General features: G+C 41.7%; 2 pseudogenes; one reads left to right on the plus strand and one right to left on the minus strand.

Moving 5' to 3' along the window:
• Positions 1 to 29,691: 29,691 nt before the first annotated feature.
• LOC142443197 (protein C1orf43 homolog) lies at positions 29,692 to 40,403 on the plus strand (annotated as a pseudogene).
• A 13,190-nt stretch (positions 40,404 to 53,593) lies between these two features.
• LOC142443323 (DET1- and DDB1-associated protein 1-like) lies at positions 53,594 to 53,995 on the minus strand (annotated as a pseudogene).
• Between the last annotated feature and the right edge of the window lie 18,094 nt (positions 53,996 to 72,089).

The following is a 72,089-nucleotide window of genomic DNA, read 5'->3' on the forward strand; positions in this document are numbered from 1 at the left end:
GATGTCAGCGTGGCCTATCTAAATTAGTCCGTGAAGAAGCCCTACTGCTCCAGTAGTTAAAGGACTGGCAGCTCCATGAAATGAAAGCAGTTGTGTTCTATGAGGTGGCCATCTGGTAACACACTATTAAAGCCCAGAAACCCCAAGGAGGAGTTTAAGGTGCTGCGGCATCACTCACAGAATCCACCGTAGTGCAGTGGACAAAACAAGCCTCTTATCAAGAACACGTGGATAAAAGGCTAGAACATTCAAACGTTACCATGCACTGGGGCACAGAGAAAATGGTATCTTATTTCAAATAAGATCCTATCTTATTACATATGAGAGTTATATATCTGGATGTTGCGTTGTATTAGAAATAATATGACACAATTTTTAAAATGAGGAGCTATTAGTAGGACACATTTCTTGTACAGCAAATGCAAACAAATTGCAGAGACAGCTAACTTATGAAAAAATAAATCAAAAGGATAAAAATAATTTACATACTTAGAATTTGGTTACAAGAAGCTGTTATATCCAGGTCTGAAGACTAATCAGGGCCACACCGAAAAGGACCAAATGAAAAGCTTTACTGGAGCTGGCCGCCAGGAAACAGCTAGAGTTCCATACATCCGGGCCCCAAGCGCACTACTCGAACTCTGGTTTATAAAGCAACAAACCCTGGGCAGGTGGGAACACTTTCCGCCTCCAATCACAACTACATCTGCTGACGCGGGGGGATGGAGCAGCTAGTAAACTTCCTGCTGGTATCCAATATGGGCATGGGCAGCAGCCCACTAACATTTTGAATCTGGTGGGTCTGGGGACCAATGCAGAAATAGCAAGCTTAAGCAATGGAAAGTAGAGAGGCGAGTGTCAGCAGGTTAGCAAATGAGACTCAAGGTCCTTCAGTCAAAGTGTGCAGCCCTTAGGATGTGGATGTATGTCCACCATTAATGATTTTAAAATCAGTCAGGTGGGGAGAGGGGTGGGGTGTGGGATGGAGACCAAGTCAATTAAACATAAGCAACAAAATACAGAAGCTACATTCAGCTGGTTAATTAATAAATATCAGGATATTTCAAAACATTTTCTATATCCACTAGGATAAATTATAAATGACATTTAAATTCTCTGTCACTGTGAAAATAACTCATATTTGAAAAAGAGTGCTGACCTTGATGGCATGTGCCACTAAAATATACCAATTCTGACTCATAGTGACCCTACAGGATAGTGTAGAACTGCCCTGTGGATTTTCAACACTGAAACACTACAGGTGAAGAAAATCTATTCTTTCTCCAGATTAATACATAGAAGGACCTGAAAATAAATAAAATAATTGCTGGATTCTGTAAATCAAAAGGATGACAAAGGAAACCAAAATTCCCTATTAAAAATTAGTGGAGGCAGGCGGTGGGCGGGGCGAGAAAAAAAATTAGTGGACATTAAATCTGGGCCAGAAATACTCTAAGAGCCAAGAGGGATGATAAGGGGGTGGTGTCAGGGGTGGAAGAGCACAGTGTTAGAGAGATGACCCATTAACACAACCAATCTCTGAGGTGAGGCTTATTAGGGGAAACATCCCCACGTGGGATTCTTCACACTCCAAGTGGAAAGGGAGAGCAGCAGCAGACAAATCTCAGGTGCTCTATTAGAGATTAAAGTCTTAGCACCCTGAGAGGTGAAAACTGAGACACAGAACAGAGATAGAATTCAGCCAGGAATGTGAAGTTAAGAAAGGCTTTTAGGCGGAGAAAGAAATTGCAGGAAGGTTCCACAACCCAAGGAGCTAGGTCAAGGAAGTCGCGCCTGGCAGTGGGGCAGTGGGACTTGAACAGGGTCCCAGACAAGGAGACATAAGGGGGAGGAGGCTTTTAGTGCTGCAGCTGCAAGGCCTTGAGTCAGGATGTGTCTGTGAATAAATTATGTTGGTTTTTTGCAGACCTGCTTCCCAGAATGCTGAGGGAAGAGGCTGTGTGGACCCTGCCAGGAGAGGGAAGCTCCTCGGAATGCTGGAGGCAGGGACTTCAATGTCCAGCAGATCAACCTTCTGAAAAGCTGGGGCAAGGGGACTGCAAAGTCCAGCAGATCATCCTCTTTCTGGGAGGCTGAGGAGGGGGCTGCATGGTCAGGACCCGTCCCAAATACTAACTTGGGTCAGTAAAGGGCTATGGATGGCAGTGTAGACTAAGCCCCCATTGAATTCTTTCTGATCAGTAAGCAAAGAGGTGGATTAAATTTGCCCGGGGGCAGAGGAACTTGGAAAGTGGACACCATCCACATTTCTCCAGCCAATGGGGGTTCTATAGTCTTGAGCCATGCCTTAGCAGTTGAGCCCTGACTGCCTGGCTCAGATGACCCTGGAACAATCTTGTAAAATGCTCTATCTGGCAATGAAGGTGGCTCAGTTGCGGTCCTGTCCCTGCTTCTGTAGTCCCATGGATAACAATGCTGTACTGATGCCCCACCAATCAGAAATGTGTGACCGTTTCCTCTGTTGCAATCTTATTTCATTAGATTCCCGACTTGACTGTTTCCCTGAACTGCACTATGATCTCCTGCGTCTGTGTATTCTCTTCGTCTCTTTTAAGACTTAATAAATGTTCTCCGTAAATTATATTTGAGATTGGAATTCCATTTTACAGTCTAAATCAGAGCACAAGCTAGTCTCCGATGGGCAGAAATGGTTGAGGGACATGCAGTCAAGATCGGGGTAAAAAGGAGATCCTCTCTAAATAGAGCTTAAAGAGAACAAATCTATGAGACAAAGACAACGCAAAGACACAGACACATCATCTGGATGAGGGAAGCCACCACCAACAGGAGGTAGAAATGGCTTCCTTGGTTCCCAATTGAGATGTGAGAGGAAGGTGTCGGGGAGGGGCAGGGCAAAGGAAACTGTCACAAACTGTCACAAAAGCACCATCACACTGACAGACATTCCATCCTTAGATAGAGGGCTTACAAGATGGGTCCAGGGCCTTCTGACTAATGCGGTCAGGGAAAGGCTGATAGCATGTGGCTCCTGTCTAGGATTCCCCTGGACTGTCTCCAGTTTGGTGACCTCTATCAAGGACACACAGACACAGGTAAACCTCCAAGAGAGACTGCCCCTCCCTGGGCTGCCTGGGGAGGTGTAGGTCAGCCACACCCCAAAGCCCTCTGCCTGAGGGCCAGACTACCTACTACCTTGGTAGGCTTACTCTATGTGGGGCTCTGCAATCTACAAGAGGACTTAATCTATGCAGGGATTTGGAGCAGTCAATTCTCTGGTACCCTTTTGCAAAGCAAGGTGCTCAGAAGTTACGCTCTAATGCAGACCTCGGTCATCAGTGGGGTGGCCTGATGACTGCAAGGCTGGCCTCTCCTTTTTTTTTTTTTCTTTAGGTCTTTGTACTTTTAGATATATTTGGTGATTTTTGTTTGATTCACTTTTTTTTAATTAATAAATATTTTTATTGGGGCTCTTACAACTCTTATCACAATCTATACATACATCAATTGAGCAAAGCAACCTTATACATTTGTTGCCCTCGTCATTCTTTTTTTTCTTTTTTTACATTTTATTAGGGACTCAAACAACTCTTATCACAATCCATACATATACATACATCAATTGTATAAAGCACATCCATACATTCCCCGCCCCAATCATTCTCAAAGCATTCGCTCTCCACTTAAGCCCTTTGCATCAGGTCCTTTTTTTTTTTCCCCCTTCCTCCCCGCTCCCCCCTCCCAATGTGCCCTTGGTAATTTATACATCGTTATTTTGTCATATCTTGCCCTATCCGGAGTCTCCCTTCCCCCCCCCTTCTCTGCCGTCCCTCTCCCAGGGAGGAGGTCACACGTGGACCCCTGTAATCAGTTCCCCCTTTCCAACCCACTCGCCCTCCAATCTCCCAGCATAGCCCCTCACACCCCTGGTCCTGAAGGTATCATCCACCCTGGATTCCCTGTGCCTCCAGCCCCCATATGCACCACTGTACAACCTCTGCCCTATCCAGTCCTGCAAGGTAGAATTCGGATCATGGTAGTTGGGGGGAGGAAGCATCCAGGACCCGGGGGAAAGCTGTGTTCTTCATCGGTACTACCTCGCACCCTCATTGACCCATCTCCTCTCCGGAACCCCTCTGTGAGGGGATCTCCATTGGCCGACACTTGGGCCTTGGGTCTCCACTCTGCACTTCCCCCTTCATTCAATATGATATATATAGAGAGAGACACACATATATATACATATACACACATATATCTTTTTTTTTTTTGGCATGATGCCTTTATACCTGGTCCCTTTGTCACCTCATGATAGCACTGGCCAGTGTGCTTCTTCCATGTGGGCTTTTTTGCTTCTGAGCTAGATTACCGCTTGGCTGGCCTCTCCTTTCAGTAAAAGCCTCTCTGGGATTCCCATGCTCTCATGCCCGCAACCTGACGTGGAATGGAGCGGTCCCCAGGCAAGAACCCACCCCCAATCACGTCTTTCTGGGGTAGAGCTGAGGGTGCAGGAAGAGATCTGAGCAAAAAAAGACGCCCGAGTATTCCCAGCCCCAAAGGCTGAGGCCTGTAGCCAGCTCAGAAAGGATTTAACAGGAATTGTCCCAGGGGTCGCAGTGACCTGGAACACTGGCGGACAGGGTTCGGGGAACTGTAATTTCCCCAGGAACCCAGACACAGTTGGGGACGCCAGGCCTGCGGGGGATTCCGTGCCTGGGATCAGCCCAGAAACACAGAAACTCACTTACCCTTAGAAACTCATGGATGCTCACTCAGATCCTTCTCACTCAGAGGAAGTGGAGTCAGCAGGAAATTGTTATCACCTGTGGAGGGGGTGGGACGGTGTCTGTGCGAAGGGGCGGGGCCTGGAGATAATGAGGGCCACCTGGTGGGAGGGGCCTGAAGGTAAGGCTCAGGACTAAAGATCCATTCATAGTAGTTTCTTCTTAGTCTGGAAACCCTGCAGAAACCTGTGCCCTTTGGGTGTCCCTGCTTGCATTTGAAACGCGTTTGCATTTGAATCCCAGCAACACACAAGCCCAGTCAGAAAGACAAACTGTAAAAAAAGTGGTGGGTGGAAGGCATGTTTCCCATGTGGGAATTTCCCCTGAGAGACACTCCAGCGGCTAGGGTCACAGAGACACACACATGACAGAATCTGATGCCATCTGCTCCACTTGACCACCTCTCTCCTGGCTTCCACCTGAACGCCTCTCAACAACCCAACTCAAAGAACAGGCCTAAGCCCTGTAGTATCAAGAGCCACAACGGGGAGACCCTGCACAACCTGCTTCATCCTCAGACAAGGATGTCAGGATCTGCTCCCTGTGCTACAGCACCCAGACCCGTGACTCCTGTCCCTTGATGCATGCCCAGTGAGCATCAAGATGGGAATTCCTGAAAATGCCACAGTTGTCCAGTTGTCATCTCCTCCTCCTCTCCTCCTCCCCTGCTCTCTCTCTCCCCTCACTGGTAAAGATCTATTTCCCCATAATCTGTGGGTTCTGTATGACTCTTTAGATGAAACTTTCCGTGTGAATTAGTGTCTTATTTTCAGCAAGTTCCAGTCAACTAATTGTCCTTCACGGACTGTGTTTCCTTTAATACATTTCATGTGTTGAGGTCTCTCCTAGCTACTTCTGTGTCATTGAGTGTTTTTATCAGGAACGGGTGTTAGATATTGTCAAATGCCTTTTCTGCACCTATTAATATGATCATATGGTTCTTATCCTTAGTCTGTTTATGTAGTTGGTTACATAATAGTTTTTCTAATACTGAATCATATTTGCGTCCCTGGTAATAATCCCACTGAGTCAAGGTGAAATATGAATTCAAAGTCAAGGATAGGCGCTCTCAAACTCAATCCATCCCAAACTACTCTGATGGATGATCTAATCACTTTTCTAATCCAATAAAATTATGTAATCATCAAATATGCTACTTTATTGTTAAAACACCAGTATAATATATCCTGTTGTATTATATTTTATAAATAATTTTAACCCATATACTCTGTATTCTTAAAATTTTCTTTTAAAGTTTCTCAGGCATTAAAGTAATAAATAAATAAATAAAGTTCCTCATTCCAATCTACTACCCTTGTTCAATTTGTCATTGATTATTGCTTCATCTTGCAGGTATATATATTAAAACCATGATTTTATATTTTCAATAATTATTCTGGAATGATTATTACTTTACTGCTTATTTAAAGAAGAAGCACTCTAACATTTCAGTTCTTATACAAGGGAGGTGGTCGTTAGGGGTCACTCAGTGAGTTCCAAATCCTAGTGACCCCGTGTGCCACAGGGAGAAACACTGTCCTGTCCTGGATCAGCCTCAGATTGTTCTTATATTTGAGCCCGTTGTTTTAGCCTTTGTCAATCTAAAAAGCTTTCCTCTTGTTCGCTTCCCCTCTACCAAGCACCACGGTTGCAGTGATTTATCTCTTGTATTTGCCTCTGGTTTGCAAATACACAAACACTCTAAGGTTTTATTTATATAGCATAAGGGAATGCATTTAAAAGAACAATAAAGTCAGAGCTGTCATGTGAATTCTGACTCATAGAACCATAGGGAGCAGAGTAAAAGTTCTGTAGGCTTTTGCTTTTGTATTTTATAAACCATAATGTTTCATCTTTACCACAGCAGGTAGTGTCCTTATAAAAATAGTCCAAAACTAGACAGGCGCTGTAATGGTTAATTTTTGTGGTCTCACACATGGATAAGCTCCACATGGAAGTTAAAATGTACTTGAGTATCCAAGAGATGAAGAAAATATTCCGTTGGTTTTGTACAAGATTAAAATTGTGTTGTATGGTATGAGTTGGGGGTGCCAGCCCCCCACAGTAATCACGGGTTCAGTAAGCACAATTGTAAGTTTGAGATATAATACTTATATATCTCTTATATTAAAGTCATCAAGAACCAGAGAGATAAAAGAGTCAAATAATGGAGTCAGACGCATTTCATGGTAGCATTGCTCACCTCAGCCCTCCTTGGTGGTCCACGTGGAGAGGGGGAAGGGAAGGAGGGCTAGGGTAAGGGAAATGGGAGGAGAGGGACTGGAGTAGAGAGGCAGTGGGAGACCAGCAAGAGAGACCCATTGCTAACCCAGGCTTATATACCTCCGGCGGGTGTGCAAGCTCACTCATTAGAGGTAAAGGCCTGCGTCACTGGGAGGGGCTGCACTATGTTATACAGCAATGAGAGGAGGTGGTCTAGGGACATACATGCAATAGGAAGAGGAGGGATTGGGGGGAAACATGTGCCAAGATGGGCGGATCCTACATTTAGGATGGTAGCTTAAGTTTGACCTGTTCTCTGGATCTCCATAGGAACCATTATCAGTAGGGTGTGAACTCCACCTACAGGAACCAAATAGATGACTGCAGGGGTCCATTGCCCTTAACAGCAGGGAGTGGGGCCTCTGCAGTCTGGCAACTGATCACTCTCAGGGAGGATGCCTGTGAGCATCTGACTTCCCCCCACATAAACCCCCTCCATTATTTCCTCCCTAAAACTCTCGCTTCAGCTCAAAGGTGAGCCCCAGGGTCTGTTGCTTCTCTAGCCAGGAAGAAGTGAATGTTATTCAGGAAGCAAGTGGCTGCAGCTAGCACACAAAACATTAGGGCTTCCTCCTGGGTTTGCCCAGTCTTGTCACCTGTGCTTAAGGTGACCAGAAGCTCTGCTTTTGGCGGGCAGTCCCAATTTTTAACATTTTTTCCGTGGCACTTTAAAAAAGTCCTGATTTTTGGAAAAAATGCACAACAAACTAGGGAAGGTGCGGGGGAGAACGGGAAGGGAATATACATAATACATAACGCCATTCAAACAGCTGCTGATTTGTTGCCCGTAGATGTGGAAAATATTATTATTAAAATATATTCTTATTGCTATATATACACTGTGCACGTTGAAATGCTTAAAGAATTTTGTGAAACTGCGGAAATCGAATATCAGAAAATACTTGGATACAGTAGAACGTGTTGTTTAGCTCTTTTGCCAGCTGTCAAAAGAATTTTGAAAATATACGATCCATCCTTTGAAATCCTACTTTCTATCACAGGATTAATATCCTAGAATTTTAGAAGAGTTTTTTAAAAAAGAATCTTCAAAATTTTGGCTGGAGTTTGCACACAATCAAGCAGCTCTTTTTCAAAATGCTATAAAATTTATTGAAGGTGACCAAATTTTGGTAATTGAAGTAGCAAATGGAGTTAATAATTTAAAATTTCAGTGTCAAGAGCAGTTAGAAAATAAATTTCTTCTGTTAACTATCCATAATAGTATAAGCCATCTAGAAGAACAAGGTGCAATAAATCGTGCAGATATCATGAATCACGTTAAAAAGTTCTATAGTTACTGCATAGATTATTTAGAAGAGTGGACGGTACATTACAATGACATTTAACATTTTCATTGGGTTTCATTAAAACAATAATTGGAATGTGAAAAAGTCATTCGAACATATTACTCAAAATTTCCCATATAGTAATATTTCTGAAAACGATCTTTTTAATGAGGTATTATTAAAAATATATTGATAAGGAAAAGGTTAAATATTGGGCATCAGCAAAAATCACAATAGAGAACAAATGGTTAGAAATATTTCCTCATTTTGAAACAAAACATGTTCCATACAATAATGCACTAAAAATTGTGGAATACGTGCTGTCCTTACCAGGAACTAATGCTGTGACTGAATGCATTTTTTCCATGTTAAATAAAGTGTGGACATCAGAAAAATCATAATTAAGTGTTGAGACTTTGAAAGCAATTTCATGTGTGAAATATAATTTTACAAAATCTTTTGAAAAATTTAATGACATTTCAAACAAAAACAGCAATTATGGGGTCCTGGTTTACAACTGCCAGTACCAGTACCATGACAGGCTGTATAAAACCAAAGTCTGGGGCAGGCTTAAGCTCTAATTTCAGATTCCTGGACACTGAGGTAATTCAGTCAGAGAAGGCATCATCTGTCCCATACTGACCAGTAGGGTGCAGCGACCACCACCCCAATTGACAAGTCAAGAAAATACAAGCAAAACTGCTTGCAAACCACCACTGGACAACGCTGATGCCAGTTTTCTCCAATAAGTTTAAAGAACAGCAACAGTGGACTGCTACCCATCCTGGCCCCATAAAAGCCCAGGGAACAAAATAACGAGGTATAAATTACCAAGGGCACACGAGGGAGGGGGGAAAGGGGAGGGAGGGGAAAAAAAAAAGAGGACCTGATGCAAGGGGCTTAAGTGGAGAGCAAATGCTTTGAGAATGATTGGGGCAGGGAATGTATGGATGTGCTTTATACAATTGATGTATGTATATGTATGGATGGTGATAAGAGTTGTATGGGTCCCTAATAAAATGTAAAAAAAGAAAAGAGGAGAAAAAAATGATTAGGGCAGGGACTGTACAGATGTGCTTTATATAATTGATGTATGTATATGTATGAACTGTGATAAGAATTGTATGAGCCCCTAATAAATTGTTAAAATTAAAAAAAAATTTTTTTTAAGATAAAAAAAAAAGAAAATGATTAGGGCAAAGAATGTACAGATGTGTTTTATACAATTGATGTATGTATATGTATGGATTGTGATAAGAGTTGTATGAGCCCCTAATAAAATAAAATAAAATACAAAAAAAAAAAAAAAGCCCAGGGAACAAAGAACTCAGGGCTAATTCCCTTTTGGACGCTGGGTCCCCACTGCGCTGGGCAGTGGAGGGAGGGAAGCCCTAGTTTGAGCTAGCAAATAAACTCCTTTTTCCGCTTTTGCATCTCAACCTGTCTTAATTCTTCCGTGGGCCCAAGGTGAGCTTGCATTCCCTTCCCCAATCCAACACAATCTACTAAAAAAAATTCACTCAAATGAGAAATATGCCAAAGAACAAAATAATACTATACATAATTTTAATGTATTATATATTTGTAAATTGTACTTATGTTGAAATTCAAAAAAATATATTACAATAATATTTTTGCATTCTATGAAAATTTTTGTTGCTCCATATAGACCAAATTTTTAATCAAGAGCCCAAGAATACCTCCCCCCATTGGTCACCTTATCCATTATTCTGCAAACTTAAAGCAGCATAGCAAAATGCTTAGATAAATAGACCTAAGTTAAGAAGCAGACTAAGACTTGGGACAACGGAGAAGAGGGAAGAAACTGTTGTTGCTGGTTTTTAAATTGAAATATGCTTTCTTCCAGAGTTGACAATGAACACATTGCCATGGCAGAGAAATTCATTCTATTTCAGTGTCCAATAGAAATTCTCCTCTGTCAAAAGTCTTTTAAGTCCAATTTTTCCATGGTTGCCTGATGATCCCTGACCATTTTTCATTGTGAGCACAACTTCTGCTTTTTCTTTTTTTTTTAACATTTTATTAGGGGCTCATACAACTCTTATCTCAATCCATGCATATACATACATCAAATGTATAAAGCACATCTGTACATTCTTTTCCCTAATCACTCTCAAAGCATTTGCTCTCCACTTAAGCCCTCTGCATCAGGTCCTCCTTTTTTTTCCCCACCCTCCCCTCTTGCCCCTCCCTCATGAGCCCTTGATAATCCACAGATTGTTATTTTGTTATATCTTGCCCTATCCGGAGTCTCCCTTCCCCACCTTCTCTGCCGTCCATCTCCCAGGGATGAGGTCACATGTGGATCCTTTTAATCAGTTCTCCCTTTCCAACCCACTCACTCTCCACTCTCCCAGCCTCACTCCTCACACCACTGGTCCTGAAGGTATCGTCCACCCTGGATTCCCTGTGCCTCCAGCTCCCATATGCACCAGTGTACAACCTCTGCCCTATCCAGTCCTGCAAGGTAAAATTCGGATCATGGTAGTTGGAGGAGGAAGCATCCAGAATCTGGGGGAAAGCTGTGTTCTTCATCGTTACTACATCGCACCCTGACTGACCTGTCTCCTCTCCTAAACCCCTCTGTGAGGGGATCTCCAGTGGTCAACACTTGGGCCTCAGGTCTCCACTCTGTACTTCCCCCTTCATTCACTATGGTGTATATATACATATATATATATATACATATATATATATATATATATATACCCACACACACATATATATACACATACATATACACATACACACACACATATATATATATTCTATTTTTTTTTGGCATGATGCCTTATACCTGGTCCCTTTGGCATCTCGTGATCGCAAAATTCTGCTTTTTCACTGACTGTTTCAATAGCAATGATAAACAATCCTGGCCACAGTAGAGTTTGGGGAGGTAAAAATCTTGTGGGTCATTGACTATCAAGGACAAACCAATGTACATAAGGTATTGAATGGGACATTAGATGAATTCAGATGAAGAAAAAAAAGACTGCACATGTGATTATAGTCTAAACAATGAAATAGATCAGAAACCTCCTCAGCTAATTTAATAAGGTGTTCTTTTTCTCTGAATTGCTAATTTTTAACCACTCAATGATGTGTTCAATTGTCACTAAGACAAGGCCCATTTTTATCAGGTTTGTGCCCATTTTTACCTCTGTCTACTTACAACTGTTCTTAAAGGAAAGACAGCCCATTCAATTTTTGTTTGTTTTTAATATGATGTACTTTCTTCCTGAACTGCTAATTAACAAAAGTCTAAGAAGTTGGGAAGTATACCCTCCACTCACAACTTTTCTGTCAGTTTTTCTTTCTCTCCAGGCTTGTGTGTTGTTGTGATTCAAATGCAAAGGTGTTTCAAATGCAAGCAGGGTCACCCAGAGTGAAGAACTTTTAGCAGAACTTCCAGACTAAGAAGAAACTACTAAGAATGGATCCCTTGCCACTCCAGGCCCTGAGCTTCACTTCCTGGCCCCTCCCTACAGGAGTCTTTCATTACCTCCAGACCCCGCCCTTTGGGAAAGACTCCACCCCTACCCAGGTGAGGCAATTTCCTGCCGAACTCACTTCCTCTGACTGAGGAGTTGCAGCCTGAGCGTCTCACGAGGGTGAGTCCCTATGTTTCTATGCTGAACTTAGGCTCGGTGTCCCCTACAGGCCTGGCATCGCCGGCTGTGCCCCAATCCCCACGGATATTACAGTTCCTGCATCCTGTCTGCCCGCTTTCCAGGTCGCCGCGACCCGCTGGGATATTTCCAGTTAAATCCTTTCTGAGCTAGTTACAAGCCTTTCTTCCTTCAGTCTTGGGCATATGCAGGTCCCCTTTTCCTGCCCAGAGCCCTTCATTCACCCTCACCCCTCACGCAAGAAAGGGGCGATTGAGGGTGGGTTCTTGCCTGGGGGCCGTTCCCTCCTAGTCAATTATCGGGCATGAGAGCAGGGGACCCCAGAGTGGCCTTTACTGAAAGGAGAGGCCAGCCTTGCAGTCATCAGGCCACTCCCCTATGACCGAGGTCTGTAGTAGAGCTTAACTTCTCAGCACCTTGCTTTGCAAAAGGGCACAGTAGCAGTGACAGCCCCAGATCCCCGCATAGATTTAGTCCTCACATAGATTGCAGAGCCCCACAGAGTAAGCTTCCATTGAGTGCTTTCTGTCTAGGAAGCAAGGTTGTAGGTAACATGGCCCTCAGGCAGAGGGCTTTGGACTCCAGGCTGCCAGGTAGGGGTGGTGTTTCTTGTAAGCTTACAGGCCTCTGTGTCCTGGATGGAGGTCATCAAACTGGAGACAGTACAGGGGGTCTCCTAGATAGGAGCCACTTCCTATCAGTCTTGCCCTGACTGCAGGGTCAGAAGGCCCTGGACCAATATGAAAGAAGTCTCTGTCATTGTGATGTATTGATTGGCCACCAATCATGCTTTTGTGTCAGTTTCCTTTGCCCTGCCGCCCCCTCCACACCCCCTTTAGCTCACATCTCAATTGTGAACCTGGAAAGCCATTTCCACCTCCTGTTGGTGACTTCCCTCATCCAGATGACATGTTTGTGTCTTTGTGCTGTCTGTATTTCTTAAGATTTAACAAATGTTCCCTTTAAACTATATTTAAAATGGGGTCTCCTTTTTACTCTCAAACATCTGTGTGTGCCTCCTCACTAATATCTACCCATCAGAAACTAGCTTGTGCTCTGTTTTAAACTGCAAAAGGGACTCCAATCTCAAATTTAATTTAAGGAGAACATTTATTAAGTCATAATAGAGACAAAGAGAATACAAAGGAGATCATTAGTGTAGGTCAAGGAAATATTCAAGTCGAGAATCTAATTGGATAATATTGGAACAAAGGAAACTCACAAGTTCATGATTGGTGGACCATCAATACATCATTGTTATAAGTGGGACTGTAAGGTCTCTCTCTGGGACTAGATTTCGGCCTTGGTCCTTGGCTCCGCGCGAGAAAGATTGCATGCCGAAGCCGGGCTGGTGATCCAAGTGAATTTAATGAAAGGTCAAAGAAGCATCAGGTTTTACGCGGCACCCATAGGATTCCTTTGATCATGCAGCCTGGCAGAGACTGCTCTGGGACACGCAAGGATCTCTCCCCTCCCACGAAGACGACCAGACCACCCAAGCCAGACCCTCTCCCTCTGGGTTCCTGCCTTCCTGCCTCCTTAAGGGTTCCTGGGGGAGGCGTGGTGAACGACCCCAGGTGGATTCCATTGGCTGAATTGCAGTCACCTGGCCCATGTTGGCTGCTCCAGGTGTAACGCCCATCTCCACCCACTGGCGGGAAAATCCAGCTTTGTCCTTTGCTGGCTCTCCTGGGCATGCATAAATGGACTTCCCAATTCCCTAGGCTAAGCTACCTACAGAAGCAGGGACAGGACCATAATTGGGGCATATACACTGTCAGATAAACCTTTTTAAAAGACTGGTCCAGGGCCATCAGATGTAGAGAGTTAGGGGTAAATTTAAGGAATATAGGACACCTTGGATTGGCTGGAGAATGGTGGAAAAGTTGTCCACTTTCCAAGTTCCTCTGCCTCTGGGCAAATTCAAACTACATCCTTACTTAATGATCAGAAAGAATTCAATGGAGGCTTAATCTACAGGGAGACCCTTCAATTAGACTTTATGCAGTCACTCCCATCCACAGATATTTACTAACTGGGGTGCTAAGACTTTCATCTCTAAGACAGCCCCTGAGACTTGTTTCCTAATCTCTGGTGATGCTGCAACTTTCCACTTAGTGTGTGAAGGGTCCCACTTGGGGATCTCTCCCCAAATAAGCTCTACCCAGTGATTGATCCTATTATTGGCTCAATTCTCTTTAACACTGCACTCTTCAATCCTACTGTTGTTCTCATGAGTAACTCTTTGAGGACTTACTTCTTCATGAGCAGAGAACCCCAGTGTGCTCTGACAGGGAGTTCCTGGCACTGGACACACAGGGTGTCCATAGGATTGACATGTTTCCAGTTTGGTGTAAAGATACAGCTCCACTTAAAGTGTGTATTCTGAGGTTAATTTGTTGGCTCACACCAAAATATTTTTTTTCTAATTTTTTTATAAATCATTTTATTGGGGCTCATACAACTCTTACTACAATCCATGCATATATCAATTGAGTAAAGCACCCTTATACATTTGTTGCCCTCATCATTCTCAAAATTTGCCTTCCACTTGGATTCCTGGAATCAACTCATTTTCCCTTTTTCGCCCTCACCTCCCTCCCCGCTCACCCTCTCCCTACTGAACCCTTAATAACTTATAAATTAATATTCTATACTATATTATACTGTCCGGCATCTCCCCTCACCCACTTTACTGTTGCTCATTCCCCAGAGAGGAGGTTACATGTAGATCCCCGAGATCAGTTCCCCCTTTCTCTACCCCCTTCCCTCCCCATGTCGCCACTACCACCGCTGGTCCTGAGGGGTTCATCTGTCCTAGATTTCCTGTGTTTCCAGATCCCTACTGCACAGCTGTGCATCCTCTGGTCTAACTGGATTTGCAAGGTAGAATTGGGATCATGGTAATTGGAGGGGAGGAAGCGTTCAAGAACTAGAGGAAGGTTTTGAGTTTCATTGTTTCTACACTTGACCCTGAGTGAGTCATCTCCTCCCCACTACCCCTCTGCAAGGGATGGATGTCTAGTTATCTACAGATGGACATTGAGTCCCCATCACACACTCCCCTCATTCACGATGATATGATATCCCCCCGCCTTTTTTGTTTGAAACCTAGTCCCCCTGGCCCTTCATAATCACATATGTTGGTGTGCTGCTTCCATGTGGGCTTTGTTGTTTCTGGGCTAGATGGCTGCTTTTTTAATTTTAATTTTTATTTTTTAACATTTTTTTAGGGGCTCATACAACTCTTATCACAATCCATATATATACATACATCAATTGTATAAAGCACATCCATACATTCTTTGTCCTAATCCCTCTCAAAGCACTTGCTTTCCACTTAAGCCCTCTGCATCAGGTCCTCGATGGCTGCTTTTTTACTTTCAAGCCTTTAAGTCCCCAGTCGCTATATCTCTCAATAGCCATGCACCATCAGCCTTCTTCACCACACTTTCTTATGCACACATTCGTCTTCAACGTTTATGTGGGGAAGGTGTTCACACAATGATGGTTTTTGTTCTTTGGTGTCTGCTACCTGGTCCCTTCAACAACTCGTATTCACTTAGGCTTGTGTGCTTCTTCTCTGTGGGCTTTGTTGCTTTCGAGCTAGATAGCCACTTGTTTGCCTTCAAGCCTTTAAGACTCCAGACGCTATATCTTTTTGATAGCTGGGCACATCAGCTTTCTTTACATTTGCTTATGCACACTTCTGTCTTCAGCGATCATGTCGGGAAGTCACATCAAAATATTTTAGAGTTCTCAGCGCACACTGGTTGAGGGGTACAAAAAATCATTCTCTGAGCCTAGGTCTGAGTAAAAGGCCAATGTTAGTTTTGAAAAAATGGATACAATGGTTCCAATGTATGTACCTTTAATTTTCTGCCCCCTGTATCTCTCATGACCTGAGTGTCCCTTTGAAATGAGGGGAGGGAAGGGGTCGATGACAGAATAACCAGTAATTAATATGCCTTATTTAACATGTGTTTCACTACATCTTTGAGGAAGAAACCAGATGAAATTGGAATTTACAAATTAGTAAATCAGAACAACTGAACCCTCAGGCACCTTGCTTATTGGTTAACACATCCCTGCATATGTCTAATAGCAGAGAAGTCTCCTTGAAGCTAGGACACAGTAAAAGGAGAATCCACAAGAGACCTGTGATATGGACATGATGTTTTTTTTCACATGAACATTTATGAACCACTTTATTTTGTCAACTATCATGAATCAGAATGCTGCTAATCAGAAACTATTCATGATTGAATAGTTTACTGAAAATGTGCCTGTGGTTCCTGGTTTTATCTGTCTACCTACCTTAGTTCCTTACATTTAGGTAAAGACACAGAGAAGACAGCTCCACATACGTAATTAGCAATGTGAGTTTCTTTTTTTTTAAATCATTTTATTGGGGCTCATACAACACTTATCACAATCCATACATACATCAATTGTGTAAAGCACTCTATACATTCGTTGCCCTCATCATTCTCAAAATTTGCCTTCCACTTGGGTTCCTGGAATCAGCTCCTCATTGTGCTCCTTTCCCTCCCCCTCCCTCCCCCCTTCTTCATGAACCCTTAATAATTTAAATTATTATTTTATCTTATCTTATACTGCCTGGCGTCTCCCTCCCCCTGCTTTTCTGTTGCCTATCCCCCAGAGAGGAGATTATATGTATATCCCTTCCCTCCCGGTATCGCCGCTCTCACCGTTGGTCCTGACGGGTTCATCTGTCCTAGATTCCCTGTGTTTCCAGATACCATCTGTACCGCTGTGCATCCTCTGGTCTAACCAGGTTTGTAAGGTAGAATTGGGATCATGCTAGTTGGGGGGAGGAAGCATTTAAAAACTAGAGGAAGGTTGGGAGCTTTATTATTGCTACACTGAACCCTGAGTGACTCATCTCCTCCCTACTACCCCTCTGCAAGGGATGTCCAGTTATCCATAGATGGGCATTGCATTGGCTCACCATCATGCCCTCCCCTCATTCACGATATGATTTTTTTTTCACCCGCCTTTGGTGCTTGAAACCTGGTCTCCTCAGCCCTTCATGATCACACATGTTGATGTGCTGCTTCCATGTGGGACAATGTGAGTTTCTTGATGGGTTAGATTTGGGTTCAGTTTAGGGTTTCAGAGTGCTAGAGTCAGAGTCTGTACTTATGATGGGAATCTAGGTCCTGGGATTAATGTTCCTGGATCAAGAACAAGAGCCAGTGAACAGAAATGGAACCTAAGTGTCAGGAGTTAGATGTTAGTGGACAGATGAAAGGGCTTTATGTTTACAATGTGTTCTGCCTAACCTCTTACGTTTTGAGTTTCTTAGGGTTTATGTATTATGATGTAAAGATGTATAGTTATTGTTTGAACAGTACAGTTTTGGAAGTTGGTTTCTCAATTTGAGACTTTGGGTTATAAATTTAGGATTAAGGTTATAGAATATAGTCTAAGTTGTCTTCCTGAGTTTAAAAATTGGGATAAATGAATTAGGCTAATTTTTAAAAATAAATTGGTGGTCACTATCAGGGAGTGCTCAGGGTGTTGATAGCCATTCTGGATGGGGAGGGGCTTTTCAGGTAGTTAGGGTTTCAGTGTTTGAGGAGATTATCAGTGTATTGTACGGATGCTTAGCATGTTAAGGTATAAGGGTTAATAGTTTGACAGCTGTTGTTTAGCAGTTAATGATTTGTGAATTAAGTACCAAAAGTTATTTTTGCGCATTGAAATGTAGCCTACAGCGTTTTTATATTTATTACCTATTTATGGCATATTTTGAATATTTCATGCATACAATCATTAATTTATGATTAGAGAAATTTTTATTAATCTTTGGCAGCCTCATCCCTAAAAAAATCATAAATCTTATTCTGATTGTTGTAATCTTACTGTACAGTCAATTTTTAATATCAGTGGTGAAAGTGGATATTTTTGTAATTTTTCTGAGGTAGGGTGATGTTTTTTCTCTTTCCTCTAAGTCTGACATTTTGACCTTTTTTTTTTAAAGGAATGTTTATTAGCATATTAACATGTTGAACTATATTTATTTTATGTTAGATTTGTAAAGGTTTCTTTTCCTGAACATTAAAAGTGCTTGACTTTGTTTAGTATGTTTTGTGTCTATTTAAATAATTGATAATTATCCATTTTTTTGTAATGTAAAAATATTTCTTTACATTAATTGGTATATTACAGTGCTTATTTTATGTTAAATCAACACTAGGACAGCTTTCAATTAATCATGGTATATATTTATTTTAAAGTGTTGTCTGACTCAGTTCCCAATCATTTTAGAACTTTTTCATGTAGATCCATTTCCAATATTGGTCTACAGTTTTCTTGAAGTATCATCTTACCTTGGTATCAGGTTATTACTTTTCTCATTGAAAATGTTAGTACCAACAAAAGATCCTTGAACTAACTACAAGCTGTTCTTTCTTGTTGTATTTTATTTTGTTCTTTTTCAGTGGTTTGTTGTTGTTGTGTTGTGGTATATTGTTGCTTGGTTTTGCTGTGTCTTGTTTTTTGCATGTTATTATCTCCGCAGGTCTGTCTAAATGAGATAGGTTGGATGAACAAGCTGGAGGAAAAACAACGGGATTGACAGTTCTGGGGAAAATGGGATAGGGGGAGGTGGTGGGTAAGGAAGTGGTGTTAACAAACCCAGGGACAAGGGAACAAGTGATCCAATTTGGTGGTAAGGTGGTTGTGGCAGGCCTGGTAGGGCATGATCAAGCGTAATGTAGCGAAGAGGTATTGCTGAAACCCAGGTAGGTACTGAGCATGATAGTGGGACTGGAGGAAAGTCAAGAGAAATAGAGGAAAGAGCTGGGAGGCAAAGGGTATTTATAGAGGTCAAGACAAAGACATGTACATATGCAAATGTATATGAGGATGGGGAAATAGATCTATGTGCCTATATTTATAGGTTTAGGATTAAAGTGGCAGAAGGACATTGGGCCTCTAATCAAGTACTCCATCAAAATAAGAATACTTCTATTAAATTGACATTCTATGATGCTCAGCCTCCTGACACAACCGCTGCAGACAAAGCGGGTGAACAAGCAAATGTGGTAAAGAAAGCTTAGGTGCCGGCTATCAAAAGAGATAGCGTCTGGAGTCTTAAAGGCTTGACGATAAACAAGCGGCTATCTAGCTCAGAAGCAACAAAGCCCACATGGAAGAAGACGCCGCCTGTGTGATCACTTGGTTCCGAGGCAATCAGTTACCAGGCATCAAAAAACAAAAAATCATATCATTGGGTGTACACTTCCATGATACGATCACTGAGGACAAACGGGTGCATAAGCAAATGTGGAGAGGAGAGCTGATGGTGCCCGGCTATCAAAGGAGATAGTGTCTGGGGTCTTAAAGGCTTGAAGGTAAACAAGCAGCCATCTAGTTCAGAAGCAACAAAGCCCACATGGAAGAAGCACACCAGGCTGTGCGATCACAAGGTGTCGAAAGATCAGGTTTAAAGCTTCATCAGAACAAAAAAATCTTACCATAGTGAATGAAGGGGGAAGTGCACAGTGGATATCCCCTTGCAGAGGGGCCTAGGGGAGGAGATGAGTCAGTCAGGGTGTGATGTAGTATCCATAAAGAATACAGCTTTCCTCTAGTTCCTAAATGCTTCCCCCCCGACCCCCACTATCATGATCTGAATTCTACCTTGCAAGTCTGGATAGAGCAGAGGATGTACACTGGTGCAGATAGGAGCTGGAGGCACAGGGAATCCAGGGTGGATGATACCTTCAGGACCAGGGGTGTGAGTGGCGATACTGGGAGGGTAGAGGGAGAGTGGGTTAGAAAGAGGGAACCAATTACAAGGGTCTACATGTGACTTCCTCCCTGGCAGACAGACAACAGAAAAGGGGAGATGACTGACAGGGCAAGATATGACAAAATAATCATTTATAAATTATCAAGGGCTCATGATGGAAAGGGCTTAAGTGGAGAGCAAATGCTTTGAAAATGATGAGGGCAATGAATGTACAGATGTGCTCTACACAAATAATGTATGTATAGATTGTGATAAGAGTTGTATGAGCCCCTAATAAAACATTTAAAGAAAATGTTAGTAATGTACTCTCACAACCATTGTTATGTTTGTACCCAATAACTTGAACTTAAGTAACAAAACATAAAGTGTTTATTCATATTGTTTGAATACTCTGATATCTAGCTACCAGAATTTTCAACTTTAATCTATCTTACAGTTAGCCTTGAAATTTCTCATGGAATTTAATTTTGATTCAGTGATTCAGTGACCTTTTGAGTATCCTGAATCCCATGCAACTCTCATAGATAACTTGCTCTGGCTGGATCTTCTGGACTTGTAGCTGCCTCCTCAGTGTAGAGGGATAAATGATTTACACTACTCTTGATAGACAAATAGGCACTCACACGTGAGTGACTTTATGCTGCCCTCACACTTGAGCCCAAGTTTGGGAAATACTCTGTCATAAGACATGCTGGGTGGATCTTAGAGAATTTCCTTCAGTTCACCTCCAGGAGAATTGTGTAAATCAAAAAGGCGCAGGAATTTCTCAGTGATTTTGTCATGGCTTTGTTATACACTCACACACAGTAAACCCATTCCTTCTTTTTTTTTTTTAAACATTTTATTAGGGGCTCATACAACTCTTATCACAATCCATACATATACATACATCAATTGTATAAAGCACATCTGTACATTCTTTGCCCTAATCCCTCTCAAAGCATTTGCTTTCGACTTAAGCCCTCTGCATCAGGTCCTCTTTTTGTTTTTCCCCTCCCTCACCGCTCCCTCTCCCTCATGAGCCCTTAATAATTTTTTTAACATTTTATTAGGGGCTCATACAACTCATCACAATCCATGCATACATCAATTGTATAAAGCACATCTGTACATTCTTTGCCCTAATCATTTTCTTTTTGTTTATTTTCTTTTTTTACATTTCCTTCTTTTTAGTAAGAGAGCTTATGTTCCAGCAAATGTTGCATGAAAGGTTTGGCATCCGTTACCATGGAAATAACTTTTGTAAACATAACTAACAGACTGGTATTTTGTGCATGTCTTGGGTACTGATTAGTGGATTCTGAGGTTGTTGTTGTTAGATATCAGTGAGTTGATTCCACATCATAGAGACCCAGTAGACAACATAAGGAAACACTGCCCTCTTGGCTGCTATACTCACAATTTAGGATGAACCCATTGTTGCCATCACGATGTCAGTCCATTTATTTGGGGATTCCTATTTTTCCTTGCCCTTCTACTTTACCACATACACTATCCTTCTCCAGGGACTGCTCCCTTCTGACAACATTGTCCATAGTATGTAATATGAACTCTCGCTATCTTTACCTTTAACTAGCTCTCTGAGCTTCCTTCTTCTAAGACAGACTTGTTTGTGCTTTGGAGACCAATGTTATTACAGTATTCTTTGCCAGCATTATAATTCAAACAAATCGATTCTTCTTCAATCTTTCTTATGCAGTATTCAACTTCCAATACATACGAGGCCATTGACAATACCATGATGTGGGTGAGGTGAACCTAGTCCTCAATGTAAGTCCTCTTGTATCTTTTGATCTCTTGATGGTTACTTTCACCATTCAGGTTTTTTTTGTGTCTTTTGCATAAGCTATCAGTATTTCTGAAAGGAATTAAAATTTAGTTAAGTTTAGATTAAGAATATTGCTAAAGGAGGGGCATGGAAGCCAACCTTACTCTGCAGCCAACCAATTTAAGAACCCTGAGTTGAAGCCTGTCCTTAAGACCCAGTGGAATGGAGAGCCTTATATTCAAGGTATGCTTGATAACTGGTATACATGAGAGAGCCTAAAACAACTGTGCTTTTCTCTAGTTGCTTGACTTGCTGATTCATTTCAGAGGAGCACTAGTCTGCACCCTTTATCCTATAACTGCAACCTCACACATCTCTCCTTCAGAAACACCCTGTGGGCTGCAAAAGGGCAGTGTCAGTGATGTCCAACTAGCCACTCAGGCTACTGCCTCCCTATTTTATCACACCGTAGCCTCTTCTCAGTACATTCATTTTGTTTTCCTGCCAAGCTAGTTCTGCTTGGAGCATGTTTCACAAGCTGAAGCCTATGCACTAGCTTTCCCCCTTCTTCCTTGGAGAATAAGACTATAGATGGGACAGCCAAAATCCAAGCCAATATGCCCTCTCCTACAGTTTGTATTGTTTGACATCTGTCAGCATTACCTAGAGCTTGGAATCCAGCATCTAGGCAAAGATGACAAAATAGTTGATCAGTCATCTCTTTTCTAGATCCGTCTTATTCTTTTAAGCTTCTGCCTTTAGCTTGGATCTTGGCATCCATCTACCTACCCTTTGCCATTCCTTGACTGTAGGCTGCAGTCTTTCTAAAAGGCTTTAAAATTGGACAACCATAATCACAAGAGCTTAAAAGAGTAGCAAATAAGGTTTCCCGTGGCTTATTTTCTTGTTTAGGATATCTCTGTGTTGGCCAAGCTACCTCTGGGTTGTCCTATTGGTGTCCCTCTGTTTCTTGTAGGCCACTTCTACAGCAAGTTTCTCTACTTACCTCACTATTGTGCATAAATGGGTTACCCAATGTTAGACATTTCTTCACACACAGTAGATATTGTAAAGAATACACAGGATGCAAGGGGATTGGGGCGGGTTAAACTTGATGAAAAGCTCAGCATGGATTTGAGTGGCATATGTGAGCACAATTCAGCTGGATCACTTTAGCCAAATACATCAAGGGCTGTGGTCTGAGGTGCAGTACAGGTTAGTAAAGAGTGTTCTTCATAAAATACTCATTTCTTCAGTTAGATTGCTGGTGAAATGAAGATATTTAGCTTCAATGGAGCTTGAGAATTTTGAGGTTTTTAATACTTCCATTTAATTCTGAAAATAAATACTGTATATATAGAATGTGGATCCAAAGTTTAAAAGAATATTTGAGAAATTAGTAAAATTGCTCTGTAAAGATATAGTGGACTCCATCAATAGCCAGGATAAGGGATGAATCGGGGGCAATAACAACAGACCCCAATGAGATAAAAAGGATAATCACAAAGTACTATGAAGGTTTGTATTCTAATGAATTCAGAAACCTGGAAGACATGGATAAATATTTAGAAAAACAATCTATCCCTAGATTATCTGAGACAGAGATCAAGAACCTCAACAAACCCATAGCGAAGGAAGAAATAGAGAGTGTCATCAAAAACCTACCAAGGAAAAAGGCCCGAGGGCCAGATGGCTACACAGCAGAATTTTACCAAACATTCAGGGAAGAGCTGACACCGATCCTCCACAAAGTATTCCAGAACATAGAAAAGAACGGCAAGCTCCCAAACTCATTTTACGAAGCCAGCATTACTTTGATACCCAAACAGGGAAAAGACCCCACAAGTGTAGAGAATTATAGACCAATATCTCTAATGAACATAGATGCAAAAATCCTTAACAAAATATTGGCCAATAGAATACAAAAGAACATCAAACATATCATTCACCACGACCAAGTAGGATTCATCCCAGCGATGCAGGGATGGTTTAACATCCGAAAATCCATCAATATCATACACCACATCGAGAAGAAAAAGGATAAAAACCATATGATAATATCCATAGATGCAGAAAAAGCATTTGACAACATCCAGCACCCATTCCTAATCAAAACACTCATGAAGATAGGATTGGAAGGTAAGTTCCTCAAGCTCATACAAGCTATCTATGAAAGACCAACAGCCAACATCATAGTCAATGGAGAAAAGACAAGAACAATACCACTGAAAAAGGGTACAAGACAAGGATGCCCCCTGTCCCCTCTTCTATTCAATATCATTTTGGAGGTTCTGGCTAACAACATAAGACAGCGGAAGGACATCAAAGGGATCCAGTTGGGAGAGGAGGAGGTGAAACTATCGTTATTTGCAGATGACATGATCCTATACATTGAAGACCCCCAAAACTCCACAGTTGGAATACTTACAGCAATAGAGGAATACGGAAGGGTAGCAGGATACAAGATCAATAAACAGAAGTCGGTAGGGTTTCTATACACATCGGACAGGGCCATGGAAGAGGCGATTAAGAGGGAAGTACCCTTCACAGTAGCCAAGAACAAACTGAAATACCTAGGAATATACTTAACAAAAAATACTAAAGACCTATATAAGCATAATTATAAAACCCTATTACAGGAAACCAAAAGTGACCTTCACAAATGGATGAAGCTCCCCTGCTCATGGTTAGGTAGGCTGAACATAGTAAAGATGACAGTTCTTCCTAAAGCACTCTACAAGTTCAATGCTATACCAATCCAATTACCATCAACCTTCTTCAAAGAATTGGAAAAACTGACCACCAACTTCATATGGAGAGGGAAGAAACCCAGAATTAGCAGAGAACTCCTCAAGAAGAAGGACACAATTGGAGGACTCGCCCTACCTGATTTTAATGCCTACTACACAGCTACAGTGGTCAAAACAGCATGGTACTGGCACAATGATAGACACTCAGACCAGTGGAAAAGAATAGAAAGCCCAGGAGTAAAATCATCAGCATATAGACAACTGAACTTCGACAAGGGTCCCAAAAACGTCAAGTGGGAAGCAGATGCCCTCTTTATTAAGTGGTGCTGGAAACAATGGATATCCACATGTAGAAAGTTGAAACAAGACGTCTACCTCACCCCATGCACAAGAATACACTCAAGGTGGATCACAGATCTAGAAGACAAACCCCAAACCATCAGGACCATTAAGGAGGGAATTGGGACTAAACTCAGAGCACTGGCCCAGGGAGCACATAGGCTCACTGCAACAGGGAAGGGGACACACACAGGTGATCTGGAAATCGACAAATGGGATCTAATAAGAAAAAAACACCTGTGCACCTCGAAAGACTTTGCCAAGAGGGTGACAAGGCAACCCACAGACTGGGAGAAGATTTTTAGTAATGACACGTCAGACAAAGGGCTCATTACTAAAATCTACAACACCATCATGACCTGCAAAAAGAGGAAAACAGTTAACCCCCTAAGGAAGTGGGCAAAAGAAATGAGAAGAACTTTCACTAGAGAGGAGATCAATATGGCCAATAAATATATGAGAAAGTGCTCGAAGTCCCTTGCCATAAGAGAAATGCAAATCAAAAACAACCATGAGATACCACCTAACACCCCTCAGGCTAGCCCAGATCAGTAAATCAGAGAGCAACAAGTGTTGGAGGGGCTGTGGTGAAATAGGAACCCTCCTCCACTGCTGGTGGTCGTGCAGATTTGTACAGACACTGTGGAAAGCAATCTGGCGATACCTAAAGAAAATGGAAATTGATCTACCTTACGACCCAGCCATCCCTCTACTGGGCATATACCCGGTTGAAGCAGCAAATAAAACACGACCAGTCATATGCGCTCCAATGTTCATTGCGGCACAATTCACAATAGCAAAGACTTGGAAACAGCCTAAGTTTCCATCGATAGACGAGTGGATTAGCAAACTTTGTCACATACACACAATGGAGTATTATGCGGCACTAAAAAGCACCGATGAGCACATGAAACACGTTATTTCATGGGAAGAGCTGGAAGGAATTATGTTAAGCGAGGTAAGTCAGACCCAAAGGGACAGGTACAACATGAGTCCCCTGAGGTAAGTACAATCAGCATGACAGAAATGGGGCATTAATCCACCCAAGGGGAGGGTATGGTTTATATCTCCACAGGGAAAGTGGGACCAGACTTCAACCCAGTGTCTCAAGGTGTGAATGCAATATCCCGGCGGGGAGGATGGAACCGGTGGAGAGGTCTGGGAGGCTGGCCCCAGCACCATAAATTAAGTGGATTCCTGCCCCTCCCCCGAAAAGAACTTGTTCCAAAGGACGACATTGACCCTGCAGCTATGGGAGATGGACATATTTGATCAGAGCACACGGGAGCAGATGAAGGGGCAGGAGGAGAGAGTGGAGCACAGCCTGGCCCACCAGGCCGTGAGGATGATGTTCCTGAGTAGAGCAGCCAGTCCACAGAGAGAACAACATGGCTGGCCCTACTATGAGACATGATGCCCCTCAGTGACTAAGGGCGATACAGGGGACAGCACCGGAGACACAGTGTGGGAATTGCACCTGACCTGATCCCACCACACCGAGGCAAAGCACTGGGGGAGTGCAGCGGAACAGCAAGGGAATGCAGTGGCAAGGTCCCCAGGGAATGCTGAAAGTGGACTTCGGGGCCAGGGCCTGGTGCCCCAACAGACTGGACTGGAAAACACTCCTAAGGGCCAGCAAAGATCCCTGAACTAACTACAAGCTTTTCTCTAGTGAACTGTTTTGTTATGTTCTTTTTCAGTGGTTTGTTTTGGTTGTTTTGTTGTCTGGTTGTATACTGTTGCTTTGTGTTCCTCTGTCTACTTTTCGTGCATGTTAGTGACTCCACAGGTCTGTCTGAATAGGACAGGCTGGATGAACTATCTGGATGAAAAACAACGGGACCGACAGTTCCGGGGGGACTTGGGGTGGGGGGTAGGGGGGGGTAAGGATGTGGTGTTAACAAACCCAGGGACAAGGGAAAAACATGGGACCCCAAAGGGTAGAGAAGGGGGAGTGGCAGGCCTGGTGGGAAATGATCAAGGGTAAGGTTGCTTAGAGAAGAGGTATACTCTAGCCCAGGTGGCGATGAAGCATGGTAGTAGGGCAGGAGGAAGGTCAAGGGAGATGGAGGAAAGAGCTAGGAGTCAAAGGGCATTCATGGAGGTTTAGACAAAGACATGTACATGCAAATATATATAGGAGGTTGGGGAAATAGATCTTTGTGTCTATATTTATAGGTCAAATATTAAGGTGGCGGAAGGACCTTGGGCCTCTACTCAAACACTCCCTCTATGCTTGAATACCTTCTTTTATTAAATTGGAACTCTATGATGCTCACTCTCCCGACACAACGGCTGGAGCCAAAGTGGGTGAACAAGTAAATGTGGTGAAGAAAGCTGATGGTGCCCGGCTATCAAAAGAGATAGTGACTGGGGTCTTAAAGGCTTGAAGATAAACAAGCGGCCATCTAGCTCAGAAGCAACAAAGTCCACATGGATGAACACACCAGCCTGTGTGATCGAGTGGTCCCAAAGGGATCAGTTACCAGGCATCAAAGAACAAAAAATCATATCATTGACTGCACACCTCCATGATAGGATCGCTGAAGACAAATGGGTACACAAGCAAATGTGGTGAAGAAAGCTGATGGTGCCCGGCTATCAAAAGAGATAGTGTCTGGGGTCTTAAAGGCTTGAAGGTGAACAAGCGGCCATCTCGCTCAGAAGCAAATAAGCCCACATGGAAGAAGCACACCGGCCAGTGCGATCACGAGGTGCCCAAGGGACCAGATATAAGGCATCATGCAAAAAAAAAAAAAGATATAAGTGTGTGTATGTATGTGTATATATGTGTATATGTATATATGTATGTGTATATATATATTATATTAAATGAAGGGGGAAGTGCAGAGTGGAGACCCAAGGTCCAAGTGTCGGCCAATGGAGATCCCCTCATAGAGGGGTTTAGGAGAGGAGATGGGTTAATTAGGGTGTGAGGTAGTATCGATGAAGAACACAGCTTTCCCCCAGATCCTGGATGCTTCCTCCCCCCAACTACCATGATCCAAATTCTACCTTGCAGGCCTGGATAGGACAGAGGCTGTACACTGGTACATATGAGGGTTGGAGGTACAGGGAATCCAGGGTGGATGATACCTCCAGGACCAAGGGCGTGAGGGACGATGCTGGGAGAGTGGAGGGTGAGTGGGTTGGAAAGGGGGAACTGATTACAAGGAGCCACATGTGACCTCTTCCCTGGGAGAGGGACAGCAGAGAAGGGGGGAAGGGAGACCCCGAATAGGGCAAGATATGACAAAATAACGAGGTATAAATTACCAAGGGCATATGAGGGAGGGGGGAAAGGGGAGGGAGGGGGGGGGGAAAAAGAGGACCTGATGCAAGGGGCTTAAGTGGAGAGCAAATGCCTTGAGAATGATTGGGGCAGGGAATGTATGGGTGTGCTTTATACAATTGATGTATGTATATGTATGGATTGTGGTAAGAGTTGTTGGAGTCCCTAATAAAATGTAAAAGAAGAAAAGAGAAAAAAAAAAGATATAGTGGACTCTGTTTAATGCAAACACCCTCAGATTGGAGCATGGTTTGATCCCAGGGTGTGGGGGTGGTCACTACTTAGTACGCGGAGTACAGGCTAAGAATCTGCCATGTCTTTCTCAACATTGACTCCTCTTCTGTTTCAGATCAATGATTTGCCACAGAGAAATATGAGCCAATCTAGGGAGCTAGAAATCTGTTACTACTGTCTTGCACATTGAAGTATCACTAGAGAGGATTTCAACTTCTGACTGGTTTGTGAACCAAATCCATTCACCGGACTCCAAACAGGGTGAGCAAATGGCAGTTCATCTCCTCAAGGGCTGCCTTAATTAGAATCCACTCGATGGCAGTGAGTTGGGTTTTAGGTTTGGGTTGCTGATGACAGTGACAACTCAATGTCTATTTGCTGTGTCCCTAATTTGATTAAGCCTCCATTAAATTCTATCTGATCATTAACCAAGCAGTTAGGTCATCTTCCCCTGGGGGAAATGCCTTTGAAGTAGATTGCCTGCATTCCTTTCCAGCCAGACCCTCTCCACTTGCCTGCCTAGGTGTATCCTTGATGGAGATCAGCTTTCTGAGGACAAACCGGGGACCATTGTCATGAGTCTTGCCTTGACTTGCTTTGTGTAAAAGCCCTGGACCTATCTTGTAAGTCCCTTTAATAATGTGCATGTCCTAATCATGGTCCCATTCCTGTTGCTGTAGTCCCATCTGTACATGTGATTTATTAATCTGCCGCCAATCATGATCCATACAATGTCTTTTGTTCTATGTCCTGTTTATTCAGGGTCCCGACTGAATCCTTGTTGTTGTTATCAGTTGTTATTTTGACTTCATGCTATTGGCCTCCCTTAAATATATGGTGTGTGTGCGTGTGCGTGCACATGCGTGCGCGTGCCTTTTGTTACCTTCTAAGTATAATAAATGATCTCTTTAAATTATATTTGACATAGGGTTTACTTTTCTACCCTAGCACACAATTTAAGGTCATAATTGACTCAAGGTACAGTTCTCCTTTCAGACAGAATCTTGACAGACATACCTGCAGGTAAGGTCAGACTCTGCAGCCTCCTGGTCTCTGTCCTGAATGAGCAAATGTTACAAAGTTCTTTTAGCACTGCAGATAAATGGTTGCTCCGCCCCTTAGCCTCAGACCAAATGCACTCACCTCTGTGTGGGTTGGGCAGTCTAGTTACCATGAGAGGTTCTCAGATGTACACTACTTCACCTACTAACTTCCTGCCCAAAGGCACTGAGCTCTTTTGTTGTGTGACCTCTAATCTCATTGTTCTCTCTCAGTCTCTTTGTTTTGCTACCACCATGTCTCTGTTGCTGCTCCTTCCCATCGCTTTCTCTTTTGTATCATAGCTCTCTGTCTTTTGGATTGAAGAGTTTCAATAAAAGAATCTAGGATGTGTCCCCCCATCCCTGCAAGCCACCATGTTTTCTCACTTAGTCTTTCCCCATAAGGAAATGGCCGGGGAGCTCCAAGAAACACAGACGAACTCAGGCTGATGAGTCAAGGCAATGAGGTAAACCAGAACAGCTCTGTGTAGGGTGGGAAGGCCATGGCGTCCAGTAGTGACTGGCTGTCCGGGGTGAATATCGTGCTGGCGATGGCCTACGGGAACCTGCTGTTTGTACTGCTATTTATTTTTGTGAAAAGGCAAATCATGCATTTTGCAATGTAATCTCGGAGGGGCCCTCATGTCCCTGTGGGACACAATGCCCCCAAGGATCTGAAAGAAGAGATTGATATTCAACTATTCAGAGTTCCAGATTGCAAGTAGGAACCCTGGCTCCTTGCAGATGATGATGCCAGGCTACCACAGCTGGAAACCCAGGGAAATAAAAAGTGCTGCAACTGTCTGTCCAAGAGATAACTCTGGACGCCATTCCTGCCTCTGAGATCCCATTTCACAGGGAAGGTCAGCATCCCCTTTCCCTAAAGGGCAGAAATTTCCATTCCTACCTGCTTGATCTTTGTAACAAGACTACTCCTTTCAAGGATATGCGCAAGGCCCCCATTGATACCCTGCTGCATGACTATGTGGCAGTCAGCTGTGGGACAGGGGTCTTTTGTCCAGAGTGAGTCCCTGCACTATCAGGAGGCCCTGACTGAGCTGGCCACTGTGGTCAAAGCAGGAAGTGGGAGCTCTCAGTGACCCCACCAGTCAGCAGCCAGAGACCTTACCCAATCTCCTGAAGTCTCCCCACCTACCTTCCAGTCAGAAGAGTAAACATGGCAAGCCCTTCCTCGAATTGAAGAGCTTTAAGGACAAGTGTAATACCCTGGGGAGTACGCTGATGGGCCTGACACACTCGCTGGAGATGAGCCAGGACTGGAGTGTGCTTGCCAGGCAATCCTCAGGTTAGCTGGCTGGTGGGCTTGCACTCTTGCCCGACTCTCCCGATGTGTGCAAGATCATGCCTGGAAGACCTTGGGGGATATTTCTGAACAACAATTAAAACTGTTTCCCCCTAACCCCCCAAAAAAGAATCTTGGATCCAGGCTCTTCTTCTTTGATGGTAGTGAGATCCCAGTTTCTGTTTCTGAAATGGCTCAATTAAACCGAATGTGATGCCCAGTGTGACTAATTCCCATGTTAGGTTTTCAGACATCTTATTTGTGTAGCCACAAGGGTACCAATGTATTGTTGGGCAAGCTGCCCAATCCTCTTAAACCAAAAACCCAAACTCAGTGCTATCGAGTTAACACTGACTCATAGAGAGCTTATAGGGTAGAACTGCCCTGTGAGTTTCAGTCTGTATCTTTTTAGCAGATTAGAGAGCCGTGTTACACTTGGGAGAAGAAAGCACCATCTTTCTTTTGAGTTTCCAACTGCTGACTTTGGGGTTAGTAGCCCAACAGTAACCACTATGCCACCAGGGCTCCTTTGCTTCATTCACATTGGCGGGTGACAAACCCACGTAAATATTTGAAAGGAGTTAAGGGGCCATAGCTAGAAAGACTGTATGCTTGTATAGGCCAACTAGCAAACTACATTAGGTACTACAAATAATGCTACAGTAAAAGCATTGTTTACCTTGGGATTGAAAAGTGCACTCACTGGGGTGGGGGGATGCATACTTCTTACTTCATTTCCCTCTAAATAAAGTTTCAATCTAATATGATACATAAGTGTTTATTTTGGAGCCCTGGTTTTGACATGTATTAAGAGTTGGACTGCTAACCTCATGGTCAGAGGTACAAACCCACTACCTGCCTGTCATGGCTTTAGACTCTCAGAAACTCTGTGCAGCAGTTTTTTTGTGACCTATTGGGTTCTTATACATCTAACTCTACATGATGGTGAGTTTTAAAGTGTTTCTAAAGTGATTGTACAATGTATAGTTCCTCTAGAAATTCACTTTCAGTTTATAATAGCTTCTTATATAGGCCATTTAAAATGTTTCCAGATGATTTAATTAACATAATCATCTTCGAAGTTCACTGATTTTTCATTCACCTTGAGAGTCATGCAATAAGGAATTGATAGTTCTGTATGCTGTCAGGTAGGGATCCAGCTTCCCCCCCCCGCCTTCTTTTGGCATGTATATTTGATTGTCCAATCTCTTTCTTATAAAGTCATCTTTTACTCACATGTCTGAAAATTAAGAGTTTTTGATTTATTGGGCATGGTATAAGCACATTTTCCATCACTCAGTAAGGGCACTGTTAACAGGATTGGGGACTTTGTATTAAGAAGAGGGACAGAACAGTAACAGCATCTGGACCTACAGGTTATGTATTACTCACAATTTATTCTCTCATCAGCCTGCAAATTGGGTGTCAATAGCAGCACAGAATAAAGAGGAAGAAGTGCCTGGTTTGGGCATTATTATTTCTGGGATGTCCCCATGAGAGATTGAAATTTGTGAGCATCGTTAGAGCTGATCCACATAAGACAAACATAGAGCATCCCAGTTGCTGGCAGTGTTATAAGCACCAAAGAAAATGACCAAGGCTCAGGTGCTTCTGATGTGTTTTATCCTTTTCTGTATTTCCTACTGGAATTGTAGAAGCCTGTATAATACTGATTCAGTTCATTGGAAAAGTGGAAATTTGAAATCATAGAAGTTATAGATAAACTCTGATTCTGATTTCAACATTAGGCAGGAGATTAGGAATATGTATATTGATCATATACATATTGACTATATATTGACATTGAACTAAACTATTGACATTGAACATAATACATCACTGAGAATTGTTTGGATGACATTCTTTCAATTCATTATTCTATGGCCAAACCATGAGAATCAATCAAATGACATGCCCTGCCTAGTTTTGGTTTTTTTTAATCATTTTTTGGGGGGATCATGCAACTCATCAAAATCCATACATACATCTGTGTGTCAAGCACATTTGCACATTTGTTGCCATCATCATTCTCAAACATTTTCTTTCCAATTGAGCCCTGGATATTAGATCCTCAATATTTTCCTCCCCCTTCACACCTCCTCCCTCACTAACCCTTGATAATATTTAAGTTATTATTATTTTTTCATGTCTTACACTGTCCCATGTTTCCCTTCACCCATTTTTCTGTTGTACATCCCCCAGGGAGGGGCTTATATGTATTTCATTGTGATAGGTTCCCCTTTTTTCCCCTACCTCCCCCTGCCCCTCCTGGTGTCTCTACTCTCATTATTGGTCCTGAGGATTTTATCTATCCTTGATTCCCTGTGTTTCCAGCTCCTATCAGTACCAGTGTACATCTTCTGGTCTATCTGAATTTGTAAGGTAGAACTGGCATCATGATAGTGGGGGGGGGGAGGAAAGAGGAAAGAACACAAAGAAAGTTAGATGTTTCATTGGTGCTATACTTCACCCTGACTGGCTGTTCTCCTTCCCATGACCCTTCTGTAAGGGGATGTCCAGTTGCCTATAGATGGGCTTTGGGTCTCCACTCTACCCTCTCCCTCATTCACAATGATATGATTTTTTTGATCATTTATGCCTGACATCTGATCCCTTTGACACCTCGTGATCAAACAGGTTGATGAGCTTCTTCCATGTAGGCTTTGTTGCTTCCCAGCTACATGTCTGCTTGTTTGTCTTCAAGCCTTTAAGACCCCAGATGCTATATCTTTTTATAGCCAGGCACCATCAGCTTTCTTTTTTTTTTTTTTTTATGACCATGCTTTATTTATTTATTTATTTATGTTTTAATTTTTTTATTTTAACAATTTATTGGGGCTGATACAATTCTTTTCACAGTTCATACATATACATACATCAATTGTATAAAGCACATCTGTACAGTCTTTGCCCTAATCATTTTTTTCTCTTTTCTTCTTTTACATTTTATTAGGGACTCAAACAACTCTTACCACAATCCATACATATACATACATCAATTGTATAAAGCACATCCACACATTCCCCGCCCCAATCATTCTCAAAGCATTCGCCCTCCACTTAAGCCCCTTGCATCAGGTCCTCTTTTCCCCCCCCTCCCTCCCCATTCCCCCCTCCCTCATATGCCCTTGGTAATTTATACATCGTTATTTTGTCATATCTTGCCCTATCCGGAGTCTCCCTTCCCCCCTTCTCTGCTGTCCCTCTCCCAGGGAAGAGGTCACATGTGGATCCCTGTAATCAGTTCCCCCTTTCCAACCCACTCACCCTCCACTCTCCCAGCATCGTCCCTCACACCCTTGATCCTGAAGGTATCATCCACCCCGGATTCCCTGTACCTCCAACCCTCATATGTACCAGTGTACAGCCTCTGTCCCATCCAGCCCTGCAAGGTAGAATTCGAATCATGGTAGTTGGGGGGAGGAAGCATCCAGGATCTGGGGGAAAGCTGTGTTCTTCATCGATACTACCTCACACCCTAACCCCATCTCCTCTCCTAAACCCCTCTATGAGGGGATCTCCATTGGCCGACACTTGGGCCTTGGGTCTCCACTCTGCACTTCCCCCTTCATTTAATATGATATATATATACACATATACACATACATATCTACATATACACATATATACACATACATACACACACTTATATCTTTTTTTTTTTTGTGCATGATGCCTTATACCTGGTCCCTTGGGCACCTCGTGATCGCACTGGCCGGTGTGCTTCTTCCATGTGGGCTTATTTGCTTCTGAGCTAGATGGCCGCTTGTTCACCTTCAAGCCTTTAAGACCCCAGACACTATCTCTTTTGATAGCCGGGCACCATCAGCTTTCTTCACCACATTTGCCTTTGCACCCGCTTTGTCTTCAGTGGTTGTGTCGGGAAGGTGAGCATCATGGAATGCCTGGTTAATAGAACAAAGTGTTCTTGCATTGAGGGAGTACTTGAGTGGAGGCTCAATGTCCATTTGCTACCTTAATACAAAAACCTGTAAATAATGCCCATAGATCTATTTCCCCATCATCATATATAAATATATATTTGTACATGCCTGTATTAGGCGTCTATCAATGCCCTTTGCCTCCTTTTTCCTTTCTTTATTTTCTTTTACTTTCTTCTTGTTCAACTATCACATTCAGCCTTCATTTGGGTTTTAGTAATTCCTCTCAGTTACATTACCCTTGATCAAGCCCTACTAGGTCTCCTACACCCTCCTCGCATCAATTTTGAATCACTTGTTGTTTCCTTGTCCTTGGATTTGTTAACACCACTTCTTTTCCCTCTGCCTTCCCTTCATCCATGTTCCCCGCCCCCTGGAACAGTTGATCCCTTTGTTTTCTCCTCCAGATTATTTATCCTACCTATCTTTTCTAGAGAGAAGTGCAAGGATAATAATATGCACAGAAAACAACATAGCAAAACAAAGCAACAAAAGACAATAAAACTATAACAATACAACCAACAACAACACAAAGAAAAGCTTGTAAATAGTTCAAGGTCTGTTTGTTGACCATTAGGAGTGCTTTCCAGTTGAGTCTGATGGGGTTCCATGGCCTGGACCCAAAGTCTACTTTTGGTATTTCCTGGGGACTTCATTGCTCTGTTGCACTTGCTGTCCTGTTGCACGCCCTTAGTGTTTCACCTCAGTGTGGTGGGGTCAGATTGGGTGCAATTCCTGCACTCTTTCCACTATTATTCCCCATAATGCTATGGGTCTCTGAGGGATGGTGTGTTTCCTATTTGGGCTGGCCCTATGATTCTCTCTGTGCTTTGGCTGCTCTGAGCGGGAATATCACCCTCCAGACTTTGTGGGCCAGCATGTATTCCACTCTCTCTTCCTCTCCCTTCATTTACTTCTGTGTCCCCTGGTCTGATATGTCCCTCCCCCTGAGCTTTAGCGTCAGTGCTGTCCTCTGAAGTGAATTCTTCTGCGGGAGGTGAACTGTCCACATAGTTGGGATTGGCGCTGGCCCCTCAGACCTTTCTATTGGCTCCCTGCTTCATGCTTGTATGTTGCATTCACATCTTGGTACACTGGGTTGAAGTCTGATCCCTCTTTCTCTGTGGAGATATAAACAATACCCTCCCCTTGGGTGGGTTAGTGCCCTGTTCCCCTGCTACCAATGTCTTTTTCATTCTCCCCACCCCCCTTTTTAGTTGGCTTCCATATGTATCCCTGGATGATTTGATCTGGCCCGTGCCATACTCCCTGGACCTCATGTCAGGAATGTTTGTATATAGTAGCTTTTTCCTATGACCCTTTTGCACCTTTAAGCTTACCTCAGCAGACGTATGTTGTACTTGTCCTTTTGTGCTTGGCTTTCTCTGCTCAGCATAATTTCCTCCTGTTCTTCCCATGCAGCAATGTCCTTCACGTGTTTATCACTGCTTTTAGGGATGCGTAGTACTCCATTGTATGTATGTACCATAGTGTTTTAATCTATTCACCTGTTGATGGAAATTTGGGTTGTTTCCAACTCCTTGATTATGCCTAGTTTTTAAGGAGAAATAAGATCACCTCTTTAGGACCGTTCAGTATTCCATGGGATTTTTCTCTGATTAAGTCTCCTTAATGCTTCTTTCTGAAGATGATATGTTACATATTCTCCCAAACGGCCCCATTATCATTAATGCATCTAAAATGGGACTTGTAGCAATTGTAGTTTAAAAAATGGGTGATAGCTTTTCACTTCCTCTAAGTATAGAAGTAGGAGGGAGAAACACCCATCAACATCAGCCCTGATTCATCTGAGGCAGAGTTTAAACAGACCTGTACCTGCCAGTCGTTTTCCAGTTCTGACACCAGTGTCTTTCCCACAGTCTTCTGTTACTCAGCTCATTAATTTTTGCAGTGGCCATGTGCAAATTACAGTCCAGAGTCACAGGTACAAATCTTATTCAGTAACAGTTTGTAATTTGGTATCAGAATTAATAGGCTACCCATTGGCATTCATATTAAAGAACCATGTAGGCAAATTTGCTCTTCTTCAGGGCAGGCCTGTTCTCTCTGTCCCTTTCAGACATTTAGCCCTTGAAGGTAGGCTCATTTCATGGTTTCTTCTCTCTAGGCTCCTCTCAGCTCCTTAAGGGATTTCATCTTCTTGATCTTGCCTGCCTGTCCCATATTTTGGCTGAAAAGCCCTTTCTGGACCTGTTACAATTGGCTCTGTCATGTGTCCCTTCTGCCCTCGGCATTATCTCCATTGGTACTCATGAATATTACAGTGCATTGTGCAGGAGCAGCAGTAGACCAGTCCCTAGGAGGTAGAGGTTCACGATGTTCCTTGATTTGCTCTGCAGTATCTCACAAAACTAAATAGCCATCAGGTAAATAACTCTTCAGGATGTGGAAGCCTGTGAATCTCAAATGTCAGGCAGCAAACTCTTGGCTCATGGAGTGGAGGAAGCACCCAAATCAGGTCACACAGGCAGCTTACAGTTTCAGGGATGTCATGGAAATGGCTCCTGAATGTCTGCAAGCTGGCAAATCCCTAATCCCTGGGTTCATTCTGAACTATGTGGCTGCAGGGGCTAACAAAACCAAATCAACTGTTCAGATAACAGGCCAGTGTCCCACTGCCTCATCTCAACAATACCTGCAGGCAGTTCTCTCTTTCTTGATATGATGGCTTCTTGGTTCAAACTAGCACCTTCCCAGATTAGGAGGGGCCCCTTAGAGAGCATGTGATGAAAGAAGGCAGGTGGAAGAGGACCTTTTAGTTAAAGTTAAGTCAATACTGCTTGAAGGTGGCTGAGAAGAATTTTTCCTAAGGCTGACAGGAAATGCTTGTCCTAAGGCGGTTTCTAAGAGTTTCCCGCACTCAGGAAGGGACATAAACCCTATGAATTTTTTGTTTAGGGATCTGAGTTATAGCTTCTTATTCCTGATCCCAAGTTTTACCTTGTTCATTAATAGTCCACTTTGATCTATGAGTTTTGTGTGGCCATCACAATGGATTATCAAACCCACAAGTGAGAGAAAGAGTGGTGTGGGAGGAATGACTTGTGTAAGAATTGACCAAAAATGTTGGAGAGCTGAGCTCTGTTTGACCTCCCCCATCTGCACTGTTCCTGATAGCGGGTGCCACTGAAGGTGCAGAGCCTTGTACGCTGGTGATGCTTCTAGGACTCCACATTCCATTGCACAGTGCACTGTAAACTTGTTTGGTAATATAAACAGGTGTTTATCTACTTTGTGTGAGTATAAATCAGCTACTTCTAGCTCATTCGGCTCATTCACTGGTACTCAAAATTCTAATTTTATGAGTGGGTGGATTACTTTGGTGGTACAGAGGGCCCCAACACCCGAACCTTAGGAGTGGCATTGCAATTGTGGCAAATATTAAAAGACAGAGAGAAGACAGCCGGACACAGGGGCTCTCTTCCCATGGCAGGCCTGAGAGAGTGAATGTATTTTCCAGTGGGCATTCATTCATAGGCACACACCTCATGCAGTTAGCATATACATAGTCAATGGTATATAAGTGAGTGAGTATAATATAAGTGAGTAACTTGACAAGCAAGAAGGTGAGTCACCATCTTGACCTAATGCTGCTTGGCCTCAAACCTGCCCTGAGCCCTCCCCAGACATTTGCTACATTTTATGGCTGACTGGCTACAGAACCTGATTATTCTAATTTACAGATAACCTTCAAGCACAGTGAAGCAACTAGGCAGAGAAATGATTCTTCTACTACTGTGTTTCAACCAAAATAAGACACTGTTTTCTATTTATTTTTCCTCAAGAAGACACACTATGGCTGATTTCCAGGGGATGTCTTATTTTTATTAAGTATGGCACAACAATCTACATTTATTCAAACATAGTTAAGTTACCTTATTGTGGAACATCAACCCTCAGTGCTGAGTAAAATGGCAGCCACAGCTTTACTTCTTCCCCCTGAAGACACACCATACCTAAAGCAGAGCGCCCTGCTCCTCACTTCACTAAGGAGACTTTTACATTCACTGTCTATGTCTCCCTCTCTGCCTCAGCTTGCAGCACGCACAGAACAACCGGGACCTGACAGTGGGGCACGATCAGGTTGATGGAACTGCCCACACCCCTCCCATCATCTCCGAGATAGCAGCTGTCACGATGGGGCAGGTGAGAAGGGCTGTCCATCTTCATTAACTCTCTTTGGCGGTATGCTGCATAGCCATGCCTTTCACTATGTCTTATTTTCGGAATATGGCTTATATTGCACAATTACTTAGATATTCTGCTATGGCTTATTTTATGGGTCTGTCTTATTTTTGGAGAAACACAGTATGATAGCTCTTTTAAGACTGCTCCTTCATGGAGAGCTATTGTTGGATGCACAGTATTTGGCCTGGAAAACGTGTATTTGAAAACATTTCTTTATTAGAACAATGGAGATCTTTCGGAAAATAAGGCTAGTTTTCCATGCCCATGGTTGCAAGTGTAGAAAACAAGGTCAAATGCTTTCTACCAAGTCCTTAGTTTACCACACACTATGGAATGCACTAGCACAGAATAGCTTTTATTGCTGTTTTGCTCTCTTTACTGTAAGATATATATATATATATTAAATCTGTAGCTTTTTAAAATCTTCAAATGGAAAATATGTCATCCAATAGACTCCTCTTACTACAGGAATCACTGACATTCAATGACGTGGCTGTAAAATTCACCCGGGAGGAATGGCAGCTCCTGAACCCTGCTCAGAAGAAGACCCTATATCAGGATGTGATGTCGGAGAACTATTGCAACCTGGTTTCCATTGGTGAGGAGAATTCTCGAGTCATTGGCCTCCTCACTGGCTTTTCCTATCTTAGGTGTTAAATTCTTTGCAGTGTCTGTGGTTTTCTTGAAGAGGTAGATTCTCATTGCATTCTCTGGTACTAAGTTAGTGAGTAAAGTCTTCTACTCTTGCGAGAACACCTTTTACTGTGTTCCTTTGAACACAATTTTCCTAGAAACACAACAGTCTGCAGGCTTTACAAACCGTAGGTTAAATTTGGTATGTCTAAGATTCTGTAATTTCTTATGAACCGGTAATCTAGTTGTTACCTCAGAAGCTTCCTCTCAATAGGAACAAGGAGAAATGTGGTCGTTTTTAGAGAAAAGCTATAGTGGAAATTTTTCAGGTGCGTGGTCAAAATGCCTTAAGGGGAATTGGCCGGGGAGGTTGATTCAACAGGTAGAAGGCCTCACATCCATCATAGGTGTCGGATAATACATAAAAGTGTGTGCTCCTTCGAATGTGAGACCTCACTTTTCCTACCAGTTGCAAAAAGTATTCCTGTAGCTCTTCTGAAATTAGATTTTTAGATTTCCATTTATTTGATTTAAATTATTATATGTCTGTGTCCATAATTTTCTTTAAGGTTGTCAAACTTTCCCTTTTATATGCTTCTACCTTACTAGGAAAGTCCATCTTGCAAGCCTCTCTCCAAACAGAGAACTTGGAGTACATAATTGTCCCCAGAATACAACACATTCCTCCACTACTGAGCAAGCATGGATCTTGAAATCCCACCATAAATAGGTCTCCATTTGTGTTTCCTTAGCTTTCCCCCTTGGAGTTTCTCTATTTTTGTTATTACTTCATAACTAATTTTGATACTGTTATGAATTGGGTGACCCCTGTGAAAGGGTCCTTTGATCCCCAAAGGGGTCATAACCCACAGGTTGAGAACCACTACTCGAAAGGTTTTGGTTTCCATTTTCTCATTTTTTTCTCCTCTCCCTTTAAAGTTTGCTTCATTCTAGTGACATAAGTTATTTCTGTTTTCTAATGGAGATGGTCATATTGCCGTCTCTGTTGGAATTGTTTAACAGACATATTTTCCCATAGTTTATTCTTTTTGGTGAAATACATGTGTGACTTCTGTTATTTTAGGTATCTAAGATCATCTTCCCAGCAAGAAAATTGTTATCAACTTAGGATATCCTTTAGCACTGTACCTTCAATTTTTTCTACCTGTAAGATTTTTAAAAATATCATTTTACTGGGGACTCATACAGCTCCTTTCACAAGCCATCCATACATTAATTGTGTAAAGCATATTTGTACATTTTTCACCCTCATCATTCTCAATGCATTTGCTCTCCCCTTAAGCCCTTGGCATCAGCTTCTCATAATTTCCCCTACCTCCCCACTCCTTCCTCCCTCATGAACACTTGATAATTTATAAACTATTATTTTGTCATATTTTACACTGTTTAATGTCTCCCTTCACCCAGTTTTCTGTTGTCCATACCCATATGTAGATCCTTGTAATAGGTTCCCCCTCTCTACTCCACCCTTCCTCTGCCTTCCTGGTATTGACACACTGTGGTCCTAAAGGGATCATCCAACCTGGATTCCCTGTGTTTCCAGTTCCTATCTGTACCAGTGTACATCCTCTGATCTAGCTGGATTTGTAAGGTAGAATAGGGATCATGATGGGGGCAGAGGGGGTGGTGGTAGGGAACATTTAGGAACTAGAGGAAAGTTGTATGTTTTGTCTTTGCTACACTGCACCCTGACTGGCTTCTCTCTTCACCACAACCCTTCCTTAAAGGGATGCCCAATTGCCTACAGATGGGCTTTGGGTCTCCACTCTGCACTCCCCCTCATTCACAATGATACGATTTTTTTTTGTTCTGATGATGTCTGATACCTGATCCCTCTGATAACTCGTGATCACACTGGTTGGTGTGCTTCATCCATGTGGGCATTGTTGCTTCTTAGCAAGATGGCTCAGTTTTTTTTTTAATTGCCAGTTCCTCCAATAATTTTGTAAGTGCAATGGACATTATTAACATCCTGCTTTCTTTCTTATTTTCTTTTCATTAAATGCATGTCTGATGCATATTCCTTACTATGCAGTATGCCGTCTTAAGCCCACACCTTCTTAACAGGTCTAAAACCTAAAAGATGCGTTGCTGCTTCTAAAGAACATTTTGGCTCTATATTCCACCACTGATTTTGTTGTTGTTGTTATTGAAACAGTGCAGAGTATATTCAATATTGCTGTCTTTTTAGTATTCTTTTGGTTTCCAGGTGTATGATGTCCATGGTGTCATCCGACAACTTATCTGGTCTTCGGTCATTAGTGTTCAGTCATCAGTGTTCAAATCCTCAAGTTTATTCTTCAGATAGTCTCTACGCTCTGTGATCTAAATCCTTTGGCCAGCTTCAACTTGCATTTGAGGAAATTTTATCAGTCAACTTGTGTGTCATTTCTTTCACTAAAGCCACATTTTCCAATTACTCATATTGTTCCCAAATTTTACATTAATCGCTGCACATGATTGTATCGTTGATCAGTGTCAGGTTGCAAAAGTTATGCAAAATTTTCAATATATATATTTTTAATTATTTTATTTGGAGGTTTTACAGATATCATAAGATTTCATAATTCAGTCACATGGAGCAGTACTGTACAATTGCCACCACAGTTGCAAAACATTTTCTTCTTGAACTCCTTGATATCAGCTCCCCTTTGTTCTGGCCCTCCACCACCCTCAATTTTTTATTGTGGAAAACAGAACCTGGATGAAAGTATAAGGCAGCCTTATCGCTATACTCCTGACCACAGGGCTTGAAAGACTAGTACTAGTGTTAGAAGAAAACCTCCACAAGCCCCAAGGATAAAGCTAGAGCTGATAACGCAAAATCCCCAGATAGAGTTTTCTTCCCAACTACCCTCCCTCCATTAAAGATGTTAGTATACAGCTCCTACAGGTGGCTGACTTCTTGCTTCTCAGCTAAAGATGCCTGGCTTGAAAAGCAATTAGCTTCCTTTTGTTGCTATCACTCAAGGAACCAACTATCCTTTTGTCTCTTAAATGCCTTCTGGAAGGGTCCTAAGGGATGGTTGTGTAATTGAAGGGAAGAAATAAAAAGGCACTCACCTACCTCTTCCAGGATGTCAAGTCTGAGCAGGAGAGAGAATGTTCTTTCACCAATTTACCATATGTACTCATGTATATGCCTAGTTTTTCAGCACTTTTTAATGTAGATGTATGGTAAAATGCAGTTTTTATGATATTTGGATTGGCTTATACTCTAGTATATGTGGTATAATGTCTCGAGCATGCAGCCACACACACACACACACACACACCACAACCACACAAACAGAAACACCTATGTACCTAACAAGGTAGGCAGTGCCTTTAACCTGGAGGTCCCTGAACTATTTGGGTGAGCAACTTAAGAGCAGTGCTGAGGGCAGATTGGGGGGGGGGGGGCACGGCGGGGAATAACTGTCCCCTGAGCAGAGGCCAATAACAACAGGTCTGCTCTTATAGTTAAAGCTGGTGGCAGCTAGTAACTAGCCATGTGCTTGTATGAGGCATCATTAAAGTCATACTATAATAAGGGGATATTGTGGGGATGATTTTTAATCCAGAGAATGTGACTGGGACTCTTTTCCAACTTACAAATGTGAATGCCTCCCTCTTCCCAAATACTAGGCCTTGCAATCTTCCTTAATTCTGAGAATAAAGAATTTGTCTCCATCCACCCTCTTCTTGGTCCTCAGTTTCCTACAGCCTGATATTTATCATAAAGTGTTCTAAAAGTAATCAGGATATTCCCACATTCATATTTGTCCATTCTGTTGTGTTTGTGCTGTCTGGAGGCTGCCACCCCTTGCGACTATATAAATTCACTATTAAATGAGCTCGCTATCTTATTCTGGCATCGGAGATGAGGTCGCTCTACCCCATTTTGCTGTCTCCTTCATCTTCCTTAATTGCACATCTTCCTTAATTGCTATTTCTAAGGGCTTGTTTGGTTGTGGGGCTAAATCCCACACTTTATGTTTGCTTTAACAGTTGGTGCACAGATTTAAATAACACTTGTGACTTGTCTTACCTGCATGCATGTGAATATTAACCTACCACTGACAGAACTATACTTCAGAGAAGATCTTGCTATGTACTGTTTGATGATGAATATGACACCAGTATTTTGGATTTGTCAATCAATATCACCCTTATAAACTACTTGATTATCTAATTAAAAATAGCCAGTATGAGTCTATTAAAGTTTAATAAGCCATATACCATCAATATTTAAAGATTCCATTTTGTTTTGACAACTTGCAATTGTTCTTGATAATACTTCATATATCCCGTCTTCCAATTATTAGAGGATATATGCAGCGATTTTTTTCTCATTTTCAGTCATGACCTGTTAACCACTTAAGGTCCCCAAAGCTCTCCTCCATCACATCATTACTGTTGATTGTACTTTGAGGATTTAGTACTTGTTCAGTGTTATTTCATTGCCATTAAACCTGAGGGGTTCATGTTACAGAAGTAGATCACCAGGTCTTCCTCCCAGTTCCTATTTCTGGAGATTCCACTAAGACCTGTGCACCATGGATGGTCCTGCTTGTATTTGAAACACTGGGTGGCAGTGCTTCTGGCATCATAGCCACCTGCACGCCCCCACAGGACAGCACTGTAAGAGGATTGCTGTAAGCTAGAATACAGGCTCCACAAACATAAAGAATATGTAGCTGTACCATAGTACCTTTCATATTTACCTGTAAAAATGGTTTTCTCCCAAGTAGAACATTCTGCATTTTTCACATTCCCAGCTTTATCTAGTACTTAGTTGTCTCTCAGTAAAGATTGATGGAATGAATACATCTGTCATCTACCAACTGAAATTAGCAAGCCTTACCACTACTTTGGCCTATTGGTCTCAATGTCTTGTTTGTATTACATTTGTTGTATATTTTCATGGCCTTATTTTTAAAAATACCAAATCTGTGTTCATTCATTAATTTCATATCCAACCTTGTTTCTATAATAACTATTTTTATCATTTGGAATGCTTACATGATTGTATTTCTTCCAGTGGACAATAAACTTTAAGCATAGTGTTTTATTTACATTCATATAAGAGGGTTGCCACTAAAGATTTACCTTGTATCAATGCTTATTTTAAGAGGTCGATTGTAAATCAAGATGATGGAAAGATTCATTGTTCTCTTTTTTTATAGAACTCCAGAAAGATGGTGATCATATGCTCGAATACTTGCAACATGAAAGATATGTGAACAGAAAGGAACAGTGCTATAAATGTAATATATTGGAAAGTATGGTTTCTCAGCACAAAACTAATTTTCCTCTCAAGGAAAATTATGAGATGTTTGGCTTATATGAAGAAATTATAAAATCAGATTTAATCATTCTGGAATTAAATCACAACAGGAGCAACAAAGTACAGAAGTCAGCTGTGCTCAGTGGAGATGAGAAAACTTTTCTCCATGTTGAACAGGAGCAATTTTATAGTGAAATGAGATTCTCTGAGTGTGAACAATCCAGGCTCATGAAGTCCCAGTGGATTCAGCATCAGGAATCGTATGAAATTGGCAAACCACACCCAGGTGATAAACGTGGGACGGCCTTCATTGAAGAGTCTTTGCTCTATGAGCACCAGATCATTGATACACTAGATAAGACCTACAGATGCAGATATTGTGGGCAAAAATTCAATAAAATGTTCAAACTTAATGAACATTATCAGAAAGCTCACGAATTGCAAAAGCTATATAAATGCTTAGATTGTGGCAAATGTTATCACAGTAAATCATACCTCAAGAAACATCAGAAAACTCATGCGGCACAGACTCTCTGTGTGTGCAATGAATGTGGGAAAGGCTTCACCAGGAAGAGTCTTCTCACTGCTCATCAGCGAATTCATACTGGGGAGAAACCCCATGTATGTGGTGAATGTGGCAAAGGCTTTATCACGAAGACTACTCTCACTGTTCATCAGCAAACTCATACTGGGGAGAAACCCCATGTATGTGGTGAATGTGGCAAAGGCTTCATTCAGAAAAACCTTCTCAAAATGCATCTACGAACTCATACAGGAGAAAAACCCTATGTATGTCGTGAGTGTGGTAAAGCTTTCAGCTGGAAGAAATCCCTTTTAGGACATCAGGCATTTCACACAGGAGAAAAACCCCATGTATGTGGTGAATGTTGAAAAGCTTTTATCTGGAAGAATGATCTCACTGATCATCAGCGAACTCATACTGGAGAGAAACCCCATGTATGTGGTGAATGTGGAAAAGCTTTTATTGGGAAGAAGAACCTCACTGATCATCGGCGAACTCATACTGGAAAGAGACCTCATCTATGTGGTGAATGTGGCAAAGCCTTTCTCAGGAAGGCTGCTCTCACTGTTCATCAGCTAATTCATACTGGAGAGAAACCTCATGTATGTAGTGAATGTGGAAAAGGCTTCACTCAGAAAGCAAATCTCAAAGCTCATCTACAAACTCATACTGGAGAGAAACCCCATGTATGTGGTGAATGTGGAAAAGGCTTTCTCCGGAAGAAGGACCTCAGTGTTCATCAGGGAATTCATACTGGAGAGAAACCCCATGTACATAGTGAATGTGGCAAAAGCTTCTTTCAGAAAGGAGATCTCAAAACTCATCTATGAATTCACACAGGAACCAAAACCCATGTATGTGGTGAATGTGGAAAAGACTTTCTTAGGAAGAATAAGCCCATTGTTCATCAGCAAACATCCTGGAGAGAGAGAGATCCCATATATGTAGTAAATGTGGCAAAGGCTTCATTCAAAAAGCACATCTCAAAACTCATCTATGAATTCAAACCGGAGAAAAACCTTTCATGTGGTGAATGTGATGCCTTAGTAGGTACATCAGAGATTTCACCAAGGAAAGAAGCCCTTTCCATGAATTATTTGTGGGAAATCTTATATGTGGAAGTTAGGTCTTGTTAAACATGAGAAAAATTCACAAGAAAACCTTTCATTGGAGTTAGTGTGACAAAGCTTTCAAAACAAAGGTAGAGGTTAGGTGGTAGAGTTTGGCCTGGGCCAAGCATGGGAACAGACAATTGTGACTTAGCATATCAAGACCCATGTTCTGCATTTCTGTCTCTCTACTGACATGGCTCACTGTTTCAGAGAGAGGGCCTTCCAGACATCCACAGGGTGCATGGATATCTCATTGTTCTTCTCTTTCAAAGAGATGAACCTGGTGTTTCTGGATCAGAGGTGTACCAACTAGTAGAGTATCCACACAGATGACAGTTTTTTGTGCACCACCTGCATGCTCTTTGTTACCCAGCCCCACCCACCAGAGACAGCACAGAAGTACAGTAAAATAAGAAGAAAGAAAATAGAAGATATATGGGAACACTTAGTCCAGAGGATGAATTGACCACAGCGACTCTCATCCTCCACAACCCTGAGACCAGAAAAACTAGATGGATCACAAAAGGGTTCTAAGTCGAGTGGGAGATGAAAGTGGAACAAAACACAAAATCATAAAATAGTTCAGGCTTACTGGTCTGATGGAGACTTGGGATCCGCAAATTATGGGCTTTAGTGACTCTTCACTCCGGGACCTGTACTCACTCCTCTGCTTCAGCTTTCAGCCAAACAATATACTGGCTTGGAGGGGAAGGATAACATCTGAGAATAACATACATTCCCTAGAATAATCAACTCTGCACAGCCAAATGGACAGCATTTGCTTAGGGATCAAACTCTTAAAAGCAAGAAGGAACAGGAAAGAAGGATGAAGAGTATAAAAACATAAGGAGGGTGGAAGTGGGAAGAAGGCTGGTATATCTTGGAATACAATCAATGTATGAATTGTTGAATGGAAAACCATTTTACTCTGTAATGTTTTAAATCATAAAAAGTTAAAAAAAAAACGAAGAACTCATGTCTCATCAACTATTTCATGTAGGATAGTTACCATGTAGCTGTAATGAATGTGGATAGCAAACTTTTACTTGTGTTTCTAAGTTTTCTTTATATAAAGACACAAAATTGAAAAGTGTTAAGTTCAGTTAAGATGGGAAACTCCACAGGGAGCCATGTGACATCACATACCTGTGATCTCTTGCATAAGGAGAGATCTGGCCATGTAGTTACTTTGCAAATACTCTTTTGGTTTCTCTCAATGTATCAGTAAACTGCATTGGGATTTTAACCGATGTAGTTCTGATTGGCCTTTGTCTCGAAAGGATTCATCTGCCAAAAGAGGATTTGTAAAGCAGAGAAACCATATGAATACAGGGAATGTGGCAGTGTATATGCATTTAGTGACTGGAAGTGTCTCCAGCATCCAATTACATTTTCTTTGATGTTCCTCAAAGTCCATAAGATAAACTCTGATGCACTAATTGGACAGAAGGGTTGAACAAAATGTCTGCCACATTGTATGACTGCAAATGTAAATCCTGCAGGAAATCATGAATACAGAGACTAGGAAAGCCTGATAAACATACTGTTTGCTTACGTACATTGATATCAAGACCAATATCTGATTTTACATTTGCTCTCTCTCTTGACCCATGTTAACTACGTTAACTGGAGAAATACTGTGACCATAGAGCAGGAATGTGAATGTTCTCATTCTCACGCAGAATTCTTTGGAAGGTGGATAATCGCAGATGCAGTTAAGTTAAAATATAACCCTTTATCCTTTGAGTTCCTTTTTGACCCATTTAAAATCTATTGTAGTTTTTAATATTCCTCTTGGATTGAGCTTTATCTCTTTTACTTTCTTGTTGTTTTTTTAAAATATATTTCTCTCTATGAATTCCATGATAACTAATTGCTGGATCATATGGGATTTCAAGTTCTGATTGTTTGTAGTGCCTCATTGTGTTCCACAGTGGCTGTATGTGTTTATAAGTCCACCAGTAGTATATATGAATCCCAATCCCTCCAGATCCTCTCCACCATTTGATTTCCTTCTTTGGTTTGGGCTGGCATTGTAGGGGTTAAGCACGATCTCGTGGTTTGAATTTGCATCTTCCTAAAGGCTAGTGATTGTGAACATTTTTTGTTTGTTATTCACAGGTACTTCATTTTTGGTGAACTGTTCGTTCATATATTTTTCCCATTTTTTCATTGGGTCTCTTGTTATTTTCTTGTTGAGATGATATAGAGTTCTGTATATATATGTTTTTAAAGGATATTTTTTTAATTTTATTTTTTAAAATCATTCTATTGAGGCTCATACAACATGTAACACAATCCACGCATACATCCAACTATCATGATCCCAGTTCTACCTTGCAAGTCCTGATGGACTGGAGGATGTATAATGGTACAGATGGGAACCGGAAACACACAGGGAATACAGAGTTCTGTATATTTTTGCAATTAGCCCTTTGTCCGATGTGTCATTGGTTAAAAAAAAACAAAACAATTCCCAATCCATGGGCTCTCATTTCATTTTTTTGTTATTTAAAATCATTTTATTGGGGACTTGGACAACTCATCACAGTCCATATACACATCTATTTTGTCAAATATATTTGTACATTTGTTGCCCTCATTCATTCTCAAAACATTTGCTTTCTACTTAAGCCCTTGGTATCTGGGCCTCATACACCCCTCCTTCCCCACTCCCCCTCCCTCATGAACCCTGGGTAATTTATAAGTTATTAATATTTTATTATATCCTACAATGCCCGATGTCTCCCTTGACCCACTTTTCTGTTGTCCACCCCCCAGAGAGGAGGTTATTTGCATATCCTTGTAATCGGTACCCCCTTTGTATCCCACCTTCCCTCCACCCTCCAGTATCACCACACTCAGCACTGGTCCTGAAGGGTTCATCTGTCCTGGATACCTTGTGTTCCCAGTTCCTATCTGCATCAGTGTACATCCTCTGGTTTAGCCAGGTTTGTAAGTTAGAACTGGGATCATGATAGTGCTTAGGGGTTGGGGTGGGGTGGGGGTGGCGGGGGAGAAGGAAACATTTAAGAATTAGAAGAAAGTTGTGTGTTTCTTTGATGCTACACTCTACCCTAATGGCTTATCTCCTCCCCGTGACCCCTCTGCAAAGGGATGTCCAGTTGCCTACAGATGGGCCTTGGGTCCACACTCCCCCTCATTCACAATGATAGGATTTTTTTTGTTCTTTGGTGCTTGATATCTGATCCCTTAAACACCACTTGATCACACAGACTGGTGTGCTTCTTCCATGTAGGCTTTGTTGCTTCTGGGCTAGATGGTCACTTGTTTACCTTCAAGCCTTTAAGACCCCAGATGCTGTATCTTGATAGCTGGGCATCATCAGCTTTCTTCACTACACTTGCTTGTGCACACATTTGTCTTCCACACTTGTGTCGTGCAAATGAGAATCACAGTAATAGAACACAGTGTTTTTATGTTGAGGGAATCCTTGAGTGGAGGCCCAATGTCCATCTGCTACCTTAATATTAAAACTATACATATATGCACATGGATCTCTTTCTCCATCATCATATATAAATATATTGACATATATACATGCCTGTGTTTAGGTCTCTATAAATGCCCTTTGCCTCCTTGTTCTTTCCTCTGTTTCTTTTTGCTTTGCTCTTGTCTCACAATCATGCTCAGCCTTCATTTTGGTTTCAGTAATTCCTCTCGGTTCCATTGCCCTTGATCACACCCTCCCAGGCTTCCTACAACCTCTGTTGCCACTGATTTTGAATCACTCATTCCCTTGTCCCTGGGTTGGTTAACACCCCCACTTCCTTTCCCCACCTTACCATCTCCCATGTCCTCCCAGAACCATCAGTCCTGTTTTCTTCTCCACATTGTTTATCCAGCCTATCTTATCTTGATAGACCTGCAGCGATAATATGCACATAAAAACAGGACAGCGCCAAACAAAGCAATACAGAACAACAGCAGTAACAAAAAAACCAATGACACAAAGAATCAAAAACCATTAAAAAAAAAAGAAAAGTCTGTAAATGGCCTAAGGTCTGTTTGTTGACCTTTAGGAGTGTGTACCTGTCAGGTCTGATGGGGTGCCACGCCCTGGCCTCAAAGTGTATTCTTTTTATATCCCCTTGGGATAAGTTTGCTCTGTACACCCTTAGTGTTTTGCTTTGGTGGGGTCAGCTCAAGCACAAATCCTACCCTGTGTCTTCAGTGTTGTCCCATGTGGGGCTATGGGTCCACGCGGGTGTCATGTTTCAGGATGGAGCAGGTCATAAGGTCCTCTCTGTGCAATGGCTCCTCTGAGCAGGGCTATTATCCTCAGGGCTTGGTGGTCCAGGTTGTGCTCCACTCCCTCCCCCTTCATTTGCTTCTGCTTCCTTCTGAGCATGGCAGGGCAGTTTATTTCCCCCATCAAAATGTCTATTCATTCTCTGTGGCACACCCTTCCAGGGTGGGGGTCAGGCTGGTTTTGGTTGGGGCAAACCCTATACAAGTCTTTTTTATGGATTCCCCCACCTGTTACATTGCCCCCCTGGTTGGGCGCATCATCTTGGTTTCCGTATGCACATTACGATTCTGTGGGGACACAACCAATACTCTCCCCTCGGGTGGGTTAGTGCCCTGTTCCGCCCATGTCATCATCTCACTTTCTCCCCACCCATATTCTCCTGCCTCCTTTCCCCTTCTTTATGTTGGACTCACATGTACCTTCCTGGGTTTTGTCTGATCTCCTCCCAACTACCTATAATCCCACCCATGTATTGAGAGATAAGTGTCTATTCTATTCCTGCAGTGCTGATTGTACTTACCTCAGGGGCCTCATACCTGTCTTTTTGAGATTGACTTACCTCACTTAACATGATTCCTTCCAACTCTTCCTATGAAACGCCATGTTTCATGTGATTGTGCTTTTCAGTGCTGTATCATACTCCATAGTTTGTGCCAGAGTTTACTAATCCCCTCGTCTATCAATGGAAACTTAGGCTGTTTCTATGTCTTTGCGATTGTGAATTGTGCTACAATAAACATTGGAGTGCAGATGACTGTTCGTGTTTTCTTTGTTACCTCCTCTGGGTATATGCCCAGTAGAGGGATGACTGGGTCATAAAGTTGATCAATTTCCATTTTCTTTAAGTATCTCCAGATTGCTTTTCACAGAGGCTGTACATATCTACATGACCACCAGCAATGGAAGAGGGTTCCTGTTTCACCACAACCCCTCCAACACTTGTTGCTCTCTGGTTTCGGCTAGGCTTGGGAGTGTCAGGTGCTATCTCATGGTTTTAATTTGCATTTCTCTTACGGCTAATGAATGGGAACACTCTCATATGCTTGTTGGCCCTTATGGATTTCTTCCCTAGTGAAAGTTCTTTTCAGTTATTTTGCCCACTTCCATAGGGGGTTAACTGTTTTCCTCTTTTTGCAGGTCATGAAGGTGTAGATTTTAGTAATGAGCTCTTTGTCCTATATGTCTTTACTAAATTCCTCTCCCAGTCTGTGGGTTGTTTTGTCACCCTCTTGGTGAAGTCTTTTGAGGCACACAGGGTTTTATTTTTATTAAATCCCATTTGTCAATTTCCAGTTCACCTGTGTGTGTGCCCTTCCCTATTGCAGTGAGCCTAAGCATTCCCAGGACCAATGATCTTAGGTTTGCCCCGATTCCCTCTTTGATGGTCCTGATGGTTTGGTGTTTTTCTTCTAGGTCCATGATCTACCTTGAGTTTAGTCTTGTGCAGGAGGTGAGGTAAACATCTTGTTTCATTTTTCTACATGTGGATGTCTATTTTTTCCAGCATCACTTGTTAAAAAGGCATACACTTCCCACTTGCTGGTTTGGGACCCTTGTCGAAGATCAATTTTATATGTGCTGATGGTTTTATTCCTGGGCTTTTTATTCTTTTCGACTGGTCTGAGTAGCTGCCATTGTACCAGTTCCATGCTGTTTTGACCACTGTAGCTGTGTAATACATATTAAAATCAGGTAAGGTGAGTCCTCTAACTTTGTCCTTCTTGAGGAGTTCTCTACTAATTCTGGGCTTCTTCCCTTTCCATATGAACATAGTGATTGGTTTTTCCAATTCATTGAAGAAGGTTGTTGGTATTTGAATCAAAATAATATTGAGCTTGTAAAGTGCCTTGGGTAAGATTGTCTCTTTACTATGTTGAGCCTTCCAATCCATGAGCTTGGGATGTTCTTCTATTTGTGGAGGTCGCTTTTGGTTTCCTGTAGTGGTATTTTGTAATTTTCCATGTATAGTTCTTTAGGATGTTTTGTTACATATAGTCCTAGGTCTTTCAGTTTGTTCTTGGCTATTGTGAAGGGTACTGCCTTCCTGATTTCCTCTTCCATGGCCCTGTCTGATGTGTATAGCAATTCTACCAACTTCTCTTTGTCGATCTTGTATCCTGCCACTTTTCCATATTCTTCTATTGCTGTAAGTACTCCCATTGTGGGACTTTTGGGGTTTCAATACAGGATCATGTCATTTGTAAATAGCGGTGGTTTCACCTCCTCTTCTCACATTTGGATCCCTTCTGCTGTCTTATGTTGTTAGCTAGAACCTCCAGTACGATATTGAATAGAAGTGGGGACAAGGAACATCCTAGTCTTGTACCATTTTTCAGTGGGATTGTTTTTGTCTTTTCTCCATTAACTATGATATTAGCTGTTAGCTTTTCTTAGACAGCTTGTATCAGCTTGAGGAATTTATCTTCCATTTCTATCTTTGTGAGTGTCTTAATTAGGAATGGGTGTTGGATGTTGTCAAATGCTTTTTCTGCATCTATGGATATTATATGGTTTTTTTTACCTTGTTTTTCTTGATGTGGTATATAATATTGATGGTTTTTCACATGTTAAACCATCCCTGCATCCCTGGGATGAATCTTACCTGTTTGTGGTAGATGATATGTTTATATACTTTTGTATTCTATTAGCCAATATTTTGTTAAGGATTTTTCCATCTGTGTTCATTAGAGATATTGGTCTGTAATTCTCTATACCTGTGGGTTCTTTGCCCTGTTTGGGTATCAAAGTTATGCTGGCTTCGTAGAATAAGTTTGGGAGTTTGTCATTCTTTTCTATGCTTTGGAATACTTTATGGGGGATCAGAGTCAACTCTTAGTGGAATTCTTGGTAAAATTCTGTTGTGAAGCCATCTGGCCCAGAGAATTTTTTTGTTGGTAGCTTCTTTTTTTTGTGTTTTTTTTTTACAGGGTTTGAAGTCCTCTTTAACCATTGGTGGGAACACTTTACAGCATAAGTAAAAACTCGAGGAAAATAAATACATCAGCTCCTAGGAGAGTGGACGCAGTGTGGATGGCGTGGGGTGGGCTGGCAGGTGGGGCGGGTGCAGATGCACGATGCAGAGCAGACACGACAGGAGACTTGGGGGAGGGCAGTGAGAGTCTTAAGTGTCCTAGTGCATGTCCTGGCTGTCGGTCCAGGCGATCTTGCAGGGGGGAGCTGAGCTCTCACCCTCCAGGTCCACTTGCTCCTGATCTCGCTTCTTGGCTGCGTTCTTTTAGTCCCATTGCTGGTGCAGGTAGCGCAGGAGGATATTGGTTTTTTCAGTCACAATGATTTGTTCAGATGGGTACTCCCGAGTAGGCAGGTAGACTGAGGGGCGTCTGTTCTATGGGAGACCAAGAAGAGTCGGATAAGAAGCTGGGTCCCCACACTCTGAAACAAGGTAGGCAACCCAACATTGCTCTCCGGAGAGGCTGAGCGAGGCTTTGCACTCAGAGTCAGCATGGAATCGGCAAAAATATCTTTTGTTGTAGAAGGGAAATCCTTTCAGAAAATGGGCCATCTTCTGTAGCCGCTGTTGCTGCCACTGCCGCCTCCTCTGCTGCTGCCGCCACCGCCGCAGGTGCCACCACAGCCGCCTTCTCAGCCGCCGCCTCGCAGTAACTCGTTGGTAGCTTCTTGATGACCCTTTCTGTTTCTCTTGCTATGGGTTTGTTGAGGTTCTTGATCTCTGTCTGAGATAATCTAGGGAGGGACTCTTTTTTCAAGTAGCTATCCATGTCTTCCACATTTCTGAATTTATTAGAATACAGATCTTCATAGTACTTTGTGATTGTCCTTTTAATCTCATTGGGGTCTGTTGTAATTAATCCTGTTTCATCCCTCATCCTGGCTATTGATGTTTGCTCCTTTCTGTCCTTTGTCCGATTCGCCAGTGGTCTGTCAATTCTGTCGATCCTTTCATAGAATCAGCTTTTAGCTGCATTTATTTTTTACATTGTTCTCTTCTCTTCCCACTGGTTTAACTCTTCCCTGATTTTTATTATTTCTTTTCTTTTGCTATTGGAGGGGTTGTCCTGCTGACTCTGTTTTAGTTGCTGGAGGTTTGGTGATAACATGCCTGTCATAAGTCTCTCTTCTTTTTATCATATATGTGTTGAATGATATCAATCTACCTCAGATAACTGCCTTCGTAGAATCCCATAGGTTTTTATATTCTTGTTCTCATACGTTTCTAGAAACTTCCTAATATCCTCTCTTATCTGGGCCTGTACCCATTCATGTCGCAGTAGATTGTTTTTCATCCTCCATTTGATTGCCCTTGCTTTTCTGGACGTCCTTTTTATTAATCTCCAGCTTTATATCATGGTGACATGAGAAAGATGTCTAAATAATATCTGTGTTTGAATTTACTCAAGATTTACTTGTGTCCCAGTATATGGTCTATTCTTGAAAATGATCCATGTGGGCTTGAGAAGAATCTTTTCTTTCTTTTTTTTTTTTGCGTTTGGATGGAAAACTCTATAAATGTCTATCAGGCCCAGTTGCGTAATTACATTTTTTTGGCCTAATTGCATTGTTTAGGTCTATAGCCTCTTTGCTGAGCTTCTTTCCCAGTAATCGGTCTTTCTCTGATAGCGGAGTGTTAAAGTCAACTACTATGATTATTGAATCCGTGATTTAGTTTTATATCTTTTTAGTAGTTTCTTTAAAGCAATTTGCCACTCCACTGTTGGGCGCATAGATATTCAATATGCTAACTCGTTCTTGGTTTAGCATTGTGTGGTGTTCCTTCTTGTCTCTTTTAATGGTTTGAACCTGGAGGTCCATGTTGTCTGAGATTAAGATTGCCACCCCTGCTTTTTTTAAAGTGCCATTATCCTGGTATACATTCCGCAAGAACTTTGTTCTTAGTTTATTTTGTCTGTGCACTTAAGATGTGTCTGTTGCAGGCAATAGATTTGATAGATTATGTCCTTTGAGCCAGTTCTCCAGTCTTTTTCTTTTAATGTATGAATCGAGTCCATTGGTTTTCAGAGTTATTATCACAATCTGTGGATTCATTGTTGTCATACCCTGTCTTGTGTTTTAAATGTTCTCCTATCTCCCTTCATATTAGTGTGCTGTGTTTGTGTGGGGAGTTTCTAACTTGTCTTCTTTTTCTCTGAAGTCCTGTTGTCTTGGCAATTGTTCCTGGCACATTGGATTCTGGGTAGAGATGGGCTATATGGTGGTCTCCTGCTTGTTCTTGGTGGAGGTTGATCCTTTGGCCACAGTGAGTCAGTCAGTATCTTCCACAAAGTTGAGTGCCTTGCAGCATATTCTTTCCTTGTCCTGGAAGACCCTTATCTCCCTTTATATCCAATGGATAATTTGACCATGTGGGGAGAGGGGAACTGCAGGAAAGGGAAGTACAGAAACCACAGCCAGTTTGGCAATCAGGAGGGCTTGAGGATAGTACACATCTTTCAGTGGATAAGCAGGGAAGGGTTGGAACTCAACATTCCCTTTCAGAAAGCAGTTTATGGAAGCTAAGATAAGTGTTAATCTTCTTAACTTTGTGAAGTAGGGTGGAATGGAGTATGGGACAAAGGGCACATTCTTAGAACAGGAGGATATTGACATTTGGGTAGTAATACAATGTGAAGGGACAAAACTGGGTGTGGAGGAGAAAGAGGTTACATACTTTAGTGATGAAAGAGGCCTGGACAGCATTTTCAAAATTCTAAAATGGGGGCACATGAGTCAAGCTTCAGAGAAGTTCTTAAGCACTGCACGCGAACCAAATGGCTGGTGATTCACCCAGAAGGCCTTGGAAGTCAGGCTTAGTGAATTAGTTCTCAAAGGTCTCAGCCTTTAAAATAGAAATGCATTTCTGCCCTGGGCACAATGGGACACAGTGAATCAAAATCACCCCCATGGATACTAAAACAGTACTAGATTTGTTTTGTTTAATTGCTATGAGCATATAGAAACCCTGGGTGCACGGTGGGTGGGGCATTGACTACCTGAAATCCAGCTTCTTGGAAGAATAACTAAAGGGTCTGCCGCCAAATAATTTACAATCCAGACCCTACAATGCTCCTATGAGTTAGAATTGACTCAGTGACTGCGCTTATGGCCTAATTGTATGATTTGAGTGAAAGAGAATGCTTCCTCCCATTTTGTGGAGCTGATTAACAGCCCCAAACTGAAAATATTTCACAGGAAATGAAATGTTGTTTTCCCCCCCACAAAACTTTAACCACTGAGTGAAAACAAACAACAAAAAAAGGGACAGCAAACAAATTGTCAAAGTCATTCCCTCTGTCCTGGGTTTCTGGCTTTTTCAGGACGTGATTTTTCACTGTTTCTTCCATAGTCATAGGAGGCAGTGTCCTCATACTACAGTCTGATACTCTGAAGATATGATGTGTTACTGAAATGACCATGGAGGAGACAGTTCCTTCTGAAAGTCCTCAAGGAGGTGCATTGATACAACGACAGCAACACTAGCCTCTAATATAGCAGATATTGTTTTCATTATGCTGTATAATTGTGAGGTGACCGGTAGTCAGTTTTGATTCACTGTGAACCTATATACAATAGTTATAAATGATGCTTGGAGTTAGATTTGGTCAGTCATACTCAAGGTGTACTAACCCCCCAATATTCTTAAATGTGGAATGATGGTAGAAAATATGATCCCAAGCAAAATACAATCCAATTTGCTGGTGTTGTGTTCTGTTAATCGGTAAACAAGAATAAAAATGTGCAGGTTAAAATTCTAACTACTTTGTTATTTTTTTGTTTGTTTCCCTGACTCTATGACTAAGAGATGGCATGGAGAAGATCCCATTCCAAATCTTATCTAGTGCCCGATTGAAAAGCTCAACAGATAAATGGAGGCTTTTCTTCCAAGATGGCTTTGTCTTAAGTCTGGCATGCTGTCTTGGCTGTAAGCTAGGAATGCATACAGGGCTGAGGGCCTGGACCTCATTCTAGAACCTGGATCTCTCCTTTGGACTGAGAATCCTTCCATCTTGGTTCCTGAGTGTCTCCTGAAAGTCATGAGAGAAAGTGAAAGTTATATTAAAAATTGTTGATTTTCATTTATATTTAAATAAAAATTACGAAATAAAAATTTTTAGATTAGTATGGTCTACAACAGTGGTTCTCAACCTGTGGGTCTCGACCCCTTTGGGCATTGAATTACCCTTTCACAGGGGTCACTTGATTCATAACAGTAGCAAAATTACAGTTAGGAAGTAACAATGAAAATAATTTCATGGTTGGTTGTGTCACCCCAACATCAGGAACCGTATTAAAGGGTTGGAGAATTAGCACAGTGGACAACCACTGGTCTGCAAGATCTGATACCTTATAAATACTTTGGGGCACTATACAATCAATACCACAAGGGAAACTGTAGACAAGAGTTTTAATGGAAAAAAACACCTGTCTTTGCTTCAAGCACTGGAGCACACTACTCCAGGACTCCCAACTGTGTCCTCAGAAGCCCATCACCTCTTCTGTCCAGACTCACAGTGGCTGAGGATGGCAGCAGGACTTCTGCAAGCTAGCTTTGGAGACCCACCTGACAACTGTGATGAGCAGTTGTGACTTGAGGATACAATTGTGCTATTGCTGGTCTATCCAGGACTCAGCAAATTTTAGGGAAATGTTCACCATCCTATATCCTCTCGTCCCAATACCAGTTATTGGGGACAGATTTGCATCAGGGCTGACAGATCCTTCAGCTTCGCCTTCTTCCCGCTGCATGATGTGCCTCCATGTGTGGCCTTCTGCTCTTTGGAAATAGAAGAACGTTTACTTATATTACAATGAAATGTTTCAAATTCACTGTTTGATAAAAACTCACACTTCCTGGAAAGTCCTCAAGGAAAATAGTAAGATAGTGTGGAAGCCCCAGTCACTGACAGAAAGCCAGCTTTTAACTCCTCTCTGATCTGTCTGCTGGAACTGAGGCCTGGGGCTGGGAGTCCTGAGCACACACTGAAGCCCACTATCTCCCTGTAGGAAGGTGTGCATATTGAATGATTCCCTTTACTGTGTCTGTTTCTATGATCCAAGGCTGTGTCCTTAAGTTTGAGCCTGACGATTTGAATATGGGGAATGTTCTTGCCATTGTCCCTGGGGACTGCAATTCAGCCATTCATGGAGTGTATGTAGGATTTAGTATTAACAGTAATACCAGTAACTGAGAGGAACTGCAGGCCCTTCCTTGGCACTGGACGATGTAGTCCATGCCATACTTGCTGGTGCTGAATGCAGAGGCAGGTCAAGAGAGTCTGAAATAGGCCCTCTTCTGCCTCAAGCCTTCCCCAGACTCTATCAGCTGCACCTTTCCCTGGACATCTGCAAACAAAGACAATCTTCCCAGGAAACTATAATACATATCCATTGTTTATCTCTCTTTTCATCATCATCTTTTCCTTCTTAAAATTGTAACTGGGAAATCTCAGGCCATCCAACTTCACTGTGACTTGTGTATAATCATACCTGTTTAGTGAATGGGGAGACCTGTGCAGCCCATGGCTGTGACCTCTCCTAGAGTTGAAGGGTTGGCCTAGGCTGGTTTTCATCATCTAAGTAATACATCTTCTTGTCTATCCATGTTATAAGAGAGATAATTGAGGGCCAGATATGACTATTCTGAAGGAAGTAGTAGGCAATTATAATATTTGGAAATATATAAAATTTCCTATTATACAAGCTTACTGGTGAAACCTCATAGAGACTAGGAGAAACATGGGAAACCATAAGGATTTTTACCAGACTATAACCCCTCTCATCCATAAGAAATAAATGCCTATGTGTGCAAGCAAATGACACCAAAACAGGAAGTTGTGGTCACATGTGGTAAACTACTGCAGTTGGTGGTGGGGTGGGCAGTGGAGGCTGAGATTAGGGATAAAAAAATAGAAGCTATATCCTAGAAGAGGGTCAGACATGTTTCCTGGGTCCATGATTGCCCCTGAGGGAGAAACATGCATGCTTATAAGACCACACCTCAGAAATAGGTTCAAAATTCCCCCTTAAGAAGAATGCAAAAAATAGAAGGATGCAAAATCAGAAGATTAGATTAATTATCCTACCCTCAAGCAAAGCTCCATTACATAACAAACATTAATCAAATATAATAACTCCTGGATTTCACCTGAGAACTCTGCAATGTCAGGTGAAGGGTTTTTGGTTCTTTTATTTTGAGGGATGTGTGTGTGTGGGGGGGGGGGGGTACGGGAGAGGCCAAAGTCAAGAACTTCAACATGGATACTCACAGAATTGAACCTCTAATACCATTCTCTCTGATGCTCTTGACTTTACCATTTGAAATCCTTGGGTCATACTCTGAAGTCTGTGACTTTGGGATAGCAGTCACCTACGCCTCCCATACCAAGGAGTTTCAGCTTTAAGTTAAATGGAATAGTTCCATTCCTTTAATAATTGTAGGAGACTATTAAGTAGGGGTAATGCTGAGATGCTTCTGGGTGGCTGAAGCTATTTGGTCTTGCACATTTCCTGTTAAGTGACAAAACGTTCCCATTCAAGGTGGAGTCTCAACTAAAGAAGTATTATTTCTTTTAAGATGTACAACTGAGCAAGTAATAAACAATATATTAGCATTAATAAGTCATGTCACAACAATGCCTCGGGTTTCATAGTAAATAATTACATAATCTGAACAGGTTTCAGGCTCTTCTTTATGTTTTTGCTGATAGTGATATAATATACTATTTGCCCTTTTGAGATTGACTAATTTCACTCAGCATAAGGTTCTGTAGGTCTATATCATGATGATTTTAGACATGTATAGCGCACACATAAAAGAATGTCTTAGAAAGATTTGATGGAAATTATTTCTTGTTATGTGATCATGATACACAGATCACAGCCCTGTCCATATATTTCATATACTATAAGGTATTTATTATACAAATGATTTCAGACCATATTTATGCCCATTTACTTAGCTTAGTTCACTTATTTTTTTATGTGGGCATAAACCCATAAGCTTTTATCTAGCCAGCATAAATTGATTTTAATGCTCAACATCTTAGAACATGAACACATATATACAAACACTTTATTTATTTTTATAAAGAAAGCTATTATTCAGGTTAAAAAACAAAAATAGAGGAGAAAAAAGGCATTCATATCCTTAACATCATGAATCACAATAACAAACATGGCCATTCTGTAAACTTTTCTCCGAAACAATTGTAAACATAGTAACATTAAAAACAGCAACAACAAACATCATATTCTGAGAGAGGGAGAGTTTCCATTAGGAAGAAAAAAGACCAAGGTCTTAATTTCATTGGAGTAGAAGCCTTGGATGACATTTAAACTTTGTAAAGGTTAGCCTGAAACATTTAATAAATAGTTTGACATTTCTTGTGCTAAAGTGAATAGGATCTCCCAGGATTATAGACTTAAGATAATACTTGTTTATAGCAGAACATTCTTTCAAGATGTAGATAATAAATAGAGATTTCCTTCTCTTCCCTGGATGTGGCTAGAGTAGTCACTGCTCAAATGCAGCCTCTCCTAACTCTAAGCAGAACAAAAGAATTGAAAGTCTAGATATAAATTCATAAAATCCCATACCCACCTGATACAAGCCAGAACAAGTCTGAAATTATGATCAGAACCACCTCTCTTGCTTTGATTAAGCATGAAGTCTTCAATCTGGAGAATAACATAAAATGTTTAGCTGAAAGTGCTGGTGAAAACCTTCTGCAGCAAGGGAATGAACAACTTGGAAGAAAAGGTACTTTGTCCCATACATAAGGGCAGGCATAGCTGCTAGCCCAGTACCTTTTGAGGAGGAAAGGAACCATTAGAAAGCCATAGCTCAGATCCAGGTTCAGGATGCCTGCCTGAGAATGAGCTTCAGTCGAAAGACAAGAGAAATGCCGCTTGGTCCAAACCCTGCCACAAACATGACCACCATCAAGTAAAAGTAACAAGAAAGTGCATCGGGGAAGTTAAAATCTAGTTTCTCTCTAGGGAGAGTACAAGTGAAGACAAAACCAAACTTCAAATTAAAAAATGAAATTTTATGGAGGAATCTGATACCTTTGATATTTTTAGTGAAAACTAATTTTAACTCTGATGGACATTGCATGTAGTTAATTACAAATGGAACATTGCCTATATTTTCACAAATCTTGACAATAAAGGTCTAGCAGGAGTTAGGTTATAATCAGTTTGCAAGGGAAAACATACATAACACAATATTCTGATATGTACTGTCTTTGAACGTTCCCCTCTATCCATAAAAAGTAATGGAAAATACAAAAGAATAAGAAAAGGGTCATAATTGATACAACGTCAACATGTTATTCACACTTGGCACAGAGAAGGGTACTATAAAGTTAAATATGAATCTCTAAATCTGGTGATTATGTTAAAAATCTAAATGTGTTATAATTTTCTTAAATAGAAATTTAAGGAAATGTCATTAAATGTGTTATAAATAGTATGATAAATAAGGTCACAAAGAAGATGCTCTAATAAAAGAAAATCATAAAGCAAGAATTAATTTTTGGAGACAATTATATTACAAAATAAGGAGCACTTCTAAACAATAATGTAAAATATGTTTAAGGAAAACAAAGAATACACAGACAAGAGTGTAATGGAGCAGAGTGCAGCTCAGACCGCTTTCTTCCCCTGGAGTTCTGGAGTCACACTGCCGTCTCCCAGCCTCCTTTCACAGGATTCACAGCAATGACCTGCGCAGCAATGGAGCTCAGTGTTCAATGAATGTGACGATGAAAGAGGTCACTGGGGACGTGCACTCAGGACATCAGAGTGGGAATATAGTCTGCACTCTCACCACTCCATAGCATACCGACCCACAGCTGGTTATAGAGAATCTAGAGACAGAACTAGTGAGCACAATATCTATGAGTTTTACAAGTCCTGGTCCAACCCCTGCAGCTGTACCTGGAGAGAGTGGGGCATGTGCTCAGATAAAGCATCCCCAAAACTTCAGGTTTCAATCCCTGAGCTACTCACCTGAAATCTACCTCCAAGGAGAGAAAGAAAGTGACATATTTTTAGGAATGAGTATCATGATTCCCAGGAGCTTTATCCAAAGAGAGTAAGACCTAAATTTAAATAAATATGTCATGAGACTCTATCTGGTGGACTAGGTGGAGATTGGCTGTGAGAGGTACCTTTGTAATGCAGTTAGGGGTTCATCTGGAATGAGAATGTTGACTGTTTCCACAAAGAAAATAATGCTGTCCATGATTTCTCCATTCACCCTGACCAAAGTCCTGTTCTTCCAGGCCACGAAAAGTGATGAGGAAGATGGTTGAGGAGGGACACATGGCTTAGCATTGACGACTTCAGGAATCAAAGCAGTGGTCCTCTAGTCTCAAGGACTTTGATATTTATAAGAAACTCACATGAAATCCAAGGACATTTAACTTGTAAGATACACACTTTCTCTTCTGTATTAGATTATAGTAACATTATTAGATATTCACAAGTATGAAGATCGGCTGACTCTAGTGATTTCAGTAAATTCAGCCAAAATTGGGCCCAATTCAATGATTACTATAAATAGGAGTGGCTTTTGCGAGTCACTAAAAAGGAAGATATTTTCTTCAACAACTACACTCCTATGTGTACTCAAGAGTCATCCCAGTGGGGAAAGAGTACTTGTAACACTAAATCAATTTATTTATGATCTAGGAAGACATTTCTTTTTTTTTCTTATTCTTTTATTTACTTTTCATAAATCATTTTATGGGCTCTTAGAGTTCTCATAACAATCCATGCATCAGTTATATCAAGCACATTGGTGCATATGCTGCCATCATCCTTTTCTTTCCTTTCTTTCTTTTTCCATTTATTTATTTATTTTGGCCATCATTCCTTTTCAAAACATTTTCTTTCTACTTTTTTTTAAACAATTTATTGGGGCTCATACAATTCTTATCACAGTTCATACATATACATACATCAATTGTATAAAGCACATCTGTACAGTTTTTGCCCTAATGATTTTTTTCTCCTCTTTTCTTTTTTTACATTTTATTAGGGACTCATACAACTCTTATCACAATCCATACATATACATACATCAATTGTATAAAGCACATCCATACATTCCCTGCCCCAATCATTCTCAAGGCATTTGCTCTCCACTTAAGCCCCTTGCATCAGGTCCTCTTTTTTTTCCCCTCCCTCCCCTTTCCCCCCTCCCTCATGTGCCCTTGGTAATTTATACATCGTTATTTTGTCATATCTTGCCCTATCTGGAATCTCCCTTCCCCCCTTCTCTGCTGTCCCTCTCCCAGGGAAGAGGTCACATGTGGATCCTTGTAATCAGTTCCCCCTTTCCAACCCACTCACCCTCCACTCTCCCAGCATCGTCCCTCACACCCTTGGTCCTGAAGGTATCATCCACCCTGGATTCCCTGTACCTCCAGCCCTCATATGTACCAGTGTACAGCCTCTGTCCTATCCAGCCCTGCAAGGTAGAATTCGGATCATGGTAGTTGGGGGGAGGAAGCATCCAGGATCTGGGGGAAAGCTGTGTTCTTCATCGGTACTACCTCACACCCTAATTAACCCATTTCCTCTCCTAAACCCCTCTATGAGGGGATCTCCATTGGCCGACACTTGGGCCTTGGGTCTCCACTCTGCACTTCCCCCTTCATTTAATATGGTGTGTATATATATATATATATATATATATATATATATATATATATATATATATATATATATACATATACACGCATATACACATACATACACACATATCTTTTTTGTTGTTGCATGATGCCTTATACCTGGTCCCTTGGCACCTTGTGATCGCACTGGCCGGTGTGCTTCCATGTGGGCTTTTTTGCTTCTGAGCTAGATGGCCGCTTGTTCACCTTCAAGCCTTTAAGACCCCAGACACTGTCTCTTTTGATAGTCGGGCACCATCAGCTTTCTTCACCACATTTGCTTATGCACCCATTTGTCTTCAGCGATCCTATCATGGAGGTGTGCAGTCAATGATATGATTTTTTGTTCTTTGATGCCTGGTAACTGATCCCTTCGGGACCACTCGATCACACAGGCTGGTGTGTTCTTCCATGTGGACTTTGTTGCTTCTGAGCTAGATGGCCGCTTGTTTATCTTCAAGCCTTTAAGACCCCAGTCACTATCTCTTTTGATAGCCGGGCACCATCAGCTTTCTTCACCACATTTACTTGTTCACCCACTTTGGCTCCAGCCGTTGTGTCGGGAGAGTGAGCATCATAGAGTTCCAATTTACTAAAAGAAGGTATTCATGCATTGAGGGAGTGTTTGAGTAGAGGCCCAAGGTCTAGGAAGACATTTCTTATCCACAAAGTCATCAATAATGTTATTTACACCTGAGCTCACATTTTATACCAAATCTTTACTGAAATATCTGACATTCCTCACCGAAGGTTGTGTGTCACTAGATAGTGGGAAAGTTACTGATATCATACAACAAATCAGTAACAAACTCACCAGAATTGGGGTTTTAACAGGAGAAATGTGGATCCTCTGTGTGAAACCAAAACAGTGTGCTGATAGTCTGTGGGACTGTGAAAGTTAAGATACAACATCTGACATTAAGAACTGAATAATCCCATTTGACCCTAGAGATCTCCCTGTATCCTGAATTTTCACAAATAAGTTAGTGTGTTTCTGGACCACCATGGGCTACAGGTAATGTAGGACAGACCGATACAGATACAAGATATTAGCACACAGATAATAAAATACAATTGGTGAGTTTATGTATTTTTAGATGGGATTCCAGAACACACACACACACACACACATACACACACATGCGTGCAAGTAATAGACCACCAAGGTTAGGGAAAAACAGCAAATGCAAAAATCAGCAATAAGAACAAAAATTGTTTCATTTGAAGAAATAACTCAATATAAAATAAACTGACTGCCTAGCTTTTAACTAAATCATTAGCTAGATGATTGCCAGTTACCTCACAAATTGTGAGGGGAAAACATACTGTTAGATTTTCAGACAATAGTCAAGCACTTAAGAGATACCTTTACTCAGGCACCATTTTTCCCGTAGTCTGATTGGCCAGCATTTTTTCAGCATAATGAGAACTCTGATTAGGGACCCCTGGCAGAGTCATTTCTTCTCCATAGTAGGACAGAATGTATTATTCTGATACAATATAGCTTTTGAATTTACAGATATCAGGAGTAGACACAGAAGTAATATTTTTAAATTAGAGAAAGATTTAGAAGAATCCATATATAACCACAGGAAACCAACCCTGAAGCTCCTGCTGCACCTGCTTCTGGATCTGAGTCCTGTGCTCTGTGGGTCCTGAGCGCCCCCTGGAGACCAGTCTCCTCCCACCAGAGGAGGTTTGTGTCTGGGCTCTCACTGACTTCCCCTCACAGTGTCTCTTGCACAGTAATACGTGGCCTTGTCCTCGGATTTCAGACTGTCCATTTGGAGATTGAGTGTTGTGGTAGTCACCTAATCTCGTGTCAATTTAAAGATTAAGAATGTAGGGTTGGAGTCTAGGCTGTCAATCTGGAGATAACCAATGAGACTTCTATGGGCATGGCCTTACCCTGAGAATTCTGGGAAATCTGATACTTCCTCCTTGAGATGGAAGACACTCTCTCTGCCACTCCCTGGGAGACATTGCAGAAGACAAGCCACATGGACGCAATCAGACCTTGGAATCTGGAGAGGCTACAGAGAGACCCCTGTCAGCACTGAGATGCTTACCAGGCCACTGGTCCCAAAGACTTTCTACCCACTGGCTTGTGACCGTCCTGCATTTGGCTTCATTGCATGAATTAGTACCCAGGGTGGGTGTTGGGTCAATGTATTCTGAGAGTCCCCTGATGACAGCATCCCATCACATACAGGAGAGGTGTTTCCTGGGCTTACACTGTCTTCCAACTTCTGTGGGTCACACATCAACATTTTCTCTGGCCCTAAGCATTCAGACTATTGTCAGGAGTGTTACCTGGAGTTGTCTCTGCAGGTTTCCTGCCATGGGCAGTAGAGCTACCATAGTGGTCAGTGCAGCAGTTCTAGCTGACCAGGCACTGCAGTCCTTATCCAGGCTCATGTCCTCACTTCTTTCTTCACTTGGTCCAGCGCTGATGGGTCCTTAGCATGCCTGCAGGTCAGCTTTCTCCCTGAGGTTCATTTTATGTTTGACCTCACACTGACTCTCCCTCGCTGTGAACAGCTTTGGATGTAGAGAGTGCTACAAGTTTCAAGCACTATGAATTGGTTCCAGTGTCAGGAAATGTGATCTATATATATATATATATGTGTGCATATATATATATATATATATATATATATATATATATATACATACTGAGATTGAGAGATATTCCACAATAAAATACTGATTTTCAAAAATCTGGCTGAAAGACAAAGGGGCATTGAACAGAGTTTAGACTGTTTTCTTTCCAGAGGAAGGGGAAAAGTACTTAAATCAGAATTCTATTCAAAAAAATTGAAACAAGAAATCGATAGAGTAATTTATTCCATGATAAAGTGTGGGAGGGTTAAGTCGGAGTTCTTTCATCAATTTCTGTTAAGTGTGACAGGAAATTAACAGATGTTGTTAATCGTTGAAACAATGATAAATCTCATGCCACTGAATTATGCATGAAAAGAATGTTGAAAATATTTTTGAATATATATGTACCATGAGAAAAACAAATTTAAAATAAATGACAGATATATTTGTTCACACATAGTCAGAAACTGATGGGAATCTTGTGGGTACAACAACATTTCAAAATGCACTTTAAAATATTGAAAAGGAAAGGGGCTTTTGATATAAGTCAGAACCTTGAAATATGAAAAGTATTATCAATGGAATAAGTAAAGTCTATATTCAATATATTATTTGTTTCAGTGCACTAAAATCACTCTTAAAACACGAGCACTAGCCATACATTATTGTATAATTGTAGCACATGAAAAAGTGAAGAGATTCACCAAAAGACAAGGGATGGGAAAGTAAAATTGGAAACTGAGGAAGCAGGTAGTCTAAGTTCTGCACTGTTTTTATCAGAGTTTATAAGAGACCCAAATGTTTTTAGGCCCAGATGTGGGAGCCTGGCTTCTTCAACGTGAGGACCTTGCAGGTTGGCTATTTTTCCCAGGGCTTCTGGACACAAAACCATCCTTTAGCAGCTGGTGACCTACAACACACTCTGCTTCTGCTGAACACACGCTAACATTCCCCAAACAGATTGTCATGCACATTACATGGAATATACAAAACAACAACAAAACTGACTCACTTCCTTCCAGGAGATTTCAGTTCATAGAACAGCCCTGTTTCCTTACGTTTGCTGGTGAGGAGAGTACAGTGTTCCTCAACTGCAGTGCAAAGAAGGGATGTGTGCAAACCACCATCCCTGCCCTGGTCCCAGAGTGAAACCGCTGACTGTGGGGACGGTGCCCACTCCTGATGATGAGCTGGCTCTGTCTCTCCTCTGTGTGAGCAAACTGCTGCTGCATCCAATGCCTGTGTGTAAGCTTTGCTTTTGCTGGTGACCTCCGACACTGGTTTAACGGAAATATGCTGTTGGGATGACCTTACACTACAAAAGAAGGGAAAAATACAACTGGAAGGAATAATAAGTTTATTTTCATAAATCTATTAAATTGAAACATAAACAATAAATATATGTATATGAAATGAACTGAAATGAAAACCATTAACATGTTAATAAGGATATTATAAATAATATAATAAATTATTCCACAGAATATATGGCATTGTTAAAATAAAAACACCAAATAGGAAATTCTATGGAGATCAGGTTAATAGAAAAAATAGAGCAGTTCCTGATAATAATATTAAAAATGATAAAGCAAAACACAGACTATGCAGAAAACAAAGAATGGAGGTAACAACCAAAATAAGATATATTAAGAAATTTGATAGTCATAATCCACAAAAGCCAAATGAATTCTGAGTCATAGTAACCCTCTGTAACAAAGTATAACTGCTCCTAAGAGTTTGAGACACTGTAAATCTTTTTAAATAAAAAAATTAGCAAATTTTATTATGAAATATATTTAAGATAATATTATTTAATATTAGATCTCTTTTTCATGTGCAACATTATTTCATAAAAAGTATTTTTTTAAATATTCAAAATAAAAAAATATTTTAAAACATTTGGTCAAGAACTAAGATCCTTTAACATTTTTCCAACATTTTATTAGGACCTAGCCCATTCATCATACTATTCTATAGTTCATTCATATCAAACAGTTTTGTACAATTGCTACCACAATCAACTTCAAAACACTGCCTTCTTTCTTGAACTCCTTTATATCAACTTCCCTTTACTCCCCACTACCTTGCCATAGCCCCTAGGAAACCTTATTCTAGTAATTGCCTCCGGAGATTCACCCATCCTGGGTTTCACAAATTTAAAAACAGAAAGAGACATAACAAGGAGTCAAAAAATGCTACCAACAATGACAAAATGAAACAGAAACCCCTATATAAAAAAAGCACAACACAGAAAATATTCAAAACCAGACAAGCACAAAGTGTATCAAAAGGGAGATCAAATGATAAGTTTTAACCATTTAAGTCAGATTTATCATTTTATTCTTCTATAGATGTCTCTCCAATACTCTGTTCACCAGGTTATTTCCATTCCTCAATTACGGTTAGAGGGGAATCACAGGAGGCTTATTCCCTGTGTAGCTCCTGTAAGGGAGTTTTGAGCTTCCACTGTCGTCTGCAGCCTTCTGCACACCAGAATCTCACAATTGAAGCTCTGATACTTCCCTCTCCATGGATTTGATTGTATAATTTACAGTTCTTGTAAATCTTTTTAGAGCCTCAACTTTCTTCCTTGGACTGGCTAGTGGTTTTCAACTGCTAACCTAGCCATTAGCATTCCAAATGTAAAATCCACTACACTACCAGGGAAAGTGGATATGTACATGATCTTTATTTGTATATCTCATTTATTACTTATTTATTACATTTTCTCCCCTGATTTTTAATAACCATATAATTGTAAATTAATTAGGAATTATATATTTATTGAATTTTAAATGTTAAAATTTTAACCGTTTCTGAATTTTAAAAAATAGCATAATATATATTTCTTTCATAATTACACCTGGTTGACCAAAATTAAACTCAATTTTCTGCACCTCACTTCATCAGACATGTTGTTAAGTGCTTTTGAGTCGGTTTTGCTCATAATGGCTCTGTGTACTATAGAACAAATACATAAACTTGCAAGTTTGAACCATCCCCTCTTGATCCGAACTTTGAGACCTCTTTGGCAGCCACTCTGGGTGCGCATCTGATTCAGGATATTTCTCTATCTTGCTGACACTCTACACAGAGTGGTCCTCCTGAACACATGTGCAAAATGTGCGTGAAATCCTCCCTGTTCTCAATTCTAAAGAGCATTCTGAGCTATTAGTCTGTGATTTCGTCCACTTGGAACACAATTGCTGTTTTTTGGAATCAAAGCTGTCCTTCAACTGTGAGTTCCCGTCATCGTGACTCCGGTGAATGACCTGACTAATGACTCCACCGACCAGGCAGGTCATTCAATTCATCTGTCCCAGTTTCGGACACTTCTGCGCCTGGAACCCTTGTTTCTGCATCAAGGGAGCCAATGGGCAGCAAGCATCACTAAGGACATATCACAAGTTTAGGCCCCAGAGTCACCGAAATTATTTTCTCAGAGAAGAATAGTCAATCACGAACCACAGTGCAGAGGGAGCGATGCAGAGAGACACCTTGTGAGACACCTGACCCTGGGCTGTAATAGAGCAATGAGCTCAGGACTGTTAAAACCATGCATTACACGCATGAATCTGTACCTGCCTGTATTTCGTTGTCAACAGATTTTGAGTGACAGAATGAGAATGCCGTGATAATGTGTCTCTCAAGAAGGAAACAGGTCAGATAGGATGATCATGAAGGGTAAGAATCTCTTTAATATTGTTCTGCAAACAGAGAATGATAGTCCCTCCTTTTAAAGTCTGCAGCTAGGAGAAAATTTAGAGGAAGAAGAAGTAAAAAAAAACTGTCCCTGGGGCGACAGACAGGAAAGGAAGCCTTAATTCCCACAGGAAAAGCAGGAAATCCTCCCTATCATCCATCTCTGCCTGTCTAGGGCTGTGTGTCTGTGCTTAGTGGGTCCTGCGCGCCCCCTGCTGCCCAATGTGTTCCCTGCAGGGGAGGTTTATGTCTGGGCTCACACTGACTTCCCCTGACTGTGCTCCTTGCACAGTAATACATGGCCATGTCCTCCGCAGTCACTGAGCTCAGCTGCAGGGAGAACTGATTCTTCGATGTGTCTCTGGTGATGGAGAGTCGGCTTTGGAAGGACGGGTTATAATATGTACCACCATTGGAATATATCCGTCCCATCCACTGCAGCCCCTTCCCCGAGGTCTGACGGATCCAGCTCGAGTAGTAACCACTGCTGCTGATGGAGAAACCAGAGACAGTGCAGGTGAGGGACAGCTTCTGGGAGGGTTTCACCAGTCCTGGACCCGACTCCTCAAGCTGCACCTGGGACAGGACACCTGTAAATGAAAATAATTGCTCTCTTTTAGTCATTTGCAGTCACAATCATCCCCATAGATATCCCCATTGATGTCTCAGACCCTCACCTTGGGGAACTGTCACCAGGCACAGGAGAATCCATAGCAATAGCATCTTTAGACCGCAGCTGTGCTTTCCCAAGAGACCCACAGCCCTATCAAAAGAGAACTGATAGTCTTCAGTGCTCAGGGGGCGATTTTAACCTAGTGCCTGGTGATTGATTTGCATATCAGGGAGCCCTGTCCTTATAAAAAGAGAATGATGGTGAACAAACTCCCATTTTCCTCAGACCCAATTGAAGGTAACTCTGTTGGAATCTTATGCATGTTAGTCTATAATTAGAGATCATTTGGCCTAAGAGGTGTGTGGGAAAAGTCAAAGGAAAGCCCAGGATTTCTGAGCTCACTGTTTCTCCTTCCAGCCCCTCATAGCCCCTGGCCTGCCTTGGGCTCCTATAGGTCCTGTGCCCCAGAGAGTAGACAAGATATAGTGTGTTGAAAGCATCAGGTGGACACCAGAGTATCTTCATTACCCCACCTTCTGCCAACACCTTTTCTTCTTTACACCCTAGCAGTTTCTTATCAACCTCCCCAATGTCTTCGGGGGTTTTCTTTGGTCCACTGTCATCACCAACTCCAGCACTCCTACAAATAACACAGACACCACCTCCAAGCTCCTGATAGCTGAGGTCAATCTTGATATAAATAAAGAGATTCAAGGGTCCATGGAGTCAGTGAGGAGGTTTCCAACTTGAGAATTGGGGCTCTATGAAAGAAAAGTTTCAACTCTGTGACTAAAAAGTCTGGGTTTTACTTTAACTCTGGGTTAAAATAAGATCCATCTAGGCAACCAGTCCTCAAAAGTTAGTGGACCCCACAGACACTGTTTTCAATGTCCCTTTCTCAGGGGACTCTGGTGCATCTAAAATGTGAGCATTGCCAACCCAATTCAGCCTCTTCACTTTTAACCTGGGTCCAGACTTCTGATAACTGCTCCAGGATCTAAACCTCGAATTGATTCTCTAGATTCTAAGATTCACTCATT

This window comes from Tenrec ecaudatus, chromosome 3 (assembly GCF_050624435.1).
Source record: "Tenrec ecaudatus isolate mTenEca1 chromosome 3, mTenEca1.hap1, whole genome shotgun sequence".
Taxonomy (NCBI): Eukaryota; Metazoa; Chordata; class Mammalia; order Afrosoricida; family Tenrecidae; genus Tenrec; species Tenrec ecaudatus.